This window comes from Pipistrellus hanaki, assembly GCF_964339955.1.
Source record: "Pipistrellus hanaki genome assembly, chromosome: X".
In the NCBI taxonomy this organism is placed as follows: Eukaryota; Metazoa; Chordata; class Mammalia; order Chiroptera; family Vespertilionidae; genus Pipistrellus; species Pipistrellus hanaki.
In genome coordinates, this window is record NC_140524.1 from 66,735,773 (window position 1) to 66,807,861 (window position 72,089).

Below are 72,089 nucleotides of genomic sequence, written 5' to 3' on the forward strand. Positions count from 1 at the left end.
GGGTTAAAAAGAAAGGAGAGAGAAAAACTAAAACACGAACAGGAGAAGAGAAACAGGCTGAAAAAGGGAGAAGTGAGGAATAAAAGGGTGGGGAAAAAACAAACTAAGATTAAATAAAATGATATAAAAATAGAATGAAGAAAATAATACAAAAAAATAAAAGGTAAAAAAAATAGAAAACAAATTTTCTCCCTTAAATAAAAGATAAAAATAAAAAGTGAAGTGATGTTCACTTCAGCTGAGATTTAATGTCCCATTGTGGCTGGTTTAAGTCCCCTCTCTACTGTTTTGTCTGTCACTACTCAGTTTCCTGTTAGTCAGCACTGTGTTGACATTCCCAGTGATCCACTGTTCCTCTGTGTCTGTCTTCTCAGCCTTGGTTGCAGGCAGGTGGGACCAATCTGGCTTCTTTGTTTGTCTGCCTGATTTCAGCCTTATTTACACAAGCATCAATTTCTTACCTAGACTTTAGGTGGGGTGTTTCTAATACAAAACATCCCCTCAACCCAGTCCCCCAGGGCTTCTGTGGGTTATTCGGTTTCCTCTGCAAAGCTCTGTGTCTGCACTAGTTGCCCTGAGGGTGCTTCTGGGATGGGCTGGCTTTTCAGGAGAAACATGGCTGCTTATGATTGGAGGGTGCAGAATGTTCCAGTCCTGGATTCCTCATCAACTCTCCCTGTTTTACTCCCCTCCACAGCCTCTCCACAGTCTCCACAAACTGTACCTCCACCTGAACTGAGGCTTTTGTGAGTAATTGTAATTGATATGTCCAATTAACAGAGTTTAGTTAACAAAAACAAGGAAAATATAAAGGCAAAAGGACCATGCCACTACAAGTTTCTCTCCCTGATACTACACAGGTCCAGCAGTTCTTCAGGCTGCCTTTCTGGGTGCAGCCTCTTGCATATATGGATTTAGAGCTAGATTCCCTGGCAGCCATCAGCCATGTGGACCCCTTCCTAAGTTGAGTGTTATTTGTGTTCCCAAGGGACTCACACTTGGCACAGGTTTCTTCTGACACTCTAGTTATGTTGGTTGCACATATCTCTCTCCCAGATCCCCAATCCTACTATAGGTGTCCCCTTTCCTTCCCAGTCATGGATTATCTCACTAGCTTTGTTTAATTCACCAATTCTGGGTGGATGTTATGTGATTTAGTTGTTCCTTTTATCTGCTCTGTTAGAAGGCACAGGACATGTCTGCCTATTTGGCTGTCATTTTGAACTCCCCTATGTTTTTTTTTGTTTGTTTGTTTGTTTTGTTTTGTTTTGTTTGTTTTGGTTTGTTTTGTTTAACTGTAGTTGATTTCTAGTTTCAGGTCATTATGACCTGAGAGAATCCTTGATATGATTTTATTTTTCATGAAATGTTTAATACTTAAGCTGTGTCTTAACATGTGGTCATTTTTTGAGAATGTTTTATTTGCAGAAGAATATATACTCTACAGATTTGATATTAAATGTTCTGTAAATAACAATTATGTGGATCTGATCTAGGGTATCATTTAAGGTCACTGTTTTTTTGTTGATATTTTTTTTCTGGAAGATATAGCCAATGATGTTGATGGGGAGTCAAAGTTCTCTACTATTATGGTATTGCTATCAACCTCTCCCTCAAAGTCCTCCAAGATTTTTTAATGTATTTAGGTGCTCCTATAAGAGATGCATATTTATTTGCAAGGACTATATCCTGTTCTTGTGTTCATCCATTTTGTATTTTGTAGTGCCATTCTATGCCTCTTTATATGGCCTTTGTTTTGGAGAGTATTTTGTCAGATATTAGTGTTGCTATCCCAACTTTTTTGGTTTCCATTTCCTTATAATATTTCTTTTTCATTCATTAATTTTATCTTGTGTGAATCTTTTGTTCTGAGATAGGTCTCTTGTAGATAACATACCTATTGGTCATGTTTTCTTATCCATTCATCTACCATATGTCTTTTTTTGGAAGCATTTAATTTGTTTAAAGTTATAGTAATTATTGTTAGTTATTACCATTGTATTCTTTATATCTACTTTCCTCTCTCTGTTTCTTTTTAAAGTAGTCCCTTTAACATTTTTTCAGTGCTGGTTTGGTGATAATAAACTCCATTAGCCTTTTTTCTTATCTATATATATATATATATAAAGATCCAGGGTCTGTAATGTCCAAAACAACTGAACGGACAACTGAACACTGCAAGTCAGTCCTGTGAATCAGGCCCAGAGAGAGGCCTAGAGAGAGAAGCACGTTCTGCTCAACAGCTTCCTTGCCTCTCTTTCTCTCCAAGCCTCATCAACAGCCCTCCCTCTCTGATCAGACCCTGAGATAGTCCCAGAGACACTGACTGGCATAGAAAATGACCAAGCAGAATCAAATCTGGGTGAACTGTGAAGGCAAAACCTAAGGTGGGGCTGAGGAGAAGTTTTATTTAAGGGCAACAGCTGTTTAGTGTAATGTGTAAGAAAGTGGTTCAATTTTTTAATGACCGGTTTGGCAGTATAATGCATATGGCTGACTATCAGTCCAGATATAGGGATTATATACTTTTGTCTGCCAAGAGCATTTCCTCCAGATAGAAAAGGCTTTTCCCCCTTTTAAGCAATCCTATCCTATATGACCCACTCATACTACTAAAAATGTAATATGTTAATTAGACTGGGTCAATCTGACATCCGACTTTCTTCCAGACAAAACCATTGTGGTGGGGGCCAAGGCAGAGGCAGTTAGGAGCAATCAAGCCTGCAGCGGAGGGCAGTTGGGGGTAAGATCAGGCTGGCAGGTGAGGGAAGTTAGAAGTGATAAGGTAGGCAGAGTCAGTTAGGGGTTATCAGGCCAACAGGGGAGAGCAGTTAGGGGTGAGATCAGGTTGGCAGGGGAGAACAGTTAGGGGCAATCAGGCAGACAGGGAGAGGGGTTAGGGAAAATCAGGTAGGCATGCGTAGTTAGGGGCAATCAGGCAGGCATGTGAGTAATTGGGAGCCAGTGGTTTCATATTGTGAGAGGGATATCTGATTGGAGAGTGTGCAGGATAGGTTGAGGGAACCCCCTCTCCCCCCCGCCCCATGCACAAATTTCATGCACTGGCCACTAATTTACTATGAAGCTCTTTATTTCTATTTTTGTTTGTTTTTTATCCTTTATTGTTTAAAGTATTACATATGTATCCTTTTTTGCCATTGACCCCTCCCTAGCCAGTCCCACCCCCCAGGACATGCCCTAGACACGATTGTTCATGTATATTGCTTAGGCTTATATGCATGCATACAAGTCCTTTGGTTGATATCTTAATCCCCACCTGTGCCCTCCCTTGCCTTCCATCTGAGGTTTGAAGGTCTGTTCAATGTTTCTTTGTCTCTGGATCTATTTTTGTTAATCAGTTTATGTTGTTAATTATATTCCACAAATGAATGAGATAATGTAATATTTATCTTTCATCGTCTGGTTTATTTATCTTAGCATAATGCCTACAAGTCCATCCATGCTGTTGTGAATGATAAGAGTTCTCTCTCTTTTTAAAGCAGTTTAGTATTCCATTGTGTAGATGTACCAAAGTTTTTCAATCCACTCATCTGCTGATGTGCACTTAGGCTGTTTCCAAATTTTAGCTTTTGTAAATTGTGCTGCTTTGAACATAGGGGTGCATATATGCTTTCTAATTGTGGTTTCTTATTTCTTGGGATATATTCCTAGAAGTGGGATTACTGGGTCAAATATCAGTTCCATTTTAACTTTTTGAGGGAACTCCACACTGTTCTCCACAGTGGCTGCATCAGTCTGCGTTACCACCAGCAGTGTACAAGGGTTCGTTTTAATCCACATCCTTGCAAGCACTTGTTTTTTGCTAATTTGTTAATGATAGCCATTCTTATAGCTGTGAGGTGTTTTGATTTGCATCTCTCAGATGACTTGTGACTTTAAGAATGTTTTCATATGTCTCTAGGCCTTCTGTATGTCCTCTTTTAAAACCGTCTTTTAGGTCCTTTGCCCAGTTTTTCATTTGGTTCTTTAGCTATCTGTTGCTAAATTGTATGAGTTCCCTGTAAATTTGTGAGATTAAACACTTATCAGAGATAAAATTGGCAAATATGTTTTCCTATGCAGTGAACTTTCTTGTTGCTTGGTTGATGTTTTCTTTTTGTTGTACATGAGCTTTTTACTTTTATGTAGTCCCATTTGTTAATTTCCTCCATAGATTCCATTACCCTAAGAGCTATATTGATAAAGATATTGCTACAATATGCAACTGATATTTTGCTGTCTGTGAATTTTTCTAAGATTTTCATCATTTCCCATATTATATTTAACTCCTTTATCTATCTTGAGTTGGTTGTGTGTGTGTGCATATTATGTAAGTCGGTGGTCTATTTTCATTTATGCATACATCTGATCAAATTTCCCAACACCATTTATTAAAGTGACTGTCTTGACTCCCTTATATGCTCTTTCCTCCTTTCCAATTATTAATTGAGCATAATGGCTTGTGTCAATATCTGGGTTCTCTGTTCCATTGCTCTATATGTCTGTTCTTGTGCCAGTATCGGGCAGTTTTGAAGACAGTGGCTTTAATATAGCTTGATATCCAGTATTGTGATCCCTCCAACTTTGTTTTTCTTTCTGAAGATTGCTGTAGATATTCAGGGTCTTTTTTATTCTACAAGAATTTTTAGAGAATATGCTCTAGGTCTGTGAAATACACTGTTGGTATTGTAATGGAGATTGCATTGAATCTATAAATTGCTTTGGGTAATATGGATATTTTAATGATATTGATTCTACTAATCCTTGGACACGGTATAATCGTTCATTTCTTTATGTCTTCCTCTATCTCATTTTTCACTATACTCTAGTTGTTTGAGTACAGGTCTTTTACCTCCTTAGTTAAGTTTATTCCTAGGTATCTTAGTTTTTTTGTTGCAATGGTAAATGGTTTTTGTTTTTGTTTTTTCTCTTTCTGTGAGTTCATTTTTGATGTATAAAAAAGCCATATGTTTATGGGTGTTAATTTTTTATTCTGCTGCATTGACAAATTCATTATTAATTCTAGATTTTTTTTCATGGAATCTTTAGGAGTTTCTATGTACAATATCATGTCATATATAAATAATTACTGTTTTACTTTTACTTTCTCAGTTTGGATGCCTTTTTTTTTCTTCTTGTATGACCACTATGGCTAACACTTCCAGTACTATGTCGAAGAAGAGTGGTGAGAGTCAGCATCCTTGTCTTGTTCCTGTTCTTAGGGGAAATGGTTTTAGTTTTTGCCCATTAAGTATGATGTTCACTGTATGTTTTCATATAAGGCTTTTATTATGTTGAGGTATAATTCCTCTATTCCCACTTTGCTGTGGGTTTTTATCAAGAAAGAGTGATGGATTTTGTCAAATGATTATTCTGCAGCAATTGATATGATTATGTTATTTTTTTGTCTCTCAATTTGTTTATGTGATGTATCGCATTTATTGATTTTCAGATATTGTACCAGCCTTGCATCCCCAGAAAGATCCCAGTGGTCATGGTGTATGATTTTTCTAATGCAATGCTGGACCAAATTTTCTAGAATTTTGTTGAAGACTTTAGCATCCATGTTCATCAGGGATATTGGCCTCTAATTCTCCTTCTTTGTAATGTCTTTTTCTGGAGTTGTGATTATGGTAATGCTGGCTTTATATAAAGAGCTTGGAAGTGTGCCTTCCTCTTGATTTGTTTGAAATATTCTGAGGAGAGTATGTTTTGTAAAACTCCCCTGTGAAGCAATCTGGACTAGGGCTTTTGTTACTTGGAAGAATTTTGATTACTGTCGCAATTTTATTAGTAGTTATTTGCTTATTCAGTTTTTTTTTTTTTTCCTGTATGAGTTTTTGAAGTTTTTATTTTTTTTTAAGAATATGACCATTTCTTTTACGTTGTCCAGTTTGTTGGAGTAGAGTTTTTCTTAGTATTTTTCTACAATCTCTTGTATTTCTGTGGGGTCTGTTGTTACTTCACCTCTTTCATTTTTAATTTTGTTTATTTGTATCCTCTCTCTTAGTTTCTTGGAGAACCTGGCTAGAGGTTCATCAATCTCTTTATCCTTTCAAAGAACCAGGTCTCGGTTTTATTGATCATTTGTAATTTTTTTTTGTCTCTATGACTCTTATTTCTACTCTGATCTTTATTATTTCCTTCCTTCTGGTACTATGGGCTTTTCTTGTTGCTCTCTTTCTAATTCTTTAAATTGTAAGGTTATAAAACTTATTACCATTTTTTCTTGTTTTTTGAGATAGGCTTCTATAGCTAAAATTTCCCCTCTCAGTATTGTTTTACTGGGTCCCTTAGATTTTGGATTGTTGTGTTTACATTGTCATTTGTTTCCTAGATGTTTTTAATTTCTTCTTTGATGTCCTTGGTAACCCAATATTGTTTAATAGCATGCTATTTTGCCTCCATGTGTTTTATTTTTTTCATTGTTTTTATTGTAGTTGATTCCTAATTTTATGTCTTAGTGTTCTAAGAAGATGCTTGATATGATATCTATCTTCTTCAGTTTAAAATTACTTTGCTCTCTCCTAATATATGGTTTATTTTTGAAGATGTCTTTTGTGCATGAGAAAATTGCATATTTTATAGCTTATTTTGTGAAATGTTCTGAAAATATCAATTAATTCCATCTGATCTAGTGAGTAATTTTGGATTGCTGTTTTGGTTTTTGCTCATTATTGTTTTATAGAATTTATCCAGTGGTGTAAATGGGGTATTAATCCCCTGACTATAATTGTATTGCTATCAATCACTCCATTGATATCTTCCAGATTTTTTTAAATGAATTTGGGTACTCCTGTATTGGGTGCATATATGTTTGCCAGAGTTCTATCCTCTTGTTGAATTGCTCCTGTTCATATTATATAGTGGTCCTTCTTTTCTCTTGTTATGGCCTTCACTTTGAGGTTTATTATGTCAAATATAGGTATTTCTACCTCTGCTTTTTTTCATTTACATTTGCCTGAAATTTTTTTCCCATCCCTTAACTTCCAGTCAGTATGAGTTCTTTGTGCTGAGGTGGGTCTCTGGTAGATAGCAGCTATATGGGTCATGTTTTGTTATCCATTCAGCTACCCTATGTCTTTTGATTGGAACATTTAATCCATTTACATTTAAAGTTATTATTTATAGATACTTGTTTGTTGTTGTGTTCATTCTTTATGCCTGTGTCCCTTCTTCCTTTTGTATTTCATCATTTACAGCCATCCCTTTTAGCATTTTTTGCATTGCTGGCTAGATTGTAATAAACTTTTTCATGCTTTTTTCTCTGTGAAACTCCTACTTTCACCTTCAATTTTGAATGACAACCTTGCTGGATATTTTATTATTAGATTCAGTCCACTGCTTTACATCATTTTGTATATTTCTCTCCATTCCCTTCTGGCCTGAAATATTTCTGTTGAGAAAACAGTTTAATAGTCTAATGGGAGATTCTTTGTAGGTAACTTTCTGTCTCTCTCTGGCAGCCTTTAAGATTTGTACTTTGTCATTGATGTTTGCCAATTTTATTATGATGTGTCTTGGTGTCTGTCTTTTTGGCTTCATTTTGCTTGAGACTCTGTGTGTCTCTTGAAATTGTGTGAATTTTTTATTTCCCAAATCAGGGAAGTTTTCTGTCATTATTTATTTAAGATGGTTTTCTATTAATTGCTCTATTTCATTTACTTCTATCACCCCTATTATATAGATGTTCTTTCATTTCACATTGTCCCAAAGCTCTCTTGTGCTCTCTTCCTGATTTTTAGGGTTTTTTAATTTTTTCTCGTTGCTGCTCTGCTTGGGTGTTTTTTTCTACCTTGTCTCATAATTCACTGATGTGGTCCTCAGTTTCTTCTACTCTACTGTTGATACTTTACATTGTGTTTTTAATTTTTCTATTTCAGCTATGCCATTCTCAATGCCTCTTGGTTCAGCTATGCCATTCTCTATGCCTCTTGGTTCAGCTATGCCATTCTCTATGCCTCTTGGTTCTTCATTTTCTCTTGATTTTTACATATGTTTTTGAATTGGTCTTGTATCCTTTTCAGCATCCTAATAACCATTGCTCTAAATTCTTTTTCTGACAAATCGCTTGCCCCCCTTTTGTTTACTTCCTTTTCTGTTGATTCCTCCTTTTCTTTAATTTGGGAGTTATTTCTTGTCTCCCCATTTTTTTGCTGTTATTTTTGTGTGTTTTTTTCCATGTATGAGATGAAACTTTGATGTCACCCAGATTTTTTTTAGTTTGTCAAATATAATAGGTATTGTGCGGGACCCGATGGTGAAATCTCTCAGGTCTTCTGGACTGGGTATTCTCGGCATGTCCCTTACTTAGGATATTTGAGTCTTCTTGGTGTAGTTAGTTCTTGAGTTTTATTGTTGCATTTGTGGATGGATTCTTTAATCAAGGTGTCTGATTATGTGGCTCATACTCTACCATGCTGACTGTGCAGCACAGAATAAAACTCAACAAGACATGACTCAAAGGGAACCAAACATGAATGTACACAATGAGACTGATGACCCCTATAAAAGTGACCACCAGAGAAAAAAGAATGAAGAGACACAAAAGAGCAAGAATGATATTGAAAAAGGAAAAAAGGTAAGAGAAAAGAAAAAGAAGAAAGAAAGGGGGAAAACAAACAAATAAACCACAAAATGCAAACATCATTCAGGGAAAAGAGGGGACAGAATCTGTAGAGGGGGAGCTTATATACAGAAAGTAAGGTTAAGGAATTGAATGAATATGGGAAGGACCATAGCTCAGTATAGAGGAAGTAAAATAGAATAGTAGATAAGAAGAAAAATAAAAATAATATAATAAATAAAAAAATTAAAAGATAAAACAAAAAAAAATTTATCTATCTACATATGCATTTCACAGTCCGGGACACCTTGGGAGATGTCCAACTGCCAGTTTAGGCCAGATCCTCCTAGGTATCAGACATAAGCTGGCAGTCAGACATCCCTCTCACAGTTCAATGCTCTTGCTGTCCAGAAACTCTCGTTCCTTACCATATGCCTGCAGCAGAGAAGAGAGAGTCACCCACCACTGCTGCTATGCTCTCCAGCCATCATCCCAGCTTCTGGCTGAGTGGCGCTTCCCTTGTGGGAGTGCACTGACCACTAGGGGACAGATCCTGCATTGAGCTTTTGCCTCCTAGTAATCAGTATTGGTCATTGCAACCAGTCCTTCCACCAGGCATTTCTTCATTGGGTCGATTTGCATATTAAATTTTGATTATATAGGATATGAGTAAGAGCATATGGTTATTTTTCCCTTACTGCATCCATTTATTTGTTCACTTGTTTGTTTGTTTGTTTGTTTTATTGAGTGATAAAGGTATTACATATGTGTCCTTATGCCCCTGCCCCCCGACATTACCCTCACTCCCCTGATGTCTGTGTCCATTGGTTAGGCTTATATGCATGCATACAAGTCCTTTGGTTGAACTCTCCCCCTTACCCCCACCCTCCCCTGCCTACCTTCTGAGATTTGATGGTCTGATCAATGCTTCCCTGTCTCTAGATCTGTTTTTGTTCATCAGTTTATGTTGTTCTTTATATTCCACAAACAAGTGGAATCATACAATATTTATATTTCTTGAACTGACTTATTTCACTTAGCAGAAAGTTCTCTAGGAACATCCATGCTGCTGTAAATGGCAGGAGTCCCTTCCTTTTTACAGTAGTGTAGTATTCCATTGTGTAGATGTACCAAAGTTTTTTAATCCACTCATCCGCTGATGGGCACTTAGACTGTTTCCAAATCTTAGCTATAGTAAATTGTGCAGACATGAACATAGGGGTGTATAAATCCGTTCTGGTTGATGTTTCTAGTTTCTTGGGATATATTCCTAAAAGTGAGATCATTGACTCAAATGGGGGTTTTATTTTCATTTTTCTGAGGAAAAGCCATACTGTTGTCAACAGTGGCTGCACCAGTCTGCATTCCCACCAACAGTGCAGGAGGGTTCCTTTTTCTCAGCATCCTCATCAGCACTTGTCATTTGTTGATTTGTGATGATAGCCATTATGACAGGTATGAGATGGTACATCATTGTCATTTTGATTTGCATTTCTCAGATTATTAGTGACTTTGAGCATGTTGTCATATATTTCTTGGCTTTCTTTATGTCCTGTTTTGAAAAGTATCTATTTAGATTTGTTGTCCATTTTTTTAATCAAGTTGTTTATCTTCCTTTTGTTAAGTTGTATGAGCTCCTTGTAAATGTTGCAGATTTAAACCTTACCAGAGATAACATTGGCAAATATGTTCTCCTATGCAATAGGCTTTCTTGTTGTTTTGTTGAATATTTATTTGGCTATGCAGGTATGAGATGGTATGAGATGGTACATTTATTTTGATGTAGTACCATTTATAAACTGTACTGATGGTACAGTTTATTTTGATGTAGTATCATTTATTTATTTTCTCTTTAGTTTCCATGCCCAGGCACTGTATTGGTGAAGATATTACTTTGGCATATGTCTGAGATTTTGCTGCCTGTGGATTCTTCAAAGATGGTTTATGGTTTCCAGTCTTACATTTAAGTCTTTTATCCATTTTGAGTTTATTTTTGTTTATGGTGTAAGTTTGTGGTCTAGTTTCATATTATTTTTTGCATGCATCTGTCCAATTTTCCCAACACCATTCATTGAAGAGACTGTCTTAACTCCATTGTATGCTCTAGCCTCCTTTGTCAAATATTAGTTGAGCATAGTGGTTTGGGTCAATTTATGGATTCTGAATTATATTCCATTGATCTATATGTCTGTTCTTGTGCCAGTTTTGAGAACAGTGGCTTTGTAATACAGCATGATATCTGGTATTGATATCCCTCCTACTTTTTTTTTCATTCTCAGGATTAATGCAACTATTCAGTGTCCTTTTTTTTCAGATGAATTTTGGAGAGTTTGTTCAGGTCTGTGAAATATGCCTTTGGTATTATAATGGGGAGTGCATGGAATATATAAAATGCTTCGACTGGTATAGCCATTTTAGTGATTTTGATTTTACCAATCCATGAACATAGCTATGTTCTTCCATATGTTTATGTCTTCCTCTATCTCTTTTTTCAGTGTCCTGTAGTTTTCTGAGTACAGGTCTTTTACCTCTTTGGTTAGGTTTATTCCTATGTATCTTAAATTTTTTATTACAATGGTAAATGGGATTATTTTTTTAAATCTCTATTTTTGTAAGTGTACTGTCAGTGTATAAAATGTGATAGATTTCTGGGCATTAATTTTGTATCCTACTTCATTGCCAAATTCATCTATGTCTAATAATTTTTAGGGTTTTCTATGTACAGTATCATGTCATCTATGGAAAATGACAGATTTATGCCTTCTTTTCCAATATGGATACCGTTTATTTCTTCTTTTTATCTAATTGCTTAATACTTCCAGTATTAAGTTGAACAGGAGTGGTGAAAATGGGCATACCTGTCTTGTTCCTTTTCTTAGGTGAAATGATTTTAGTTTTTGCCCATTGAGTATGATGTTGGCTGTAGGTTTGTCATGTAAGTTTTAATATGTAGAGGTATGATCCCTCTATTCCCACTTAACTAAGAAAAGAAAGGATGTTAGATTTTGTCAAATGGTTTTTCTGCATCAATTGATATGACTATGTCATTTTTATCTCTAAATTTCTTTAGGTGGTGTATCACGTTGATTGATTTATGGATATTGTATCTTCCTTGTATCCCAGAAATAAATTCTACTTGGTCACGGTGTATGATCTTTCTGATGTAGTCCTTAATCCTATTTGCTAGAATTTCCTTGAGGATTTTGGCATTCTGTGTTCATGAGGGATATTGTCCGGTAATTCTCTTTCTTTGTATTATCTTTATCTGGTTTTGGTATTAGTGTAATGCTGGTTTTATAGAACGAGCTTGGAAGTGTTACTTCCTCTTCAATATTTTGGAATAGTCTGAGGAGGATAGATTTTGTTTCTTGTTTGAATGTTTGCTAAAACTCTCCTGTGAAGCCCTCTGGCCCAGGGCTTTTGTTTGCTGAAGGTTTTCTGTGACTGCTTCAATCTTCTAGTAATATGTCCATTTCACCTATGTTGTCTAGCTTGTTGGAGTAGAGTTGTTCATAGTATTTTTTTTTTTACAATCTTTTTTGTATGTCTGTGGGGTCGGTTATTACTTCACCTCTTTTATTTATGATTTTGTTTATTTGGGTTGTCTCTCTTTGTTTTTACTGAGCTTTGATCTTTATTATTATTTCCTTTCACTTACTCTAGTACCTTCTTTTTGCTTTTTTTTTTAATTCTTTAAGTTGTAGGGTTAGATAATTTATTACCAGTTTTTCTTGGTTTTTTGAGGTAGGCCTGTAGAGGTATGAACTTCTGTCTCAGGACAGCTTTCTCTGTGACCCATAGATTTTAAGTTTTTATATTTTCATTGTCAGTATGATTTTTATTTCTTTTGTCTTCTACCGTTTTCAGAGTCCTGATAACCATTGCTCTGAATTCTTTCTCTGACAAATTGCTTGCCTCCATTTCATTTATTTCCTTTTTTGGAATTTCCTTCTTTCTTTCCTATGGGCTTTTTTTTTCTTTGTCTCCCCATTTTTGCTGTTGCTTTGGGATTGTTTCTATGTATCAAATAAAACTGCCATTCCATCTAGGTTTCTTGGGTTTGTCTTATATAGTAGATGTTTTGTGGGACCCATAATTGCAATCTCTAAGGTCTTCTGTGCTTGGTATTCTAGGAATGTCCCCTAGTTGGGATATTTGTGTTCTCTTGGTGTAGTTGGGTCGTGAGTGTTTTTGTCCTGTTCCTGGATGGAGTCTCCTCTCAGGTGTCTGGTTATGTGGCTCATGCTCTCCCATATTGATTGAACAGCACAAAATACAACTTGACAGAACACAACACAAAAGGATCAAAACACAAATGTACTCGTGACACTAATAACCCCAATAAAAGTGACCCCCAGAGTAAGGATAATTAGGAGAAAGAACATAGAGCAAAAATGATATCTAGAAAAGAAAAATAAAAAAGAGATTAAAAAAATGAAGAAAAAAGACAAAAATATATATTGAGAAAAAACATCACAAAACAAACAAATACACCAAAAAATGCAAACAATGAACACCTAGAAAATGTGGGAGGTAGAGTCTGTAGAGGTGGAGCTTATATACAGAAAGTAAGGTTAAGGAATTGAATGAAGAGGGGAAGAACAATGGTTCAATATAGAGGACATAGAAAGAGATTTAGTGGATAAGAAGAAAAATAAACAAACAAATAAGTAAATATACATTTTTAAAAATTTATTTTTGGAAAGTAGATTAGAGGAGAGAGCAGATAGGGTTGAGTTTACTGAGTGAAACTAATTAAACAATTAGGGGGAGAAGAGATCAAGAGTAAAGATGAATAGCAAAAGCATAATAAAAAATTGAATAGCAAAGAAAGAGAAAGAGAACAGAGCATGGACTTGGAGCTGGGGAAAGGAAATAGATATATGAGTACACCAACAGTGAATACAATAATAATACATCAGTGAAGCAGATAAAGAATATCTATATGCACCCCTATATTCATAGCAGCACAATCTATAATAGCTAGAATTTGGAACAGCCTAGGTGCCCATCAGCAGATGATTGGATAAAAAAACAATAGTACATCTACACCAGCGTTTTTCAACCGCTGTTCCGCGGCACACTAGATGTTGCCTGGTGTGCCGTAGGTGCAGACAAGACAAGAATTTTATAATTTTCCACTATTTTGTTTACTTAATATTTCATAATAAAGTAATTATAAAATACTTTCTTTGTGTTTATTTGATTCCTATTCAAGAGAATTACTTTATATATAGTCAATATAGGCACAGAGTTAAATTTTTTAACATTTTCTAATGGTGGTGTGCCTCGTGATTTTTTTCATGAAACAAGTGTGCCTTTGCCCAAAAAAGGTTGAAAAACACTGATCTACAAAATGGAGTACTATGCTGCCATAAAAAAGGAATTCTCATCATTTGCAGCAACCTGGATGGAATTGGAGAACATCATGCTGAGTGAAATAAGCCAGTCAATGAAAGAGAAACACCACATGACCTCACTCATTTATGGATAATAAAGAACATTATAAACTGATGAACCAAAAGATAGACATAGAGACAGTAAAGCTACAAGCAGACTGTCAAATTACAGCAGGTAGGGTAGAGAGATCTGGGGGAGATAATAGATCAACCGAAGGACTTGTATACATACATATAAGTACAACCAATGGACACAAAACTCTGGGGAGGGAGGGTATGTATGGGAGGGGGGACAATGTTAAAATATGTACACAGATAATAATTTAATAAAAAAATGAAAAAAAAGAATATCTATATTTAACAAGGGGTAAAAAGAGAGGAAATAAAAACTAAAGTGGAAACAGGAGAAGAGAAAACAGGATGAAAAAGGAAGAAGTGAGGAAGAAAAGTGTGGAAAAATACGATAAAAACATAAAAACGTAAAAACAGAATAGTGAAAAAAATAATAAAAAGATAAAAAATAAAAACAACTTTAAATAAAAGATAAAAAATTAAAAAGTGAAGTGTCATTCACTTCAGCCAAGTTTTAATGCCCCATGGGGGCTGGTTTAAGACCCCTCTCTACTGTTCTGTCTGCCACTTCTCAGTTTCCTGTTAGGTAGTCAGCACTATGTTGAATTTCCAAGAAATCCACTGCTCTGCTGTTTGTGTCTGTCTCCACAGCCTTGGCTTCAAGCAGGTGATACCAATATGCTTGCTTTGCCTGTCTTCCTGATGTTAATTATAATCACTCAAGCATCTATTTCTAAAAGGATTTAGGTAGGGGTGGTGCTGCATCACTTTTCAGGACTGAATGGCGCCTTTTCAAACTCAGTCCCTGGCTTCTTGGGGATATTCTGAGTCTTTGCTTCCGTTGGAAAGCTCAAAGTTTAGGCTGAATGTGGCAGTATTAGCTGCATTGAGGCTGCTAGGAGGGGCTGGCTCTTAAGGAGATAAAATGGCTGCTTAGGTTTAGGGTCAAGAATGTCTAAGCGCTGGATTCTTTGTCACATCTCCTTGTCCTGCTCTCCTCCACAGCCTCTCCCCAAGCTCCACAAACCTGCACATCTACCTGCACTGCAGCCTCAGGTGATTGTTATTGAAAGGTCCTATTAACTGGGTTTAGCAAATAAAATCAAAGACAAAAACAGAGGCAAAATAACACATGACTCTGATTTTCTCTCCCCTTGGCACCACATGGCTCAGGAAGCTTTTCAGGCTGCCTTTCTGGGTGTAGCATCTCTCAGCTGTGGACTTAGATCTAGCTTCCCCAGCCTTAAGCATCCCTGTGGACTTCCTTTCCACAGTCAGATGTTATGCCTATTCCCAAGGGACGTGGACTTGGTGCAGGGAATCTTCCTTCTGACCCTCTTAGATCAGTGGGTGCATGTCTCTCTTCAGCTTAGATCCCTGATCCTACCATTTTCCAGGTGTCCTCTGCCCTTCTTGGCTGGGAATTGTCTCGTTAGCTGTGTCTAATTTGCCAAATGCGGGTGGATGTTAATTGATTTAGTTGCTCCTTCCATCTGCTCTGGGACAAGGCACAGGACATGTCTGCCTATTCAGCCACCATTTAAAAAAACTATAGTTATTTTTAATACTCTTTTTTAACCTTTATATTGTAATTATGTGGCTAACACTAATACATTTACATATTTTTTTATTTTGACTGGATATATTTTTTATTTTTACCGGAGCCATGTATAATTTCATATACTTGTATGTTACTATTCAATCTCTTTTATTTTCAGCTTTAAGAACTTTCAGTATTTCTTACAAGGCAGGTCTACTAGTTGTGGGGCACTCCCTCAGGTTTTATTTGTCTGAGAAAGCCTTTATTTCTCCTTCTCTCCTGAAGGTTAACTTCGCCAATAAAGTATTCTTGGTTAATATCCTTTTGTCTTTCAACACTTTGAATAGATAATTCAATTCTCCTATAGATATTCTGCTGAGAAACCTGCTGCTAACCTAACTGGGATTCTTTTGTATGTTACTTTCTTTTTACCTGCATTTATTTAATATTGTTTTTAAAATATTTTTGACAATTTAATTGTAATGTGTCTTGGAGAAGGTCTTTTGAGATTGGGATCACAGTGTGTTCCATTAGTTTCATAGATTTTATGTCTAAATCCTTCCCCAGGTTTGGGAGAGTTTCAGCTATTATTTCTTCAAGTAAAGTCTATGCTCCTTTTTCTCTTTCTTATTTTCTGAAACACCAATTATTCTAAAGTATATTTGCCCTTTTTATATAAATTGAGAGCTCTCAGATAACCCTATCACTATTTTAAAGTCTTATTTCTGGGTTCTCAATTCTGTTCCCTTGGTCTATGTATTTGTTTTTCTGTCAATACCACATTGTTTTGATAATACTAAGTCTACTATAATTTAAAGTCAGATAGTGTGATATCTCTGACTTTGTTCTTTTTTTTCATGATTGTTTTGGCTATTTGAGATCTTTTGTTGTTCCATACAAATGTGATGATATTTTTGTTCTATTTCTTTATAAAAAAAATGACATTGGGATTTTGATGGCTAGAATGTAAACTGGTACAGCCATTATGGAAAAAAATATGAAAGTTCTTCAAAAAAATAAGAATAAAGTTACTATATGACCTAGCAATCTCTCTTCTGGATATTTACCTGAAAAAAAAATGAATACATTTATTTGCAAAGACATATGCACCCCTACGTTCATTGCAGCATTACTCACGGTGGCCAAGACATGGAAACTATCAGTGTCCTGCGATATATGATTGTGTATAGAAGATATGGTGCATATATTTTGTAGAATACTATTCAACAATAAGAAAAGACAGAGTACTGCCATTTGTAACAACATGGATAAACCTTGAAAATATTATGCTAAGCGAAATAAGTCAGTCAAAAATCGCTAAGAACCATATGAATTCACTCATTTGTGTGATATAATACTGAAACACATAGCCACAGGCCACAGTATGGCGGTTACAAGAGGGAAAGGGATGGGGGTAGCAAAGGGTAAAATGACTAAATATATGATGACAGAAGATGATTTTACTTTGGCTGGTGGAGCAATACAGAGATCTTGTGTCAGAGAAATGTACACCTGAAACCTATATGATCTTATTAATCAGTATCATCCCAGTAAATTCAATAAAAACAAAAGTTTTAGTTCTTTCTCCTTTTCTTACTGAAATAGTTTTATATTTTCCAAGTTATTTATTCTTCTATCTGATCTTCCTTATTACCAATGTTCTCTATTGCAATCTTCTAATTCATTAAATTCTCCAGAATTTATGCTTTTTTATTATTTCAATATCTTTGGTAAAGAACTCCTATTCACTAATTTTATTTCTGAGTTCATTAATTGAGTTGTGTTTTGAGGTTTCTTGTAGCTCATTAAATCTCTTCATAACAGTTATTGTGAACTCTATCAGGTCACAATATTCCATGCCTTGGAGTTGATTTGTTCAATTATCATTTTTAAATTTAAAAAGATTGTCTTTATTATTGAAAATATTACAGATGTCCTCCTTTTTCCCCCATTGGCCCCTCTCCCCACACTTCCTCCTCCCTCCCCTGGGCCTTCACCATACTATTATATTTGTCCATGAATTATGCATATATGCATATAAGTTCTTTGGTTAATCTCTTTCTACCCCCTCACCCCCACACCTTCTCTCTCAGATTTGTCAGTATTTCCTTGATTTTTCATAATGTTTATAAATATGTGCTTCTGCCTTCACATTTGAAGTAGCATAAATCTCCTTAACTAAAATTTTACGTCTTCTTTTGTTCTTATAATTCACAGGATGGCTATTTTAACCCCTGTCCCCTTTTTAAAAAATTTTTCAGACTATGTCATTGTAGCTCAAGTTAGTTGTTTCTCCTTTACTCATTGATCTGGGCTTATTATCTGACAAACCTCTGTGTCTACAATAGCTCACTCTCGTGAATGCACTCGGGAACATGCACAAGGAGCCAGAAGCAGAGCATGAGGAAGTGGGGGATTAGCACTTGTGATATTGAGGGTGCCCATTAGCATGTTAGAAGCATCCTTATGTTGGGTATTTTCAGAGGTTTGTGGCCTGCAAATGTCCTGAAGCAGATCTCAGGGAACATGCTCCTTTAAAGCTCATTTACATTCTTTTCTGTTTCCGTCCTCCCTGCCCCTTATCCCTACCCCCCCACAGGCATGAAATTCCCACTTCAAAAATCTGAATGTTTCTAGAGAGAAACAAGTTTCTTTGGCTAACATGCACAGCAAGGATAGCTAGGTAAGTCACTCATGACTTTTGCTTTTCACCTCCTCCATGAGAAAGTTCCACATCTGTTGCCAAAAGTCTATTTCCTTGAAGTATAATTATGTGGAGAAAGCATGCCTTGGAAAGCTTCTCCCTCTTCTCACATCCAAACTGGTCTCTACCCCACTCCAATAGTTTGCAGTTCCATATATGCCACTGGTATTACAACTTATATCTTGCCCATGAGTATCTGCTCAATTTTGCACTCTGTATTGTTTTCTTCCCCATCACAGGAAGAGCAGGTAGTCAGATATGTTAAATCACTTGAATCTTCAGTCCCCACTAAGGTATTATTTATTTCAGATGCATGTGGGCTGGAAACTTCCCAGGACCCTTGGTGTAATGTGGAGAGGAGCTTTTCTTCAGGTATGGATATTAAATCAGTTGTTTATAAAGGCAGAGAAAGATATCCTAATATATAAAAACCCAGGGTTCATTATATCCAAAACAACTGAAGGCTCAGCCTACTGGAAGTCAATGCTGAGTTGCCGTGGTGACCTAGCACTGAACTGCTGTGGGTGCTTCGACCCAGCATTGACTGCCGAGGGGGCTGTGGATCATGCCAGAAGAGTGGCCTGGATAGAGAAGCAGGGTCTGATCTGTAGCCTCCATAGCAGCTGTTGATCCACACTTGCCTCTCTCTTCACTCAGGGCCTGGCCAGCAGCCATGCCTCTTTTTCTCTCAGGCCTCTGCTGGGGCTGCTGATCAGCCCCACCTCTCTGATCAGGCCCATTGATAGGCCTGGAGATGGTGACTGGCATAGAAACCGACCAAGCAGAACCAAACCTGGGTGAACTGTGAAGGGAGAACCAAAGGTGGAGCCTGAGGAGGGGTTCTAAGAACAACAGCTCTTTGGTGTAATGCAGGGGTCCTCAAACTTTTTAAAGTGGGGGCCAGATCACGGTCCCTCAGAGAGCTGGAGGGCCGGACTATATGAACTACTAATTCCTACTGTAACACCTCGGCTGCGCTCACTGCCCAAAAAACCTGGCGGGCCGGATCAGACTCCTCTGCGGGCCTCATGTGGCCCGCTGGCCGTAGTTTGAAGACCCCTGGTGTAATGTATAAGAAAGTGGTTAAATTTTTAAATGACTGGTTTGGCAATATAGTGCATATGGCTGGTTATCAGTCCAGATATAGGGATTATATATTTTTGTCTGCCAAGAGCATCTTCTCCTCATGTAAAAGGCTTCCCTCCTCATTTAAGCAATTCTATCCTATGCAATCTATCTATATTACTAAATGATAATATGCTAATTAGACTGGATCGACTGGCCATCTTTTGGATGTCCAGCTTCCTTCTGGACAAAGCCATATGGTGGGGCACGAGGCATAGGCTGTTAGGGGCAATCAGGCCAGCAGGGGATGGCAGTTGGGGATGAGATCAGGCTGGCAGGGAAGTGCCGTTGGGGGCAACATCAAGATGGCAGGGGATGGAAGTTAGGGGCAATCAGGCAGGCAGAGGCAGTGAGTGGTGATCAGTCCAGCTGGGAATAGCAGTTAGGGGTGAGATCAGGCCACCAGGGGAGGGAAGTTGGGGGCAAGATCAGGCCAGCAGGGGAGGGCAGTTAGGGGTGATCAGGCAAGCAGAGTGGTTAGGGGTAATCAGGCAGTCAGGCAGAGGGGTTAGGGGCAATCAGGCAGGCAGGAAGATGAGCAGTTAGGAGCCAGTGGTCCCAGATTTCAAGAGAAATGTCCAACTGCAAGGGGTCCCTGATTGGAGAGGGTGCAGGCTAGTATGAAGGAACACTCCCCATGCACAAATTTCATGCACCAGGCCACTAGTGGTATAATGCTGAGGTCCTCAATGATTCTTTTTATCAAATATATTTTTGTTATAAAATTTTAATTTGGTTTATTTAACAGTTTCTATTTATATACTCAAAATATTTATCTTTCTTTTAATTTTGAAGTTTTTTTTTTTACCTCTACTTCACAAAGTACAGTTATATTAATTGATTTAATGTCCTTGTTTGGTAACTCATATCTGGATCATCTTGTTGTCTGCATTCGTTAATTGCCTTTTTATTTTATTAACATTTTAAAAATTATTTATATATTTAATAATATTGGATTGTATTCTGAACCTTTTAAATATGAAGTTGTAAGATTCTGGATCTTGTTAAAAATGATGGTTTGTTGCTTGATTTTTTTTTCTTTATTTTAGCAGAAGTTCACTTGTGTAGGTTCAATCTGGAAATTGTCTTGCTGTTTGTTGATGATGATTGCAATGTAAATTCAGTCTTCAAAACTGTTCCTCTACTACTCAGGGTCTGTGCATTATGTGCCACTAGACAGTCTCAGACTTGGATGGTGGTTTGTGTCAGTAATGAAAGCTTCTGATACGCTGCTTTGGGTCTCTACATGCACAGCTCACAAGTGAACTTGAAATTTTGTTAATTCAAACCTAGAATTAGGGGATCACCTAAACCAGTGTTTCCCAAACTTCTCTCATGATGAGAATCACCTGGTGGAGTTGTTAAAACACAGATTCCTGAATCCCAACTAAGAAGTGCTAAACTAGAATTTTTGGGAACATATAGGTAAAATTGTATACTTAACTAGTGCTCTAAGACAGATGTTATATACAGAGCACTAAGTTAGGTATGCAATTTTACCTATATGTTCTCAAAAATTCTAGTTTAGCACTTCTTAGTTGGGATTCAGGAATCTGTGTTTTAACAACTCCACCAGGTGATTCTCATCATGAGAGAAGTTTGGGAAACACTGACCTAAACAGATCTCTCTTTTCTTTGATTTCTGTCACATTCTTGATACGAGGTTCATCTATTTCCTGCATTCTAGTTAGAAAAAAAATTAGTTTATATAAAAATTTTAGTCACTCAAGAAGGCAATTGTATACATGTGAGGCCACCCTCAGATGAAAGCAAGCAATGAGAAAAAAATATGTGAAAAAATAGGAAAAAATTATATAGACACTAGAGCCCCAGTGCATGAAATTCATGCATGGTAGGGTCCCTAGGTCTGGCCAGTGATTCAGGGCCAATCTGTGGGGCGATGGGTGTGGCAATTGGAGGACCCCTGCTGACACCCACTTTTGCTGACCTTGTGCCATCTGCTCACTGGCTTCGCTGCTGCTGCCAGTTACCTCCCTCTGAGGGGCTACAGGTGAAAGGGGAAACCCCGCTGGCACCTGCCTTGGCTGTCCTGGGGTCTGCAAGCTGGGGATACCTCTTGTTTTGAGCATCATAGTGGTCAGTTCACATCATAGTGACCAGTCGTTCCAAATTTTAGTTGATTTGCATATTAGGGTTTTATTATATAGGATTATTTGAACCACCGAGTTTCATTTTCCAAAGTCCTCAACAACAACAACAAAAAAGATAGGGTTTCTCTTTTAGTTTAGGTAACTGTACCATGACTGGGGCTACTCTGAAGACAGAAACTAGAGAGAGCAAAAATGAATAAAAATGAGTATTATCTTTAACCCTCTCCTTCAAAGTGGTCTTTTCCACTAATTTTACCAGCATGACAGGGTTTCTTTCAAAGTATTAACTGTCCCTATCTGCTTTGAAATTCAGCATTACACTACCCTAAGGTCAGAGGCAAGAAACAAAAAAGTGGATAAGTCCTAGTAAACTCACTTCCATAGGAAATATTCTTCTGGGTTTTATTCTCTCCTGAATCTTTTTACTCTTGTTAACTTTTAAGAGTCCTTAGTTCTATTTCTATTTTTGTCCAGATATTTTAGCTGAAACCAGTAACTCGGGTAGATTGTAGTGGTCCTATCAGATTTTTTCTTGAAATTATTTTATAATTAAAATTTTAATTGAAATAATTGTAGATTTGCATTTAGTTGTAAAAAAAATAATACAGAGAGGTCACTTGTTTATTTTACCTAGGTTCCCCCAATGGTAACATTTTGTAAAACTTTAATAAAATATTAGAAGCAGGGTATTGATATTGGTATCAGGATACTTTATTAAGATTTCTTCAAATATTTACTTATTTGTGTGTCTGTGTATATTAAATTCTATAAAACTATATCACCTGTGTAGATTCCTTTATCCATACAACAATCACATTTCTGTTTAGTCCCAATATCCCTGTTATCCACCACAGTAGAGTTATTGACCCCATTCAAAGGATCCATCATGTTGTCCACACCTACCATCCTCTTGTCTCTTTTCTCCATTCCTCAACTTTGGAAACCACTAATCTGTACTACATTTCTAAAATTTTATTATTTCCAAAAGATTACAGTATGTAACCTTTTGTGATTAGCAGTTTTTACTCAACATTATTCCTTGAAGTGTCATCCAAGTGGTTGCATGTATAAATAATTTGTTTCATTTTATTTTTGGGCATTACTGCCTAATACATATTTACCATGGATTCATTAACCATTCACCAGTTGAGACACATCTGAGCTGACTCCAGTTTTTGGCTATTATAAATAACTCTTCTATGATCATTAGTGTACAGACTTCTTTGGGAACATAAAAAGTGGTGTTTATTTTAGTGTAATAAATGTCTAGGAGTCCAATTGCTGGGTTGCATGTTAGTTGCACTTTTTAGTTTTTTAAGAAACTGTCACACCATTTTCCAGAGTGGCAGTAACATTTTACATTTCAATTAGCATTGTAGAAGTTATTGAAACATCCATGTCAGTTTTGGTATAGTAAGTATTTTAATTTTGGACATACTGGTCATTATGTGGTGCTATGTCATTGTGGTTTAAATTTGAATTTCTCTGGCAGCAAATACTATTGGGCATCTTTTAATGTACTTATTTTTATCTGTATTTTTGATTTGTTAAAATTGATTTTCAAATATTTTACCCATTTTCCAATTAAATTTTTTTTACTGTTCAGTTAAGAAAAAAAGCTTCATTGAGATAATTCACATATATAATCCAACCATGTAAAATATACAATTTAATGGTTTTCTCATATTAACAGATATGTGCAGCCATTGTCAATTTTAGATTATTTTCATCAATAGTCAAGGAAAAACATATATTTTATTAAAAAAAATTGTGCAGGGGGGGGGAGGGTGTCCCTCAGTCCAGCCTGCACCCTATCCAATCTTGGATAACCTTCTCACAATCCAAGACTGCTGGCTCCCAACTGCTTGCCTGCCTGCCTTCCTGATTGCCCCTAACCGCTTCTGCCTGCCAGCCTGATCACCCCCTATCCACTCCTCTGCCAGCATAATTGAGTCCTAACTGCTCCTCTTCCAGCCTGTTTGCCCCTAACTGCCATCCTCTGTGGGCCTGCCCTCCCCCCCACAACTTCTCTCCCCTGCAGGCCTGAGTCCCCCGCAACTGCCCTTCCCTGCAGACTGGATTGCCCCCAACTGTGCTCTCTTAGAGGCCTGATTCCTCCCAGCTACCCTCCCCTTCTGGCCTGATCACTCACAACTGCCTTCCCTTTCAGGCCTGGTCCCTCCCAAATGCCCTCCCCTGCTGGCCATCTTGTGGTGGCCATCTTGTGTCCACAAGGGGACAGGATCTTTGACCATATGGGGGCAGCCATCTTGTGTACTGGAGTGATGGACAATCTGCATATTACTCTTTTATTAGATAGGATAGAGGCCAGGTGCATGGGTGAGGGCCAGTTGGTTTGCCCTGAAGGGTGTCCTGAATCAGGGTGGAGGTTCCCTTGGGGCATGAGGTGCCATGGGCAAGAGGCCTATGGTAGTTTGAAGCAACCCAAGCAGAGGCCCTGGTATCTGGTATTCATTTAACTTCTTCATTAAAACTTTGTATCCTGGAGTGGAGCCAAGCCTTCTGCTCCCTCTGTGGCAGCATCCATTTCTGTTGGGATTTATTTATCTTCTATAAGTGAAACTTTGTAGCCTTAAGCAGAGGCCTGGGCCAGCCAGGATGTACAGAAAGCTTGGCTTCCTCCATCTCCAGGGGCAATCCTAGCCTGCTGCTCTCTCCAGCTCTATGGCTGCCACCATTTTTGCTGGCATTTATTTATCTTCTATGAGTGACCTGGTGCACAAAATTTATGCACATTAAAGAGGATTAATTAGAGGAAATAATTTAATATTGCTATTTGTCCTTTCTTTATAATAAAAGTGTCACAGATGAAAGAAAATTAGTAAAATGTATATAAAAACCTTCCTCCTGTCAGAGTCTTGGGCTCACTACAGGATCCAGAATCAAGTCCCCACTCACCCATATACACTTCAAAATTGCCTGAGACCCATTGGACTAGATCCAGACTCAGCCAGTCCCACCCTTGTCAAGCCCTGCTGGGCAGGGGGTGTAGCCTCAGGTCCCCTGTCCCTGTTCCAGGCCAGAGGCATGCTTTGAAGCCTCCTTCAAGCCCTGCTGGGTGGGGACATGGCCTAGGTCCCCTGTCAAGCCCCTCTATGCCAGGGGGTTGCATCCTCAAGCTCCCTAGCTCAACACCAGGAGGGAGGTTGCAGCCTCAGTTCCCCCGTCAAGCTTCACTGGCAGAGGACACAGTCTCAGGTCTCCCTTCAAGCCCTGCTGGGCGGGGGCGTGGCCTGAATTCCCCAGATCCAGCACCTTGAGGTCCCCTGTCAATCCCCAGGCAGGGGGGCATAGCCTCAGGCCCCCTGGCCCAGTGCTGAGGCAGGGAGTGCTGCCTGAAGTCCCCTGTCAAGCCCCACCTGGGGGGCAAGGCCTGAGGTCATGCAGCCTGAGGTCACCCCGCCTTGTGCTGGGGTGGAGGGAGCAGCCTTATATCCCTTAGCCCAGCACCAGGATGGGAAGTGTACCTTGAGGTCCCCCCACCCATCAAGTCCCACTGGGTTGGGAGCGTGGCCTAAAGTCCCTTGTCAAGACCCATCTGGTGGAGGGCACAGCCTACAATTCCCAAGCCTGCAACAGGGACAGGGGAGCAGCCTGAGGTTCCCTAGCCTGGCACCAGGATGGGAAAGCACCTTGAGGTCCCTTGTCAAGCCCAGCCAGATGGGAGGCATAATCTCAGTTCCCCTGGCCTGGAACTGGGGTGGGAGGTGCAGCCTGAGGTCCCCCAGCTGACTCTAGGGCTGGGGGCCAGGCCTGAGGTCCCCTGTCAAGGCCTGCTGGATGGGAGTAGTACATAGCTTCAGGTCTCTGCTAATTGCTCATTAAGGCTTCTTTTAGAAACTTGGCCTCAGCTGTGGATTCAGCCATATTTGTGATGGAGTGATTGTCAATTAGCATATTCCCTCTTTATTAGATAAGATAATTGAAACTTTGTAGCCTGGAATGGAGGCCTCAGCAGGCCAGGGAGTGAAGAAAGCTTGGCTTCCTCCATTGCTAGGGAAACCCAAGCCTTTCTCCTGCTCTCTCTGTGGCCATAGCCATCTTGGTTGGGTTAATTTGCATACTCGCTCTTGATTGGTTGGTGGGCATGGCTGGTGGGTATGGGTGGTGGTTGTAGCAGAGGTATAGTCAATTTGCATATTACTCTTTTATTAGATAGGATTCTAATGTTGACATTATTGCATGTGTCCCCTTTTACCATCCCTTTGCCCAGCTACACTCACGTCTTTCTCCCCCACCCTTTGCCTTCTCCAAACTGTTGTCAATGTCTATGTGGTATGCATATTATGTTCTTTAGCTAATCCCTTCAACTGCTATGTTTTAATTTTTTTTCAAAGTATTATATATGTCTGTATTTCCCCCCATTGACCTCTCCCAGCCTGACTCACCCCAGCCCAGGCCTTCACCCTCCTATTGTCTGTGTCATTTGGTTATGCTTATATGCATACAAGTTCTTTGGTTGATCTCTACACCCCTCCCCACCCCCCATCTCCTGCTTTCCTTCTGAAGTTTTACTTACTGTTCCATGCATATATATCTCTGGATCTATTTTTGTTAATCAGTTTAAGTTGTTCATTATATTCCACAAATGAGTGATATCCCGTGATCCTTATCTTTCTCTGAGTGGCTTATTTCCCTTAGTATAATGGTCTCCAGGTCATCCATGCTGTTGCAAGTTGTAAGAGTTCTTTCTTTTTTATAGAAGTATAGTATTCCATTGTGTAGATGTACCACAGTTTTTAATCCTCTCATCTGCTGACGGGCACTTATGATTTTTTCAAATCTTGGCTATTGTAAATCGTGCTTTTATGAACAGAGGGAGATGTGTGTTCTTTCTGATTGGCATTTCTTATTTTGGGGGGCTATATTTCTAGAAGTGGGATTACTGGGTCAAATGGGAATTTGAGGAAACTCCATAGTGTTTTCCACAGAGGCTGATCCCCGTCTGCATTTTCATCAGCAGTGTCCTAGGGTTCTCTTTTCTCCACATCCTTGCCAGAATTTGTCATTTGTTGATTTATTGATGATAGACATTCTGACATTCTCAGGTGTGAGAGAGTATGTGGGAAGCCAGCACTTTCCCAATACTGTTATAAGAGTGCACCAAGGAACGTGGAAGGCTGATGGACCTTGGGTGTTAGAAGAGATGTATTGTGATAGTGGTGGCATAAAGCAATTTCCTGACCTAATAGCCTCAAAGTAAATGTTTACTGGACCTTAGTGATCTTTACTGATCTTTATTGACCTTAGGGATGGTCTGTCTGTTACCTGTTTGCCAGTCTTTACTGAGGGCAAGATGTGTATCTAAAACTGAATAAAAAGCAGATAAGGCCAGGTTTCAGTGTGCCTCTCCAAGAGAGAGGTCTCCACCTAGCCCCCAATGCCTTATAAATTCATATTTCTTGTCTAGTGTTTTCATTTGTGCATCGGCCCCTTCAGATACTGAACCCCTACTGAAAAAAAAATTTGCTGCAAGAGTACCTCCTTGTCATTTTGATTTGCATATCTCAGATGATTAGTGTCTTTGTGCATTTTTTCATATGTCTCTTGGCTTTCTGTGTGTCCTCTTTTGAAAAGTATTTGTTTAGGTTCTTTACCCATTTTTTAAATTAATTAATTTATTGATTAAAATATCACATATTTGTCCTCAACCCCACATTCTTATCTCTCCCCTTCATGCCCCCACCCTTTGGTCGAGAATATGTTTGTATATTTTCAGAAAACAACTCCAAGACCATGTGGATTTATACCCATTTTTAATAGGATTATTTATCTTCCTCTTGTTATGTTGTATGAGTCCCCTATACATTTTTTAGTTTAATCGTTATCAATAGTATTATTGGCAAATATGATCTCCCATGCAGTGGCTTTCTTCTTATTTTGTTGATGGTTTCCTTTGCTGTGCAGAAGGTTTTTATTTTGATGTAGTCTCATTTGTTTATTTTCTCCATGTGTGTGTGTGTGTGTATGTGTGTGTTTAATTTTATTTATTTATTAAGGTATTACATATGTATCCTTATCCCCCTTGCCCCCTGCAACCCCCACTCATGCCCTCAACCACCCAGTATCTGTGTCCATTGGTTAGGTTTATATGTTTGCATACAAGTCCTTTGGTTTATCTCTCCCTCTTAGCTACCTTCCCTCTGAGGTTTAATGGTCTGATTGATGCTTCATTGTCTCTGGATCTGTTTTTGTTCACCAGTTTATGTTGTTCATTATATTTCCAAAATGAATGAAGTCATGTGATATTTACCTTTCTCTGACTGGCTTATTTTGTTAGAAAAATGCTCTCCAGTTCCATCCATGCTGTTGCAAATAGTAAGCATTCCTTCTTTTTCACAGCAGCATATTACTCCATTGTAGAGATACACCACATGTTTTTAATCCACTCATCTTCTGATGGGCAATTAGGCTGTTTCCAAATTTTAACTATGGTAAACTGTGCTGCTATGAACATAAGGGTGCATATATTCTTTATGATTGGTGTTTCTAGTTTCTTCAGATATATTCCTAGAAGTGAGATCATTGGATCAAATGGGAGTTCCATTTTAGTTTTTTGAGGAATCTCCATACTATTCTCCACAGGGGCTGCACCAGTCTGCATTTCCACCACCAGTGCACGAGGGTTCATTTTCTCCACATCTTCACCAGCACTCATCATTTGTTCATTTGTTGATGACAGCCATACTGACAGGTGTGAGAATGGTACCTCACTGTTGTTTTGATTTGCATCTCTTGGATTATTACTGACTTTGAGGATGTTTTCATGTGTCTCTTGGCCTTATGTCCTCTTTCAAAATGTATCTATTTAGGTCCATTGCCCTTTTATGATTGGTTGTTTATCTTCCTTTTGTTAAGTTGTATGAGTTCCCTGTAAATATTGGAGATTAAACCCTTATCAGTGATAATATTTGCAAATATGTTCTCCTATATAGTGGGCTTTCTTGTTGTTCTGTTGATGGCTTATTTTGCTGTAGTCCCATTTGTTTATTTTCTCTTTGGTTTCTGTTGCCCTTAGAATTTCATTGGTGAAGACATTGCTTCAGCATATGTCTGAGATTTTGCTGCCTGTGGATTCCTCAAATATTTTTATTGTTTCCCAACTTACCTTTAAGTTGTTTATCCATTTTGAGTTTATTTTTGTGTTTGGTATAAGTTGGCGGTCTAGTTTCATCTTTTTTTTTTGCATATATTTGTCCAATTTTCCCAACACCATTTCTGAAGAGACTGTCTTGACTCTATTATATGTTCCTGCCTCCATTGTCAAATATTAATTGAGCATAGTGTTTTAGTCAATTTCTGTGTTATCTATTATATTGCATTTATCTATATGTCTTTTTTTGTGCCAGGCAGTTTTGATAACAGTGGTTTTGTAATACAGCTTGATATCCGGTATTTAGACCCTCTTACTTTGATCTTCGTTTTAAGGATTACTGCAGCTCTTTGGAGTCTTTTTTTTTTATGCCAGATGAATGTTTGAGAATTTTTTCTAGGTCTGTGAAATATGCCATTTGTATTTTAATGGGGAGTGCATTGAATCTATAGATTGCTTTGTATAATATGGACATTTTAATGATGTTGATTCTACAAATCCTTGAACACGGTATGTTCTTCCATCTGTTTATGTCTTCCTCTATCTCTTTTTTTCAGTGTCCTATAGTTTTCCAAGAGCAGGTCTTTCACTTCGTTAGTAAATTTATTCCTAGTTATCTTTTTTTTTTTGGTGTGATGGTAAATGGGATTTTTAAAAAAATCTTTTTCTGTAAGTTCATAATTTGTGTATAAAAATGCCATAGATTTCTTTTTTGGTTATTTTTTTTATCCTGCTACATTGCTGAATTTATTAATTCTAATAACTTTTTGATGGACATTTTAGGGTTATCTTTTATAGTATCATGTCATCTGCAAATAATGACAGTTTTATGTCTTCTTTCCCAATTTGGATAATATTTTTTTCTTCTTGTTGTCTAATTGCTATGGCTAGCACTTCCAGTACTATGTTGAACAGGAGTTGTGAAAGTGGTCATCCTTGTCTTGTTCCTGTTCTTAGGTGAAATGGTTTTAGTTTTTGCTCATTGAGTATGATGTTGTCTGTAAGTTTGTCATATAAGGCTTTTATTATGGTGAGGTACGACGCCTCTATTCTCATTTTGCTGAGTGTTTTTTTTTTTTTTTTTATCAAGAAAAGGATTGGATTTTGTAAAATCCCTTTTCTGCATCAATTGATATGACTATGTGATTTTTATCTCTCAATTTGTTTATGTGATGTATCACATTTATTGATTTGTAGATATTGTGCCAAAATTGCATCCTACTTGGTCATGGTTTATGATCTTTCTAATTTAATGCTGAATTTTATTTGCTAAAATTTGGTGAGTATTTTAGCATCTATGTTCATCAAGTATATTGGCCTGTAGTTTTCTTTTTTCTGTGTTGTCTTTTTCTGGTTTTGGAATTAATGTATGCTGGCTTCATAGAAAGAGCTTGGAAGTTTGCCTTCTTCTTGATTGTTTTGGAGTAGTCTGAGGAGGATATGTTTTATTTCTTCTTTTAATGTTTGGTAAAACTCCCCTGTGAAGTTCTCTGGCCTTGTGCTTTTGTTTGCTGGAAGCTTTGTGATGACTGCTTCAATTTACTTCATAGTTATCAGCCTATTTATATTTTTAGATTTTTCTTGATTGAGATTTGGAAGGTTGTATTTTTCTAAGAATATGACCATTTCCCCTAGGTTGTCTAGTTTTTTGAAATATAATTGTTCATAGTATTTTATTTATTTATTTTTATTATTATTTTTAAATAAATCTTTATTGTTCATATTATTACAGATATTCCTCTTTTTTCCTCCGCCCTCCATTGTTCCCCTCCACCAGGTTCCCACCCCACCCTCTGCCCTTTCCCCACCCATCATTGTCCTCATCCATAGGTGCACAGTTTATGTTCATTCTCTTCCCACATCCCCATCTCCCCTTTTTCCTGAGAATTGTCAGTTCACTCCCCTTCCATACCTCTGATGCTATTATATTCAACAGTTAATATTGTTTATCAGATTCCTTTTTTAATTTTTTTTCTTTTTAGATTCACTTGTTGATAGTTACGTATTTGTTGTTCATAGTTTTTACCTTCATTTACTTTGTCTTCCAAAAGAACCCCCTTCAGCAATTCATATAATTCTGGTTTGGTGGTGATGAACTCCTTTAGCTTTTTTAAATTTTATTGGTGAAGCTCTTTATCTGGCCTTCGATTCTGAGTGATAGCTTTGCTGGGTAGATTATTTTTGCCTATAGGTTCTTACTATTCATCATCTCAACTATTTCTTGCCATTCCCGTCTGGCCTGCATGGTTTCTGTTGAGAAATCAGCTGACAATTGTATGGGTGCTCCTTTATAGGTAACTACTTGCTTTGCTCTTGCTGCTTTTAATATTCTCTCTTTGTCTTTTGCTCTTGGAATTTTAATTATGATTTGTCTTGGTGTGGTCTTCTTTGGATTTCTTTTGTTTGGAGTTCTGTGCACTTCTTGGACTTGTAAGTCTAATTCTTTCACCAGGTGGGGGAAGTTTTCTGTCACTATTTCTTTCAGTATGTTTTCGATATCTTACTCTCTCTCTTCTTCTGGGACTTCCATAGTTCTGATGTTGGTTCGCTTGAAGTTGTCCCAGAGGTTTCTTACATTATCTTACATTAACTTTCTGGATTCTCTTATCTTCTTGCTTCTGCTGAGGAGTGCCTTCTGGCTCTTTATGTTCCAAATCTTTGACTTGATTCTTGTGATCTTCCATTCTGTTTTTAGGACTCTGTATAATATTTTTTTATTTCAGACAATGTATTCTTTATTTTTTTGATTCCTTATTATATCTTGTTGATCCCTTATTATTTCTTATTGATCCCTTATTATTTCTAGTTGATCCCTTTTCATATCCTCATAGGTCTCATTTATTTTTTCAGCCTTTTCTAGGAAATTCTTGAAAAACCTTATAAGTGTGGTTTTGAACTCTATATCCAATTGCCTTTTGTCCTCCATTTCTTTCATTTGTGATCTGTTTCCTTGTCTCATCATTTTCGCAGCTTCCCTGAGTTGGTATCCTTAAAAGTCTCTGTGTTCAGCTTGGATGGTGTGGATTTTCAGGGTGGAGCTTACAGTCTTGGCTTCCCTCAGCCTCGCTCTATGAGGCTCCTGAGTCTCAGTGTTCCTCAGAGTCCTTCGGTACTCACTACATGCACCTCTGAGAGAAAGGTGCCCTCGAGTTTCGCCTGCTACCAAACAGTCTAGGCTCTCCCCCAATGAGCCTGGAACTGGGGTTCAGTTCAGTTGGAAGTGCGGTTGAAGTGGGGTTCAGAGCAGCTGGAGTTTTTATCTCATTCCCGCTAGGGCAATCAGCGACACAGTCAACCTTCAGGTCTCTTCGCACAATGTGCGCACCACCGGGACTTCCCTTCGCCGTTCCCCTGGCTTTCCGCCTTACAGCCCAGGCTCCCTCTGTATGATCCTGGGTCCCCGGGGTCTGGCCTAGAACTGGGGTTCAGTGCAGTCGGAACTGGGGCTCAGCACAGTCCAGAGCTTTTTTCTCCTTCCCGCTAGGGCAATCTAGCAGCAGAGTCAACAGTCCATCCTCTGCGCATAATGTGCGCACCTTGGGGACTGCCTTTACCACTCCCCTGAGATTCCACTGTAGAGCCCAGGCTACTTCTGTATGAGCCTGGGTCCCCAGGGTCTAGCCTAGAACTGGGGTTCAGTGCTATTGGGTCTTGGGTTCAGCACAGTCTGGAGCTTTTATCTCCTTCCTGCTAGAGAACGCCAGCCAGGCACTCAGCCTCCCCCTCCTCTCCAGCTCAGTCCTCTCCATACCTTAGGTTTTTACAGCTCCTCTGCTTTTCCTTCTGGTTTTCTCTTCCTTCTCATTGTAGAATTTCCAATCAATCAACTTTCCTGTAGTTCTGGGTAATGTCCATTTTGTGTTTTAGTTGTATTTTATTGAAATTGTTGTGTGAGGCTGCTGTTAGCTGTTTACCTGTGCAGCCATCTTGGATCTGTCTGCTCATAGTATTTTTTTTAAACAATCCTTTATATTTATATGGGTCTGTTGATATTTCACCTCTTTCCATTCTGATTTTTTTTATTTAGGTCAGCTCTCTTTTGTTTGTTGGTGAGCCTGGCTAGAGGTTCATCCATCTTGTTTATCCTTTCAAAGAACCAGCTCTTGGTTTCATTGATCTTTGAATTGATTTTTTAGTCTCTATGTCATTTAAGTTTACTCTGATCTTTATAATTTCCTTCCTTCTGCTCACTCTGGGCTTTTTTGTTGCTCTCTTTCTAATTCCTTAAGTTGTAGAGTTACATAAATTATTACAATTTTTTCTTGTCTGCTTTCACTATGTCCCATAGATTTTGTATTGTCATTTTTTCAATGCCATTCATTTACAGAATGTTTTTAATTTCTTTTTGATCTCTTTGGTAACTCAATCATTGTTTAATAGCATGCTTTTCATCCTCCAAGTTTTTTAATTCTTTTGATTGTTTTTATTTTTGTTGATTTCTAATTTTATGCCTTTGTGGTCTGAGAAGGTGCTTGTCTGCCTTGAGTCCCAGAGCACTGGACCACTAGGGGCCTCAACCTATAAGACCATATCAGATTGCCAATGGCTAAAAAGAGACAACAATGCATAATGCATAGAAACAAATACAAAGGGATAACAAAAATTGAGAGACAAGCAAACAATCCCTAAAGGAAAGAAAAAGAGGAATCACCAGAAAAAGGAATTAAATTAAATGAAGGCAAGTAATTTGTCAGATAAAGAATTCAGATCAACGGTTATAAAAATGATGAAACATCTGATTGAGAATTACAAATGACTCAATGAGAATTAAAAGGAACTGAATGAGAAATTCACCAACATGGATAAGAATCAAGAGGAATTGAAGAATAACATAGCTGCAATAAATAACACCCTGGGGGAAAAGAATCAAAGAAAGAAAAGAACACAGCAGAAGGTTTCAACAGTAGACCAGAAGAAACTGAGGACCAAATCAGTGAGTTAGAAGACATGATAGAAAAAAACACACACATAATCTTAACAGCAGCAAGAAAAAAAAAATTAGAAGCAGGAGGAGAGTTTAAGGGAACTTTGGGACAACTTGAAATGGACCAAAATCTGTATACTAGGAATGCCAGAAGGAGAAGAAGCTGATCAAGGAGCAGAAAAACTGATTGAATAATGACAGAAAAATTCCCATGTACTGGTGGGTGGGTGTGTGTGGCCAAGGAGAGGTCAATGGGGTAAAAAGGAGACATGTATAGTACTATATATAGCACTTTAAAGAATTAAAACAAACAAACAAACAAACAAAACCTTCCCAGACTTCAGGAAGAAAAAAGGCACACAGCACAGAGTGTCCCAAACAAGAGGAACCCCAAAAGACCCACACCAAGATATAATTAAAATGGCAAATGTTAATGAAAAAGAACAAATCTTAAGGGCGGCAAACAGAGACAGAAAATTATCTACAAGGAATCATATATTAGACTGTCAAATAATTTCTCAACCGAAAGACATCAGGCCAGAAGGGAATGACATTAAATACACAAAGTGATGAAAAGAAAGGGACTGAATTCAAGAATACTCTGTCCAGCAAAGCAATCATTCAAAATTGAATTTGAAATCAGGAGCTTCAAAGAGAAACAAAAAAGGATAAGGAGTTTATTACCACCAAATGAACAATGAAAAATACCCTAAAGGGACTGGTGTAAGAAGAACGAATAGAAAGAGAGGAAGAAACACAGCCATAAAAAATAAAGTCAACAAATAAGTGCCTATCTATAATAAACTGAAACATAAATGGATTAAATGTTCCATTCAAAAGACATAGGGTAGCTGAATGGATAAGAAAATTCACATATATGTTGTTTACAAGAGGCTTACCTCAGTACAAAGAACTCACACACATTGAAAATAAAAGGATGGAGAAAATTTTCAGGCAAAGGGAAGTGAAATAAAAGGTGGAGTAACAAAACATATATCTGACAAAATACACCTCCAAGAGAAGGCTATAACAACAGATAAGGAAGGCCACTTACTAATACTACAGGGATCCATACAATGAGAGGATATAATGCAGGTAAACATATATAAACCCAATATTGGAGCACCCAAATTCATAAAAATACTTGTGAAAGATATCAAAGGAGAGATCGACAGCAATATAATCATTGCAGGTGGCTTGAAATCCTCCTTAACATCACTGTATAAATCTTGTAGACAAAAAAAATTCAACAAGGAAACAGCAATACTAAATGACTCACTATATCAGATTGAATTAATTGAAATCTTCAAAATATTTCACCCCAAAGCTAAATAATATATATTCTTCTCAAGTGTACATGGGATATTTTCAAAGATAGACCACACTTTAAGACATAGGCTAAGTCTCTACATATTCAAGAAGATTGAAATCATATCAAACAACTTCTCATATCACAATGGCATAAAATTTGAAATCAACTACAATAAAACAATCAAGAACAATCAGACACATGGAGGCTAAATAGCATCCTTTTGAACAATGAACAGGTTACCAAGAGATCAAAGAAGAAAAAAAATCCTGGAAACAAATGACAGTCAAAACACAACAATCCAAAATCTATGGGGCACAGTGAAGGCAAACCTGAGAGGGAAGTTCATTGCACAATAAGCCTACCTCGAAATAAAAGAAAAACTGATAACAAGTTATCTAACCCTACAACTTAAAGAATTAGAAACAGAACAATTAGAAAAGCCCAAATTTAGAAGACAGAAATAAGGAAATAATAAAGGTAAGAGTGGAAATAAATGACATAGAGACTAAAACAACAACAACAACAACAACAAAAAACTCAAAAGATCACTATAACCAAGAGTTGGTTTTTTGAAATGATAAACAAGATTGATGAACCTCTAACCAGGCACACCAAGAAACAATGAGAGAGGACCCAAATAAATAAAACCAGAAACAAAAGAGGTACTGTAACAACTAACCCCAGAGAAATACAAAAGATTATAATAAAAATACAATGAACAACTCTATTCCAACAAACTTGACAACATAGACAAAATGGACATATTATTAGAAAAAGACAATTTTACAAACTCAATCTGGAAGAATCTGAAAATCTGAATAGGCCCATAACTACTGATGAAATTATAGAGATAATAATAATAATAATAATAATAATAATAATAATAATCTTCCAGGAAACAAAGCTATGGTCTCAATAGATTTACAGGGGAATATTATAAAACACTCAAAGAAGAAGTAGCACTGATAATCTTCAAACTATTCCAAAAAATTCAAGAGGAAGAAATAATTTCAAGCTATTTCTATTAATCCAGCATTACCCTGATCTCAAAACCAGATGAAGACATTGCAAAGAAAGAAAAATACAGGCCAATATCCCTAATGAACATAGATCCTAAAATTCTCAATAAAATATTAATAAATTGCATCCAGCAAGATCCTAAAAAGATCATACACCATGACCATGTGAGATTTATTCTGGTAATGTAAGGATGGTACAATATACCCAAATCAATGAATGTGATACAACATATTAACATACTGCAAGACAATAATCACATTATTGTATCAATTAATGCAGAAAAAGCATTTGACAAAACCCAACACACATTTATGAGAGAAATTCTAAGCAAATTTGTAATAGAGGGATCACACCTCAACACAATAAAATTATTATATGACAAACCTATAGCCAACCTTACACTCAATGGGAAAATCTATACCCATTTCCCCTAAGGACAGGAACAAGACATGTATAAACACTTTCAACACTCCAATTCCTCATAGTTTTGGAAGTGCTAGCCATAGTGATCAGACAAGTAGAAGAAACAAAAAGCACCCAAATTGGAAAAGAAAAAATAAAACTCTCATTGTTCACAGATGACATGATATTATACATAGAAAACCCTAAAGACTCCATAAAAAACTTACTAGACTTAAGTGAATTCAACAATGTATCAGGATACAAAATTAACAACCAAACAACCAAAAATTGATGGCATTTTTATACACCAATAATGAATTCATAGAATAAGAAACTAAAACACACACACATACACACACACACACACACACACACACACACTTGCCATTGAAATAAATAAAGATAACTAAGAATAAACTAAAGAGGGAAAAGACCTGTAATCAGAAATCTACAGGATGTTGAAACAAGTGATAGAGGAAGATATAAACAAGTGGAAGAATATACCGTGTTCATGGATTGATAGAATAAATTTCATTAAAATGTCCATACTACCTAAATAAATCTATAGATTCAATGCAATCCCTGTTAAAATACCAATGGTATATTTCACAGTGCTAAAACAAACTCTCCAAAAATGTATGTGGTATAAAAAGATACAAAATAGCCGCAGCAATCCTGAGAAAAAAAGAACAAAGTTTTAGGGATCACAATACCATATATCAAGCTATTTTACAAAGCCACTGTTCTCAAAAGAGCCTGGTACTAGCACAACAACAGACATATACATGAACAGAGCTCAGTTCACGTTCTGTTCTATTCATGAAATAGAACAGAACATGAACTCAGAAATCAACCCAAGACATTATGCCCAATTAATATGTGACAAAGGATGCAAAAGCATACAATGGAGTTAAGAGACTCTCTTTAATAAATAGTGTTGGAAAAATTGGACAGATACATGCAAAAATATGCATCTGGACATCCAACTTACAATACACACAAAAATATACTCAAAATGGCTAAAAGATTTAAAAGTAAAAAGGGAAACCATAAAAATCTTAGAAGAATCCATAGCCAGTAAAATAACAGATATATCTCATAACAATATGTTTATGGATATATTATATCTCCAAGGGCAATGAAAACTAAGGAGAATATAAACAAATAGGACTACATCAAAATAAAAAGCTTCTGAAGAACAAAAATGAAACATCCACAAAAGAACAAGAGAGCCCACTGCATGGGAGTGCATATGTGACAATGTTCCATCAAATAAGGGTTTAATCTCCAAAAATTATAGGGAAGTAATACAATTCAACAAAGGGAAAATAAGAAATCCAATAAAAAATAAGCTAGGGATCTAAATTGACACTCTCCAAAGTGAACATACAGAAGGTAAGAGACATATGAATAAATGCTCAAAATCACTAATCATCCAAAATATGCAAATCAGCCGAAACCGGTTTGGCTCAGCGGTAGAGCGTCAGTCTTCGGACTGAAAGGTCCCAGGTTCGATTCCAGTGAAGGGCATGTACATTGGTTGCGGGCACATCCCCGGTGGGGGGTGTGCAAGAGGCAGCTGATGGATGTTTCTCTCTCATCGATGTTTCTGACTCCCTATCCCTCTCTTTTCCTCTCTGTAAAAAATCAATAAAATATATTTTTAAAAAAAGATGCAAATCAAAAGGACAATGAGCTACCACCTCACACCTGTCATAATATCATCAACAAATGAACAAATGACAAGAACTTGCAAGAAAAGGGAACACTGGTACACTGCTGGTAGGATTGCAGACTGGTGTAGCCTTTGGGTAAACAGTATGGAGTTTCCTCAAAAAATTAAAAATGAAACTCCAATTTGGCCCAGAAATTCCACTTGTAGGAATATATCCAAAGAACTCAGAAACACCAATGAATATATGCACCCCCTTGTTCATAGCAGTGCAATTTACAACAGCTAATATTTGGAAACAGCTTAAGTGCACATCATCAGTGAGTGTATAAAAACATATGGTATATTTATACAATAGAATACTACAGGGCAATAAAAAAATGAACTCTTCCCATTTGACACATACTGGATGGACCTGGAAAGCATTATGAAATGCAGTCATAATAGGGGACTTTAATACACTATTCACACCACTGGGTAAATCCTCTAAACAAGAAATCAGTCAAGAAACATCAATCCTAAATGACTCACTAGATCAGATGGAATTAATTGACATATTCAGAACATTTCACCCCAATAATATGGAATGTAAATTCTTCTCAAGTGAACATGTGTGATTTTGAAAGATAGACCAAATATTGGGGCACAGGCAAAGCCTTTTCAAATTCAAGAGGACAGAAATCATATTAAGCATCTTCTCAGATCATAATGGCATAAAATTATAAATAAACTACAGTAAAAACAATGAAAAAAATCAAACACTTGGAAAAGCATAAAATGGCAGCAGAATAGACAGACGCATTCAGAGCACTGTTCCAGAGCAGAAAGAAAGAACAGCTAAGGTTCTCATGGGGAGTGTTTGTAGGCAAGTTAAGGGACAGCTAAGCTCCAGGAGAAGGTGGAGGACTGCTGAATGGAGTTCCCGACTGGTCAGCACCCACTGCAGTTGGGTTCCCTCTGAGTGACTGGCTCGGATGCGGAGATCTTGAAAGGGAAAGTCAATCTCATCAGAAGCCTGAAAATCTACATCTGCAGCAATCACCAAAGAGATGTGAGCCCCAGAACACAGGTCCCCAAATAATGCAAACATGCGGATTCAAAGGAGCTCCTCACTCCACCCTGGAAAGGTCAATTTCACCTGGGATAAGGTGAGGTCTCTGGTCTTGGCAAGAGAAAGAAACTTGCAATTTGTGGGAGCTGGAGGACCAGGGGAAGTCTGTGACTAGAAAAATCTGTGGCTCTTGGGGCTAGCATGATCCATGAATGTGGAAGAGGGGGGGTCCTCAGAGCTGTTAACAGAAGGGATCTCTAAAAATAAACCCATTTTGATATGATGCAGAGGGAAAGCCTAAGAATTTCAAAGTTGTGCCTGCTGCTTAGACCCAAAAGGTAAAAGGAGACTCCGCAGACTTGTGCGCAGACCATTGTTCAAATACTTGGGCTTTATCCTCTTCGAATCCTTGCTTCTGATTACTAAGCCCAATACATAGAATCACCTGGGGACACCCTGGGAGACTATAAGGGAAAGTTGTTTTTCTGGAACCTGGGGATCAGAGCGGGGCGTAAAAATCAGAGAGCCAGCTCTGAGGCAGCCCAGTTCCACAAACTGGTATTGAGTGCCACAGACAATGAAGGATCTAAATATAGGCTATGGAGGGAAAATACATCCAGAAGTCAATCCAGAAACACTGCCACCCTGGGGCTGAATCACAATTTGACTCTTGTGTAATCAAAAATAATGGAATACAAAATATTAAGACACCACTTGCTTAAAAATCAGGAATGGTTTACAATACTGAGGAACAGTGGAACATAGGGAACTGCAATACTGTCCTGACTGGGAAGCAGGAGTGCCAAACAGAAGAATAGAGGAAGAGAATAGCCTTCACTACTGCACATTTTATTTTATTATTTTTTTATTGATATTTTCATTTTTTGCAACTTTTACTTAAGAAACTATTTTTATTCCTTTTTCCTCACTTGATTTTATCTTATTAATTATTAACTTTTTATTATCAATCAGCATTATTACTACTACTATTTTACCTTTTTTTTAAGTGTCGTTTTATTTTCTCTTTATTTTATTTTGGGATTAGTGTTCTACATTCTATTTTCATATTTCTGTAAGCATCATTTTACTATATATCAACTCTACCTTTATGCCATCATTCTCTACCTAAACTTTCCCCTTTTGGTGTCCTGTTTATCTTACCCCTTTCCTGATTTAGATTTTCCCTATTCTTTTTTCCTACCCCTTTTAAAATTTCATCTATATATCTAATCTCCAATCCCTGCTCCAAGTCCATACACACCTCTCTCTTTGCTATCTTGACTATAAAAAAAAATTGTTTTTCTTTCTGTCCTTTTGTTGTTGTTTGCTTGAATGTAGATTATACTGAATTTTTATGCTTTTTTGGGAGGTTGTTTTGCATACTTTTTGTTTGCTTTGTTTTTGTTTGATTTTGCTTCTGTTTTCCCTCTCCTCACTTGATATTAGTTGGTGTTCCAATTTGTATTAATCTCCAGGCACTTCTTGTTGGCATTTGATGAGAATAGTGGTTGTTCTATTGGAGTTTTCTCCATATATATAAATATATATATATATAGTTTGTTCCCATTTTCTTTCTTAGTCTCTTTCTTGCCCCTCTTACTTATTTTTTCCTTGTCCCAATTTCATTTTGACATTCTTTTTTTCTTTCCTTTTCATCTTCTTCCTTCTCTTCAATCCACTAATTTGCCTTTCTCCAATGGTCACCTTTAATGGAGGTTATTAATATAATGAACACATTTCAGTTCAGTTCCTTGTGTGTTGTACCTGGTTGTGTTGTATTTTGTGAATTTAAATTAATGCAGGAGAGACAGAACTACATAATCAGACATCCGGAGAAGAGGGACCATGGGGAAACAAAGAAACAGCCCACATATGAGAGAAAAGAAGGCATCACCAGAAAAGGAAGTCAAGGAACTAGAGGAAATAAATCTATCGCACAAAGAATTCAGAGAAATGGTCATAAGGTGGCTGAAAATAATGGAAGACAATTTGAAAATATGAGTAAGAACCAAGAGGAAATGAAGAACCAAGAAGAAATGAAAAAAAAATTACATTGCTTCTGTAAAGAGCTCAATAGAAATCACCAAGAGTAGACTAGAAGAAGCAGAGGACTGCGTGAGTTAGCTAGAAGAGAAGGTAGGAAAATATACCCAAGTAGAGCAGCTTCTATGAAAATAAATAAATAAATAAATAAATAAATAAATAAATAAATAAAAATCAGGAGGAGGGCCTAAAGGAACTTTGGGACAACACAAAACAAAACATCTGCATGATAAAGGTTCCAGAAGGAGAAGAAACTGAACAAGGAATAGAAAACTTGTTTGAAGAAATAATGACAGAAAACTGCCCTGATATAGGGAAGAAAAAACCCACACAAATCATGGAGTCCCAAACAAAATGAACCCCAAAAGACCAATGCCAAGGCACATTATAATTAAATTGGCAAACACCAACGACAAAGTACAAATCTTAAAAGTGGCCAGACAGAGCCAGAAAGTTACATACAATGGAACCCCCATAAGAATAGCAACTGATTTCTCAACAGAAACTCATCAGGCCAAAAGGGAATGGAATGAAATATACAACGTCCTGCAAAGGAAGTATCTGAATCCAATAATACTGTACCAGCAAAGCAATCAATCAAAATTGAAGGTGAAATCAGGAGCTCCACAGACAAAAAACAAAAAACAAAAAACAAAAAACAAAAAAAAACAAAAACAAAAAACAAAAAAATTAAAAAAAACACCAATGCAAGAAATGCTAAAGGGTCTGCTGTAAAAATAAATAAATAAATAAATAAATAAATAAATAAATAAATAAAAATTAGGAAGTGAAAAAAGAACACATGGGGTAAACAAAATGGTGACCAATAAGTACCTATAAATAATAACTTTAAATGTAAATGGATTAAATGCCCCAATCAAAATACAGAGTGAGGATTGGATAAGAAAACAAGACCCATATATCTGCTGTCTACAAGAAACCTACCTCAGGAAAAAAAGGGAAAAACAGATTGAGGGTTAAGGGATGGGAAAATGTTTTCCAGGCAGATGGAAATGAAATAAAAAAGCTGGGGTAGCAATACTTATTATCTGACAACTTAGATCACAAAGTGATGGGCATAACAAGAGATAAGGAAGGCCACTTCATAATACTAAAGGGAGCAATCCAACAAGAAGAAGTAACTCTGGTAAACATATATGCACCCAAATACATAAAAAAAACAACTCATGGATTATATCAAAGGAGAGATTAATAGAAATATAATCATAGTAGGAGACTTTAATACCCCACTATCACCATTGGACAAATCCTCTACCCAAAAATATTAGCAAAGAAACATCAATCCTAAATGACTCACTAGACCAGATAGAATTAATTGACATCTTCAGAACATTTCACCCCAAAGCCACAGAATATACATTCTTCTCAAGTTCACATGGGTCATTTTCAAAGATAAACCATATGTTTGGACATAGGCAAAGTCTATTCAAAATCAAGAAAATAGAAATCATATCAAGCATCTTCTCAGATCACAGTGACAAAAAACTGGAAATCAACTAAAAAAAGATCCAAATAAATCAAACACATGGAGACTAAACAGCATGCTATTAAACAATGACTGGGTTACCAGAGAGATCAATGAAGAAATAAAGAAAAACATCCTGGCAACAAATAACAATGAAAAAATAAAAAATAAAAACATAACCTAAAATCTATGGGACACAGTGAAAGCAGTCTTGAGAAGAAAGTTCATAGCTCTTCATCCTACTACAAAAAAAAAAAATTAAACAGTTGTAATAATTTACCTAACCCTACAACTCAAAGAGTTAGAAAAAGAGTAACAAGAAAATCCCCGTGTAACCAGAAGGAAATAATTAATGATGATCAGAGCAGAGATAAACCACTTAAAAACCAAAGAAACAATACAAAAATCAACAAAATCGTGTTCAGGTTCTTTGAAAGGTTAAAAAGTTTTATGAACCTCTAGCCAGGCTAACCAAGAAGCAAAGAGAAAGGACCCAAATAAACAAAATCAGAAATGAAAGGGGAGAAATAACAACAGACCCCACAGAAATACAAAGATTCTTAAAAAATACTATGAACAACTCTATTCCAATAAACTGGACAACTTGGAGGAAATGGACATATTCCTAGAAAAATATAACCTTCCAAAACTCAATCAGGAAGAATCTAAATAGTTCTATAGGCCAGTAACTATGGAAGAATTTAAAGCAGTCTTCAAAAAGCTTCCAGCAAACAAAAGCCCAGGCCCAGACGGCTTCACAGGGGACTTTTACCAAACATTCAAGGAATAACTAAAAGCTATCCTCCTCAGACTATTCCAAAAAATTCAAGAGGAAGGCACACTTCCCAGCTCCTTCTATGAAGCCACCATCACCCTAATACCAAAAACAGAAAATGACAACACAAAGAAAGAGAATTACAGGCCAATATCCCTCTTGAACATAGATGCCAAAATCCTCCACAAAATTCTAGCAAATCGGATCCAACAATACATCAGAAAGAACATAAACCATGACCAAGTAGGATTTATCCCAGGAATTCACGGATGGTACAATATCTGCAAATCAATAGATGTGATACATAACATAAACAAATTAAGAGATAAAAATCACATGGTCATATCAATTGATTCAGAAAAACCATTTGATAAAATCCAACACCCTTTCTTGGTAAAAACTCTCAGCAAGGTGGGAATAGAAGGATCATACCTCAACATAACAAAAGCTATATATGATAAACACACAGCTAACATGCTTAATGGGCAAAAAAATAAAACCATTTCCCCTAAGAACAGGAGCAAGACAGAGATGCCTACTCTCACCACTCCTGTTTGACATAATACTGGAAGTATTAGCCATTGCAATTAGACAAGAAGAAGAAATAAAACACATCAAAACTGGAAAAGAAATAAAGCTGTCAATATTTGCAGATGACATTATATTGTATATAAAAACCAAAAAGACTCCATAAAAAAACTAATAGACTTAATAAATGAATTCGGCAATGTAGCAGGATACAGAATTAATGCCAAGAAATCTATGGCATTTCTATACACTTGTGCCATGCTATCACAGCCAAGGGTCAGCTAGCATGAGGGAGGGCAGTGAAGGATGAACAAAGAGACAAACAAGAGAATAATCTGTGTATGGGTGGATCTTCTGTGCCTGGCTGAGGCCACACAACAGATCCAGACTGCAAAGCTAATGCTTTATTTATAGTCAGCGGCAAAGAAGATAATTTACAATGTTTTTGTAAGTTTCACTTATTTTGGCAGCAAATCCCACAGCCCATTAGCTACCCAGGTAAGATCTAGGGAGCAGTCACAAGATTAAGCTCAACTATTCTTAGAAGGCTATGCCCTTCAATGTGGGACTTGTTTGTGACTTTGGCAGTAGGTTAGTCTGAGGCTTAACCCTATAACTACTCCCTATATACACCAATAGTGAACTTACAGAAAAGAGACTAAAAAAGCAAACCCATTGACCATCACACAAAAAATTAAGATACCTAGGAATAATCTTAATTAAGGAGGTAAAAGACCTATACGCAGAAAACTAGAGGGCACTGGAAAAATAGCTAGAGAAAGACGTAAAGAGATGGAAGAACATACCATATTCATGAATTTGTAGAATCAACATCATTAAAAATGTCCATACTACCCAAAGCAATCTATTGATTCAATGCATTCCCCCATTAAAATAGCAATGGCATATTTCACAGACCTATTGTAGAAAGAACTCTCCAAAAATTCATCTGGAATAAAAAAGACCCTGAATAGCACAGCAATTCTGAGAAAGAAGAATAAAGTAGGAGGGATCTCAATACCAGATTTCAAGCTGTATTACAAATCCACTTTTCTCAAAACAACCTGGTACTGGCACAAGAACAGACATATAGATCAATGGAATAGAATAGAGAATCCAAATATTGACCCAAACTACTATGCTCAATTAATGTTTGAGAAAGGAGGCATGAACATAGAATTGAGTCAAGACAATCTCTTCAATAAATGGAAAAATTGAACAGATGCATGAAAAAAAAATGACCATACTGAAAAGTAAACTCAAAATGGATACAGTACCTAAACATAAGATAGAAAAACCATAAAAATACTAGAGGAATCCATAGGCAGCAAAATCTCAGGCATACGCCAAAAGAACTTCATAAGTGATACTGCTCCTTGAGCAATTGAAGCTAAGGAGAAAATAAAGAAATGGGACTACATAAAAATAAAAAGCTTTTGCACAGCAAAAGAAACCATCAACAAAATAACAAGAAAGCCCACTGTATGGGAGAACATATTTGCAAATATTATCGCTGGTAAAGGTTTAATCTTCAACATCTACAGGCAGCTTATAGAACTTAATATAAGAAAGATAAATGATCCAGTAAGAAAAATGGGCAACTGACCTAAGTAGAATATTTTTAAAAGAAGTCAGAAGGAAGGCTGAGACCCATGAAAACATACTCAGAGTCACTAATTATACGAGAGATGCAAATCAAAATGCAATGCGGTACCATCTCACTCCTGTCAGAATGGCCATCGTCAACAAATCTACAAATGACTAGTGTTGGTGAGGATACGGAGAAAAAGGAACCCTCGTGCACTGCTGGTGGAAATGCAGACTGGTGCAGCCCCTGTGGAGAATGGTATGGAGTTTCCTCAAAAAACTGAAAATGGAACTCCCATTTGACTCAGTAATCCCACTCCTAGGAATATATCCTAAGAAACTGGAAACACCAATCAGAATGGATATATGCACCTTTATATTCATAGCAGCACAATTGACAATAGCTAAGATTTGGAAACAGCCTAGGTGCCCATCAGCAGATGACTAGATCAGAAAACTATGGTACATCCACACAATGGAATACTATGCTGCCATAAAAAGAAGGAATTCTTACCATTTGCAGCAGTCTAGGTAGAAGTGGAGAGTATTATGCTAAATGAAATAAGCCAGTCAATGAAAGAAAAATACCACATGATCTCACTCATTTGTGGAAAATAAAGAACATTATAAACTGTTGAACAAAAAGATAGATACAGAGGCAGTAAAGCATCAAACAGACTGACAAATTACAGTGGGAAGGTTAGGGAGAGGTGGGGTGTGGGATTCCTTATCCATGTCCCCCATGGTTCAGGATTCCTCTTCAAGGTCCAGTTTCTGGAGCAGGCCACACACAAAATTAAAAGAGACTGGAAAAGGGTTAATTTGGGAAAATGGGGGGCCAGGCAGAGTTCACCTCTAGGGGGAGGACTACCCACTACTCTGGCCTTTTGTCATCCCTTTTATTGAGGTTCTGAGATACACCCACATCCTTTAGGCAGGAAATTTCCAATAATAGAGAATCAGCAAGAGTTTACATATGATTAACAGGTTAAAGGTCCTTCAACTACCACTGTCTCAACTAAACAATGAGTTGATAGCTCCGACCATTCAGAACCATTAAGGTTGGGATGCCATTTTCACATTTATCTACCAATGACACAACCTAAACAATGAGTTAATAGCTCTAACCATTCAGAGCCATTAAGGTTGGCCAGCCTTCTGGATTCCCTTATCACATTTAACTACCAATGACAATGTTCAGTTTCCAGCAGTGGGGGAGACAAGAGATCAATGAAGGACTTATATGTGTGCATATAAGAATAACCAACTGATACAAAACATTGGGGGGTGAGGGCATGTATGGGAGTGGAGTGGAGGGGCAATGGTAAGATATATACACATATAATACCTTAATAAAAAATTTTAGCCGGGACCGGTTTGGCTCAGTGGATAGAGCGTTGGCCTGGGGACTGAAAGGTCCCGGGTTCGATTCCGGTCAAGGGCATGTACCTTGGTTGCGGGCGCATCCCCAGTAGGGGGTGTGCAAGAGGCAGCTGATCGATGATTCTCTCTCATCGATGTTTCTAACTCTCTATCCCTCTCTCTTCCTCTCTGTGAAAAATCAATAAACTATATTAAAAAAATTAAAAAAAATAAAACACTTGGAGGCTAAATACCATGCTATTAAACAATGATTGGGTTACCAAAGAGATCAAAGTATAAATAAAAATCATCCTGTTAACAAATGATGACAACACTACAATCCAAAATCTATGGGACACAGTGAAAGCAGTCCTGAGAGGGAAGGTCATAGCCTTACAGGGCTATGGTAATAAGTTACCTAACCCTAAAACTAAAAGAATTAGAAAGATAGCAGTAAGTAAACTCCCAGTGAGCTGTAAGAATGAAATAATAAAGGTTAGAGTAGGAATAAGTGACATAGAGACAAAAACATAACAATACAAAAGATCAATAAAATCAAGAAATAGTTCTTTGAAAGGATAAACAAGATTGATGAACCTCTAGCCAGGCTCACCAAGTAACAAAGAGACAACTCAAATAAGCAAAGTAAGAAATCAAAGAATTGAAGTAACAACAGACCCCACAAAAATACAAAGGATTCTAAACAAATACCATGAACAACTCTACTACAATAAACTTGAAAACCTAGATGAAATGGACATATTCTTAGAAAAATCAAGCTTCTAAAACTAAATCAGGAATAATAATAAAAACTTGAACAGTCCAATAACTGCTGATGAGATTGACACAATAATCAAAAAGCTTCCAGCAAACAAAATCCCTATTCCAGGCAGATTTACAAGGGAGTTCTACAAAACATTCAAAGAACAACAAAAACCTATCCTCCTCAGACTATTCAAAAAAAAATTCAAGAAGAAGGCATGCTTCTAAGCTCTTTCTAGGAAATCAGCATTACCCTAATTTGACAACCAGATAAACACACCACAACAAAAGATAACTATAGGCTTATATCCCTGATGAACATAGAAGCTAAAATCCCTCAACAAAATTCTAGCAAATTGAATTCAGCATTATATTAGAAAGATCATGCACCATGACTAAGTGGGATTTATTCTGGGGAAGCACGGATGGTTCAATAGCCACAAATCAATAAGGATTTGGGTCTGCTTTGAATCTCATGCTTTTATTGTATCTGCTCTGAGTTGTATTCCTTTCTCCCAATGATCTGGTCCCTCAGTTGTCTGCTTCAGATGTTCAGGGTAGTGGCAGTGGGCGCACAGTTCCTGATGTGCAACTCTCTGTGAGGGCCCAGAGCCCTCTGGAATGCAGTTTGTATGTGGCCTGGGACCCATGGCCAGGAAGCACCCTAGGTCCCTCTGGCAGTGTAGTTTTGGCATGGACCTGGGCTGCACACCAGCTTGTTCTGGGTCACCACAACAGCATTTTCCTATGGCCCAAAGTGAGGCATTTGCTGGATTGCTCTGGGTAACTCCTGCAAGACTGTCCCAGGGGCCAGGGAGTATCAGGTGCAGGTTGCTCTGGGTCACACAGTCCTGCTTTTTTGTAGCCTGGAGTGAGACGTGCACTGGGTTGCTCAATTTGCTTTGTTCCTGTAGTGTAGAGCAGGGGTGGGTTGCCCTGGGTTGGTCAGTCCAAGCTCCCCTGTAGCTTGAGTTTGGTGTGCAATGGGTTACTCCAGGTTGCCCTGGAATAAGACCCTGGGCTTGGGGTGGAGTATGCGTGGGTTGCTCTGGGTCACACAGTCCCCACTTTCTTGTAGCCCATAATGAGAGGAGGGCTGGGTTGCTCCAGTTCTTCCCTCCTCAGTGTGGAGCAGGAGCAGGTTGTGCTCCCCTGTTACCAGGAGCGAGGTGCCCTCTCCCCTGTTGCCTGGAGGGAGGTGCGAGTTGGGTTGCTCTGGATGGCCCTGGCAGGACTGTTCCAGGAACTGGGTTTATGGGTGGAGTGGGTGTGTGTTGCCCTGGGTTGCAAAGTCAAATCTCCCTTGTGTAGCATTCTGTGTTGCTTTGGGTTGCCCCTGCAGTAGGTCCTGGTTCTGGGGGTGGAGCAAGTGCCCCATGTCTTCAGGTCAGCTTGCAGCATGGTTCTGGGGTCTGGTGCAGGGGTGGGGCACAAGGTTCCCACTGGCTTGCACTCACTGTGGGGTCTTGGAACCAGATCCTAGGATGATGGGTCCCAACAGGCTGGTGAGGAGGCCTGGTGCAGGAGCTCATTCTGGTGGTGTGCACTCCCTTAAGATATCTGGAAGCCTGCCGGGAGGTACTGTGCCACTCACTGCCAGGGCATGGTGGTGGTTCCACATGAATTACGGCTGGAAAGTGGCATTCTCTAGGCAACCTCTTCCCTTCTGTATTGAAATTGGTCTCAGTTATGTCTGAATTAATTCATGGTGAATGTTCTCTGATTTAGTTGCTTTTCTGTCCTGGTTCTAGGAGGAGGTGCAGACATTGCTGCCCATTCAGCCACCATTTTTCTCTCAACCCTTATCATTTTAATTATGATGTGTCTTGGTGTGGGCCTTGTTGGGTTCTTCTTGTTTGGGATACTCTGCACTTCCTGGACTTGTAATTTTATTTATTTCACTAGATAGGGGAAGTTTTCTTTCATTATTTATTCAAAAAAATTCAATATATTGCTCTCTTCTTCTGGCACCCCATAATGTGAATATTGGTATGCTTTAAGTTGCTGCAGAGGCTCCTTACATTATCTTCATATTTTTGGAGTAATTTTTCCTTTTGCTTTTCTAATTGAGTGTTTTCTGCTTTCTCATATTTCAAATTGTTCATTTGGTTCTTGGAATCTTCTTCTCTACAGTTGAATCCCTGTAAATTATTATTTATTTCAATTAGTGTATGCTTAATTTATGACTGGTTCTTTTTCATGTCTTTGACTTTCTCATTAAGATCCTTGAAAGTCTCATAAAGATTATTGAGTAACCTTATAACATGGTTTTTAACTCTGTATCCAATAGTTTGCTTGCTTTGTTTTCTTTTATTTGCGACATGTTCCTCTTTCTCCCCATTTTGACTTCTTCCTGTGTTTGTTTCTATGTATTAGGCAGAGCTGCTATGTCTCCTGGAATTCTTAGAGTGGCCTTGCATAGTAGGTGTCCAGTGGCTCATCCTTGTCAGTCACCTGAGCTGGGTACTCTATGTGCACCCCTCTGTAGGCTGTGTGCATATTCTTGTAGTTGAGCCTTGATTGCTGTTGATGTCACAGGAGGAGTAACCTCCAGGCCAATTGGCTGTGATGACCATCTTTGACTATAGTGGGAGAGCTGCTGTGAAGGAAACATCCCTATGGAGCAGTACTTGCTTCAGTGGGGCTTTGGTGCTCACTAAGTCTGCCTCTTGAGTGTGTCACTTGTAGATGTGTAGAGTTGAAATCTGGTATGGTCTGAAGATGTCCACCCAGTGCACTGGCTCTAGGGCCTCCAGGGAGGTGGAAAGTCAGCCACTGGCTGTGGCCATCTGAAAGGAGTTACAGAGGAATCTGAAGATGGCTGCTATTTGTATTGGGCTTGGAGGCCCAGCTGAGAAGCAAGGCAGGCTGGTACTAGTGCAGGGTCGTGGGCCTTTATTGATAGTTTTTGGGCATGCTGTCAGCAGCTGCAGCTTGTTTCAGAGATTTGAGCAAAGTCTTAAGCCTGAGCCAGGACTAGCCATTCATATGGAAGAGCTTCTGCAAACAGCTTGTGCAGGGCTACAAATTGGATGGGGTAGATTCTCAGGGAAACCCTAGAGTGGAGCAAACAGTGTGCTCCAGGCTGATGGAAATTCAAATATGGCTGCCAGTCAGCCCTGCAACAAGGGAGGTCCCATGTCACTCAGCCACAATGCTTGCTGGTTTTTATAGTCCATAGTTGTGGGGACTTCTCTTGCCAGATCTGGAACACTGGGCTAACGGTATGGTTGTGGTTGGGACCCTTTTCACCTCAGTTAGTTTCTTGATGTGTCTGGCTAAAGGTTTACTAATCTTGTTTAGCTTTCCAAAGTACCAGCTATTGGTGTCATTAATCTTTTGCATTGATTTTTAGATTTTATGTCATTTATTTATGTTATGATCTTTATTATATCCTTCATTCCACTTAGTCATTCTTTTCTTATTGTTATTTTTCTAATTTCTTTATTTGTAGGGTTCAGTTGTTTATTTGACATTTTTCGTGTTTCTTGAGGTAGGCCTCTCAGGATTGATTTCTCTTTATTCCATAGATTTTGGGTTGTTGTGTTATCATTGTAATTTGTTTCCATTAAGGATTTTTTTTTTAATTTCTTCCTTGATCTCATTGGTAATGCATTCATTGTTTAATAGCTTGTTATTTACCTTCCATTTTTTTGTTTTAAGTGTTTTTATTATAGTGTTTTCTAATCTCATGCTTGATATGATTTCAATCTTCTTGAACTTGTTAGGAATTATTTTGTGTCCTTACATGTGGTCTGTCTTTGAGGATGCTCATTGTGCACTTGAAAAATGTATATTATGCTGCTTTAGTATGAAATGTGCTGTAAATATTAATTAAATCCTTCTGATATAGTATGTTGTTTAAGTTTGCTGCTTCCTTGTTGGTTTTGTGTGTGAAATATCTATTCCATTATGTCAGTTGGGTGTAAAAGACCCATACTATGACTGTATTTCTGTAAATATCTCCCTTAAAAGGTTTTCAGGAATTTTTATATATGTTTAGTTATTCCTATATTGGGAGAATATATGTTTACAAGGGTTATATCCTATTGGATCAATCCCTTTAATGTTATGTAGTTCCCTTTTTTTAAATCTCCTGTTATGGCCTTTGTTTTGAAGTCTATTTATTCAGATATAAGTATTGCTATCCCCCTTTTTTTTCTTTTCCATTTGCATGGAAAATTTTTACTACTCATTGACTTTTATCCTGTTTGAGTATATTGTTCTGAGTTGGGTCTCTTATAGACAGCATATAGTTGGGTCATGTTTTCTTATCCATTCAGCTACCCTATACCTTTTGATTAGAGCATTTTATCCATTTATATTTAAGGTTGTTATTTACTAGATGCCTGGTGCACAAAATTTGTGTATGGGCAGTGTCCCTCAGCCCAGCCTGTGAACTCTAGCAATCTGGGACCCCTCAGGTAGGGTCCCTAGGCCTGACCTGTGATCAGAGCCTATCATGCTTTCCTTTCCCCAGCTGCCAACAGCTGGCCCCACCCCCACCACTGCCACTGCTTGCCATTTGTGCAGCACTGCTCCCCATCCCCTGCCACCGGTCACCTCCCTCTGCAGGCAACGTACATGAGGTGTGATCGCTTGGCTGGCCTGGGCCTCCCCCTGCGGGGCAATTGATCACAGTGCCCCCAGATCAATTGCCACACAGAGTGAGGCCCCACCCACCCACCACAGCACTGCCAACTGGGTGGCCTGGGTCTCCCTCTTTGGGCAATCGTGGGGTGATGGCAGGGCCCCCCATCAAATTGCATCACACCTGCCTTGGCTGGCCTGGCACCAGTGCCTATCATAGCATGGTCATCCAGAAGGTTGTCCAGATGGTTGTTCTGCTGTTTGATCATTCCGTTGATTTCCATATTATGCTTTTATTATTATAGATTAGAGGCTTGATGCACAAAATTCGTGCACTGGGAAAGGGTCTATCAGCCTGGCCTGCCCCTTCTCACAGTATGGGAGCCCTCAGGGGATGTCCTACTGATGGCTTAGACCCACTGCCTAAGCCACAGTGTAGCATCCCTCTGTGTTAGGTGACCAGCTGATCAGGGGAAGGCACTGCCCCCTTCACCCCCTAGCTGCTGCTGCCTCTGGCCTTCTTCTGTGGGAGGCAACTCTGTGATCAGAGGAAGGCGATGCCCAAATCACACCTCTGTTGCTGCCACTGCTGGCCACAAGGCTGCCTGAGCCTCATCCATCACAGTCACTGTGGCTTGCCTGAGCCTTGTATGGCACTCATTGCCTGAGCCTCAGGCCCTTACAGTGGCAGTGGCCATCAGTGGCTTGCTAGAGTACTGGGCCATCCCAGAGCAAGTGGCAGCAGCCATCAGCCCTGAGCATCCCCATGCTTAACCAATCAGGAGTGTTCATCCAGTGATGGACAGCCCACGTCTTCCAGGGTTCTCCTGGCTGCAGGGGAGAGTGCAGATCTCCTTCTGGCCCTGGGTCACTAGCTCCAGCTACTAGAGGAAATTCCCTACATTGGTTGCCTAGACACCAGGAGGCCTCCACCGATCCTGGACCCTGACCCAAGGGGCACTCAGGGGTGATGGAGGTGGCCTGAGAGTTTAAGGAGTTTCAGGAATTAGCTGCTTTTCTTAGAACCCCTGACCTGTGGTGCCAGAGGCCAAGGAGCTCAGACTTTCCCTCACCTGCCTTCGCTTCTGGGCTTTCCCTTGCCCTCACCTACCTTCACTGCTGGGCCTTCCTCCACTCACCTGCCTTTGCTGCTGGTGCAGATGTTTCCTGGCAGAGTGGTTCTGCTTCCACTTGTTAGAAGGAACTTGTGGTCCTTCTGGGAAAACAGCAGTGGCTATTAGGAGCACTCACAGCTGCTGCCACTATGTGGGGGGTACAGGCCACCATCCACCAAGCCCACCGCCCCTGCCCCCGTCCTCACTGCTGCTTGTGCTGCCATGATATCCCCAATGCTGCAAGTCTCTGCCCACTCACACCTGCAGTGCATGCAGCCTGCTGATCGGTTGTTACTGTAATGGTGCCCTAACCAATTTGCATATTACCCTTTTATTAGTATAGATAGGTACTAATTTATTGCCATTTTTATTCATTATTCCTATCTTTCTCTATTTATTCTTTTTACAGCAGTCCTTTAACATTTCTTGCAATGCTCTTTTGGTCATAATAAACTCCTTTAGTCTTGTTATTTTTGTCTGTGAAGCTCTTTATTTCACCTTCAATTTTGAATGTTAGCCTTGTGGGATAGAATCATCAAAGTTATAAAAAGTAAGGGCACTTATCCTTACTTTTTATAATTTTGAATACTTCATTCCATTTTATTCTAGTCTTTATTGTTTCTGTTAATAAATCAGCTGACAAACTATGTGAGCTCCCTTATAGGTAACTGACTGTATCTCTCTTTCTGGCCTTAATTTTAAGAATAGGTAAAATCTATTCATGCCCCTTCCCAAGACCACATCAAAAATATAACTGTATTGCTCTTGCCAGTTTGGCTCAGAGGATGGGATAATGGGTTCAATTCCTGGTCAAGGGCATGTACCTCAATTGCAGGTTCAATCCCCAGCCCTAGTCAGGGTGCATGCAGGAGGCAATAGTCGATGTGTCTCTCTCACATTGATGCTTCTTTCTCTCTATCCCTCCCCGCTTCCACTCTCTCACTCTGAAGATCAATTGAGCAAATATCCTTGAGTAAAGATTTTTTTTTTTAAATACAACTGTATTTAAAAACAATCATCAATGAGAACCTCCTGGGGACTCCTAAGCAAATCCCTATAACTAAGGTTAAAAATAATAAGCCATGTCAAGATAGATAAGAAGCTTATAGTGTGGAACTAGCTGGTCCTTCATCTGTTGTGTGGAACTTAAGTTTTATAAGAGATATGTTGTCTGCAATGTTTCCTACTAAGGAGCAATGGGTCACAGCTCCACACAGAGATCCCCAGTCCACAGAATAAGTATTAGGAAGTGGAGTTCCCATGACATTTGACTGTGAAAACAAGTGGCAATTATGTCTTAGACAGACAGGGGCTATGGGAAACCTAGTAGCTACAGATCTTATAGTGCCCTTACACAGATTCACTCATTCACAAAGTAACTCATTCTAATTTCCAGTTCTGAGGCAGCAGGTCAAAAATCCCAGGAACATATAAGAAGAAATTAAATAGACTAACATCAAAGTGAGGTCTGGAGGGACAGGTGTGAAAGCACCTCCCTCTAAAGACAAATGGTAAGACCATTTCCCTTTGTTGAACTCTTCTCCCACGGAGCCAATACAGCACAGGAGGACAACAAATTAGTGCTCTGAATTAAGCTAACAACACTATTTACCCCACCCTGATGATTTCCTGATACCCTTACCCCACCCAGTTCTCCCACCCAGCTCTAGCCTCTTTGTGACCCTTCACACAAGTGGCTGGCCTTATCTCATGCTACAGATGTTTCCAAAATCACTCAAAGGTCCACAAATCACAATCAAGCCTTGGCAGCCTTGGCATGCCTTTTGCTAAGTGACCCAAAACACAGCAAAAGCAGTGACAGATCTCAACTTACATTGTGACTCCCAATAGATGGCTCCAAGCCTGGTGTAAGTGGCAGCCAGTTCTGGCCTGGAACATAGTTTTAACTAAGAGCACAAGCACAACCAGGTGCTATATATGGTGTCAAATAAGGACTACACTTATCAGGGTGATTATTTCACAAATTATATAAATGTCTATTCACTATGTTGTACATCTGAAACTAGTATAATTTTAGAAGTCAACTGTAATTTGAAAAAAAAAGGACTGGTATACATAGGAATTTAGCCAAAATAAGGAGATAAAGAAACATGTCCCAAATGAAAAAATTGGACAAAATTCTGTAAAAAGAACTAAGTGAACTAAAGATAAACAATGTACCTTATGTAGACTTCAAAAACTGGTTATAAGGAGGCTCAATGAACTTAAGGGATAAATAGATAAACTTAGTTAGAACTTCAACAAAGAGATAGTAAACATAAGAAGAGAACCAATCAGAAATTTAGAATGCAATAACTGAAATGAAAAATTTACTAGAAGGCAACAACAGTGTACAGGATGAACCAGAGGACTGAATCAGCAAATTGGATGACAAGGTAGTAAAAAACACCCAAAGAAAAGCAAAAAGAAAATAAAAGATTAAAAAAAAAGATTTAAAACATTTAAGCGAACTCTGAGATGATAACAAGTGTAAGGCCATTTACATCATAGGGGTGCCAGAAGAAGAGAGAGAACAAGGGATTGAAAATCTATTTGAAGAAATAAAGATTAAAACATACTTAGCATGGCAAAGAAAATACACATACAATCCAGGAAGTGTGGAGAGTCCCAAACAAAGTGAACCAGAAGCCCAAACAAGATATGTTATAGTTAAAATGCCAAAGGTTTAAAACAATGAATCTTAAAATCAGCAAAAGAAAAAAGTTAGTACATGGAAACTCTCATACAAGTGTCAGCTCATTTTTCAATAAAAACTTTTCAAGCCAGAAGAAATTGACAAGAAATGCTCAAAGTGATAAAAAGAAAACACCTACAGCCAAGGCTAGAAAGGTTATCTTTTCAACCAAAGGAGAAATAGAGTTTCCCAGACCAGAAAAAGCTGAAGGAGTTCATTGCTACTAATCCAGTCTTACAAAAAGTATGAAATATTTATTTCAGAGAGGACGCAATAGTAGAGAGAGACAGAAACATCAATCATGAGAGAGAATAATTGATTGGCAGCCTCCTGCATGCCCCACACTAGGGACTGAGCATTCAACCTGGGCATGTGCCCTGACCAGGAATTGAACTGAAACCTCCTGGTTTATAGGTTGACACTCAACCATTGAGCTATGCCAGCCAGGCAAAGAGACTTCTTTAAGAAGAAAATAATATATTAAATATATGAATATGACAATATAGAAACAAAAATTTCCTATTGACCAAGACACAGTACGAGCAGTGGATCAACTAAGTATCAAGCTACTAAAATAGGAAGATCATGTGTAATTACAATAATAAAGTAAGGAATATAAGCAAGAACAAATTTAAAAAAGTATTTAATGACAATGACAATGTAAATGTGTAGGAGATAAATAAAAACTGTAGTGATTTTAGAATGTGTTTAAAATTGAGAGATCATCAACTTCAAAAAGACTTCTATAAACATGGCTTGGTTTACCTGAAGGACATGGTAAACGCAAAGTAAAATCTACAAGAGATATACAATAAATAACAAGAAGATATTCCAAACATAATAATATAGTAAGTAATCAACACACAAGGGAGCACAAAAATAAGAACAGAGAATTTTAAAAGAATGAGAAAATATTAATAAAATAACAATAACAGCATATCAATAGTTATTTTAAATGTAAATGTAATAAGTGTTCCAACCAAAAGACCTGGGGTGGCTGAATAAATACAATATAAAAGGGAAACAAGATTCATACTTATGCAGCCTACAAGAGACCTACTTTAGATTGAAAGACAGATGCAAACTGAAAGTAAATGGATGTAAAAAGATACTTCAAGGAAATGGAAATTTTCAAAAAGCTGTGATAGAAACACTTATAACAGAAAAAACAACTTTAAAACAAAGATTGTAGTAACAAGACAGAAAGAAGTGCATTTCATAATGGTAAAGGGATCAATGCAATAAGAGTATACAACTCTTGTAAACATCTGTGCACTCAACACAAGAGCAGCTAAATATATAAAGTAAATATTAAGAAACATAAAGGGAAAGATAGTCTGTAATAGAATATCATCAAAGGACTTTAACACCTCATTGACATCAGACAGTAGATCATCCAGACTGAAAATCACAAGAAAACAATGGCCTTAAATATACACTACACCAATGAACTTAGGTTTTTTTTTAGGACATTTCACACAAATGCTGCAGCATATACAATCTTTTCAAGTTCACATGGAATATTTTCCAAGACACACCACATATCAGACCACAAAACAAATATCAATGAATTTAGGAAGATTAAAATCACATCAAGAATCATCTCTAATCACAATGTTATGAAACTATAATCAATTACACGGAAACATTGAAAAAGACATAAATGTGTTGTGGCTAACTATTATACCTTGAGACAAATTAATATGAAAATATACGAACCCAAACTCTTTGGAAAAGACAAAGAAATTCTAAAGAGGAAATTGAAAGCAATAGAGGCCTGAATCAAGAAATAACAACAGCCCTAACCAGTTTGGCTCGGTGATTAGAGCATCGGCCTGAGGACTGAAGGGTCCCAGGTTCGATTCAGATCAAGGGCATGTACCTTGGTTGTGGGCACATCCCTGGTAGGGAGTGTTCAGGAGACAGCTAATTGATGTTTTTAACTCTCTATCCCTCTCCCTTCCTCTCTGTAAAAAATCAATAAAATATATTAAAAATAAATAAATAACAACAACAACAAAAAAATCAAACCATCTAACATTACCTAAAGCAGTGGCCCTCAAACTGCAGCTCGCGAGCCACACGCTTGAGTGTGGCCCAGAAAGCTCACTACAGACTGATTCATATGCCTTTCAGCATAACGATTATTGCTTGTGTCATTTTTTATTCTTATAAGTATATTTCCAGTAGGACATGATCTCACCCATCTAGGGGAAATGGTGAACAACATAGACTGATGAATAAGAACAGACCCAGAAATAAGGACCCATGGGTCAGACTGTTGGACCTCAAAGAGAGGGTGGGGATAAAAGGGAGAGATCAACCAAAGGACTTATGTGCACACAAATGAGCCTAACCAGTGGTCAAGGACAATAGGGGGGTGGGGGCATAAATGGGTGGGGATTGGAATAGGGGGTTGAGGACAAATATGTGATACCTTAATCAATAAAGAAATTAATAAAAAATAAAATAAAATAAATAATAAAAAAAACTAAAAAACAAAACAAAAAAACAAAACACCACATGTGGGTGTGCAAATACAGTGCGATTGAAACTTCGTGGCCCATGCTCAGAAGTTGGGTTTTGACTCTCAAAAGAAATGTCAATTATTGTACTGTTGATATTTGGCTCTGTTGACTAATGAGTTTGCTGACCACTGACCTAAAGGAACTAGAAAAAATTTAAAACAAAGAATGCCCAAAGTGAGTAGAAGGAACAAAATAATAAAGATAAAGGGGAAAAAATAAATAAAATAGAGACTAAAAAAAGAAAAAGAAAAGAAAGTAAAGGGACTTAAACACCACACAAATATAAAACATTACAAGAAAATACTGTGAACAACTCTATCCCAACAAATTAGACAACCTGGAAAAAAAGAATGAATTTCTACAAATATACAAGCTTTCAGGACTGAATCAGGAAGAAACAGAAAACCAATAACATACCAATAACAACTAAGTAAATAAAATCAGTAATCCATAAATGCCTTATGTGGATGAAAAAAGAAACATGCTAACCTGACAAGCTCAGAGAAGACCTGTATGGTAGTCTTGCACATTCAAAGACCTAAAGTAACCACAAAGGATGACCTGAAATTAAAATGTTAACTAAAAGCAATTATGGTGGGTAGTCATGTCTTAGGCTTGTATCTTCCCTGACAAAGATCAACTTCGATCTTTACTGAGTCTGTTGTCTTTTTGCATCGAAGATAACATACCTATGAAATGTCAGTAATTTGCAACTTTCCTTTTTCCGGACCCCTGGGGCACAACCAAATGCGCCTGTGCACCAGGACAGAGACCATAAATTCCATCATTGTTATTGTTACTATGTTAATTGTTGACTGTTATCTAGCCAGTATCCACCTAAGTAAAATAAGTATGTGTCTATGATTTTACTTTTTATCCAATCCCAGAAGTTTCCCCTGCTTTGCTTTATCTCACCTCCCTAATCTATCACCAATGGATTTCATGTAATCACTTACATATCCTCACTTGATGTAATGTATAAAATAAGGTGAAACAAATCACCTTTCTTTGAACCATTATCCCAATACGTTGAGATTCTGCTTCCTGGCAATTATCAACAGTATAACTCAAATAAACTTACAAAAATTCTTTACAGGTTTGAATGTTTTTATGTTAACACTAGAGGCCCAGTGCACAAAAAGTCATGCACTGGGGAGGGGGGTGTCCCTCAGCCCAGCCTGTACCTTCTCACAATCCAAGACCCCTCAGGTAGGGTCCTAGGCCTGGTCTGAGATCAAGGCTTACAGGGGCTTTCCTACCCCTGGCTGCAGGCAGCTGGCTCCACCCCGACTACTGCCACTGCTTTCCATCTGTGCAGCACTGCCCTCCTTCCCCTGCCACTGGTGGCCTTCCTCTGTAGGAAACAGGCTGGGGTACAATTGCTTGGCTGGCCTGGGCCTCCCTCTTTTTTTGCTGGGGTTGGGACCAGTCCTGCAAGGGGTCATCTGCCTACTTGTTCACCCCTAACCACTTCCTGGAGGGCGGGGCCAGCCCAGTGAGAGGCCATCTACCTATTTGATCTCCCCTAACTTGTGGCCTGCCTACCTGATTGCCCTTAACCATTTATTTGTCTGCCTGCCTGATTGCCCCTAACCACTTGCTTAGGGATTGGGCCAGCTCACGAGGGGCCGTGATGCTCTGGTCTTTGGTAGTTTGGGTCGTGACACCTCTGGCCTTTTATTATATATAATTACCAAACAGAAGTCCTGAACCAGATACAGAAGAATTTTACCAAATATTAAAAAAAAAATTCAAGAGGAGGGAAGGCTTCCAAACTCATTATGATGCCAGAATTTCTCTGATACCAAGCCAAAGACATTACAAAAAAATAATAAAAGGGTAAAATGCAAATAGATCGAATAACAGAACATCCAAACAACCAATCAAAGCATAATATGCTAGTGATAGGCTAAGTTTGCTCAACAGCTCACTATGATGTTCACTGACCACCAGGGAGCAGACAGTCAACTAGCTGACCAGTCACTATGACATGCGCTGACCACCAGGGTGCAGATGCTCTGACTGGTAGGTTAGCTTGCTGCTGGGGTCCGGCCAATTGGGACGAGTGATATGGGTCAGACATGCTTTAGAATCATCCCACGGCCCTTCCCCAGCCTGATCGTGCACTGATTGGGGTCCCTCAGCCTGGCCTGCACCCTCTCACAATCTGGGCCTGACAGGGGATGTCAGAGAGCTGGTTTCAGCCCAATCTCCCAGGCCACTCCCCTGGGGAGGGCGCCAGATGCAGGGCTTTTGTGGCAACATGAGCCTCTCCCAATTGGGAATGATTGGGATCAAGCCCATGGCAGGCACAGTGGGGCCAGAATAAGCTGGAGTGACAGGTAGGAGCTGAAGGCAGCATTGGACTGCAGGTTTTGGCCCGAACCCTTCAGGCCACCCAAAGGGGCCCCACCTGTGCACAAATCCATGCACCAGGCTTCTAGTACACAATTATAGGGAAAAATACCCAGTGAACAGAAATGCAAAACCCCTCAACAAAATATTAGCAAACTGAATTAAGCAATACTTAAAAAAATCATACACCACAATCTAATGAAATTTCTTCCTGAGATGCAATGTTAGTTCAATAGCCACAAATCAATTAACATGATATATAATATAAACAAAATAAACATTACAATTATATGATCATATTAATAGATGCAGAAAAAGAATTTGATAAAATTAACATTTATTTATGATTTTTAAAAAAATACTCTCAGGAAAGTGGGGGTTAGAGGGAACATACCTCAACATAATAAAGGTCATATGTGTTAAACCTGGAGCCAACATTATACTCCATGGAGAAAAGCTGAAACTTATTTGAATCAGGAAAAAGATAAGGATCTCCACTTTTTCTTGCTTTTATTCAACATAATATTTTAAGTCATAGCCACAACAATTAGACAAGGAAAATAAATAAAAGACATCCAAATTGGAAAGGAAGAATAAAATCTGTCATTATTTTTGTATTATATGAAACTGTATATATAAAGAGCCCTTAAAATTCCACCAAAAATCTAATAAAACTGATAAATGAATTCAGTAAATGAGCAGGGTGCAAAGTTAATATTCAGAAATTGGTTGCATTTTTATATACCATAATCAACCACCATAAAGAAAAAAATATGAAAATCTCATTTACAATTGCATCAAAGAGAATAAATTACCTAGGAAAAAATTAAACTAGGGGTTAAGAGACCAGTACTTGAAAAATTCTAAGACACTGAAGAAAGAAATTGAAGGAAATAAACATACATTGAAAAATATATCATGCTCATTGAAATAAATAATTATGTTCATTAACGTGTCTATCCTACAAAAAGCAAACTATAGGTTCAAAGAAATCTTTATCAAAATGCCAACAGCATGACGCTTCCCACTGGTTAGAGGAACCTCTCAGGCTGCATGATGGTGGGGTGATAGTGCTACTCTATCCAAGGACTTCAGGCTTCCACTATTGTACACATTTCACAGTCTCCACAGCCAGGGTCCTCAGGGCATGCCTATTGGTACACTGGAGGGGTCTGAATGACACACTTAACATTGAATCTTGGTGGGGAGGCTCTATTTCTTGAAATAACTTGTGCTGGTGAGCAGAAAGGGGGCCTGGACAGTAGGTCCAGGAAGAATATCAGCCCTGCCCATCTGGAATGCAGAGAAGGTATCCTCTTTTTCACCTGCAAAACAGCTGCTTCTGATCCAACCAATAGGAACCTGAGGCAAAGAGGAACAGCCTGGGGAAGGAAATCTGTGCCTATGCAGCTGACAGAGAGGAGGTGCCAGGAAGCCAGACAGAGCTGAGGTATTACAATAGAAGAAGAGGAAAAGCCCAGCCCACCCTCTTGCAAGCTACTGGCACCACCCCGAACATGAACCTGATTAAACCATCCTGGCCAAAACCAGGATACCCCCTACAGAGCCAGCTCCATAAGAGAAGAAAGTATAGCTAAGAACAGAGACAACCAAGGTGTGAGACTCAAGACAGATCCAGGATCTGGGCTGAGTCCCTGCCCACTGGACTATTAGGGGCTGCAAGTACTCAGATGTCAATCTGGATGCACAGGGCCAGAAAGGGATAATGACTCACATTGACCTACATCAGAGAAGTTCCCAGGGGGCCCAGCATAGATACACCACGGGACCATATTCAACAACATTAGAACAAAATTCAGCAAGATCCACAAATAGCAAACCCAAAGGTTTTTCAGTATGTGAGTATGTATGGTTTTGGTCTGTGCGTATAAGTGGATTTATTTTTTTGTTTTTTTTTGTTTTGTTGTTGTTGTTGTTTGTTTCCCCCCATTTTTTTTCTTTCTTCTCATTTTTCTTGCATATCTCTATTTTCTTTCTTCATTTTGATTCTGCTCTACTTTTGTCTCTTCTTATTGTTATTATTCATTTTTCTTATTTTATTTTGTATTTCTCATTTTATTTTTCTATCTATGTCTTAAAACCATTATCACTACTTTTAAAATTCATTATTATTATTTCATTTATTTTCTGTTTCTTTTTCTTTCATCCTCTTATACTAGTTCTTTTAGCTTCCTCTTTGCTTCCATATAGCCAAGTTCATTGCTGATCTCTTCCCTCCTGGCCACCCTCCACTATCTTCCCTCTAAGGTTTGACAGTCTGTTCAGGGCTACTATGAATCTGGATTTATTTTTGTTCATCAGTTTATGTTGTTCATTAGTTTCAACATATGCATGAGATCATGTGATAGTTACCTTTCTGTGACTGGCTTATTTCAATTACCATAATACTCTCCTGATATTGTTGTGTCTTATTCTGTTCTTTCAGTGCCTGTGTGACATTGGGGTTGAACTTCACTGGTAGCAAGTCATAGGGGAGATCCTCCTCATGAATGGGACATGAACAATAAAGTCCCAATTATAATAAGGGATCCCAAATAACACACACACGGGGCACTACTCTAGCATCTACATCAGGTAAACAAAGGAATAAAACATTGGACCCTTCAAAACACTTTCTACTTAAGGCTATCTCATAAAGACTGGGATAATACATAGAAGAAAATATAAAAATACAATTAAAATGGGGAGACAAAGAAACTGCTCCCAAATGAAGGAAAAGAAGGAATGTCCAGAAAAAAAGAACTAAATAAAATGGAGTCAGGCAACCTATCAGATATAGAGTTCAAAGCAATGGTTATGCTTAAGAAACTTATTTAGTGTAAATTAAAACAGCATGAAACCCTAACTAGTTTAGCTCAGTGGATGGAGCGTCAATTTAAGGGTCCTGGGTTCAATTCCAGTCAAGGGCACATGCCTGAGTTGTGGACCCGATCCCCACTGGGGTCTGTGAAGGAGGCAGCCAATCAATGATTCTCTCTCATCATTAATGTTTCCATTTCTCTCTCCCTCTCCTTTCCTCTCTGAAATTAATAAAATTATATGAAAAAAGCATGAAAAATGAAATAGGGTCATGAACAAGAACTAGAAAGAAATAATGAATGATATATATGATATCAAGAACACATTAGAATGAATTAAAAGTAGATTGGATGAAGCAGATGATCAAATTAGCGCTCTGGAGGACAAGATATAAGTAAATACACAATTAGAGCAGCAAATCACAAAAAGAATTAAAAAGCAGGAAGATTCCTTAAGGGAGCTATGGGACAACATGAATTGTTACAAATTCTACATTACAGAAATATCAGAAGGGGAAAAGGATGAGCAAGGAACAGATAACTAGTTTAAAGAAATAATGATGGAAAACTTCCCCAACAAGGTGAAGGAAAATGTCACACAGGCACAGAAAGTCCCAATCAAGATGAACTCAAAGAGAACCACATCTAGACACATCAAAATTAAAATGGCAAATGTTAAAGAACGAATCTTAAAAGCAATAAAAGAGTGACAGAAAATTGCCTATGAAGGAATTACATTAGAATTTCAGCTGACTTCCTAATAGAAACACTTCAGGGCAAAAGGGAGTAGCTGTAGGTAGTCAAATTACTAGTAATTAAAAGCAAGAGCCTAAATCCAAGACTACTATATCCAGCAAGGCTATCACTTAAAATTTAAGGCTAAATAAAAGCTTTCCAGACACAAAAAAAGTTAATGGAGGTCTAACCACCAGAGTAACAATGCAACAATTGTTAGAGGGACTGCTTTAAGAAGAAGAGAGAGCGAATCACAGGGATAAAAATAAAAATGGCAATTAAAAAAATAAAAAAGGCAATTAAAAAACCTGTCAAAAATAACCGTAAAGGTAAGTGGATTAAATGCTCCAGTAAAAAGGCATGGCTGAATTGATAAGAAAACATGTTTTATATATATGCTGCCTACAAGAGACCCACCTCAGAATAAAAGATATACACAGACTGAGGGTTAAAAGTATATTCCATGCAAATTGAATGTAAAAAGAAAGCTGGGGTAGTAATACTTATATAGATAAAATAGACTTCAAAATAAAGGCCATAACAAGAAACAAAGAATGCCACTATATAACACTAAAGGGAATAATTCAAAAATATATATAACCCTTGTAAACATATATACATCCAATATAGGAGCACATAAGTTCAAAAACCTCGTGATGGACTTTAAGGGAGATATTAACAGCAATGCAGTCATAGTAAGAGACTTTCACACCTCATGGACACTACTGATCTTCCAGACAAAAAAAAAAAAACAATCAGGAAATAGTAGCCTTAAATAACACACTAGATAAGATGGATCTAATTGATATTTACAAAACATTTTTCCTTCCCAAAGAAATAGAATATACATTATTTTCCAAGTGCACATGAAACATTTTTAAAGATAGTCCACATGTTAGGACTCAAAACAAGTCTAATCAAATTCAAGAAGATTGATATCATATTATCTTCTCAGATCACAATGGCATAAATTTAGAAATCAAATACTAAAAAAACTCAAAAAGAATCAAATACATGGGGGCTAAATAGCATGTTATTAAACAACAAATGGCCCAGTGCACAACATTCATGCACATTAAAAGGGAATCAATGAGAGGAAATATTTTAATATTGCTATTTGCCCTTTCTCTATAATTGAAGTATCAGAGATGAAAGAAAATTAGTAAAATGTATATGAAAATCTTCCTCCTGTCAGAATCTGGGGTGTGCCATGGGAACCAGAATCAAGTTCCCATCCACCCATGTATACCTCAAAATCATGTGAAACCCAGACCCAGCTGGCCCCACGCCCTTCAAGCCCCACCAGGTAGGGAGCATGGCCTCAGGTCACCTGGCCCGGCACTGGGGCAGGAGATGCAGCCTGAGGTGCCCCATTAAGCCCAGCCGGGTGGGCGGCATGGCCTGAGGCTCCCCAGCCTGGTGCCGAGGCAGAGGCATAGCCTGAGGTCCCCTGTCAAGCTCCACCAGGCAGGGGGGCTACATCCACAGGTTCCCTGCCCTGGCCCAGAGTCAGGCAGCCTCAGGTCCCTGCTGATTGCTCATTAAGGCTAGTTATGGGAACTTGGCTTCTACTGTGGGTGCAGCCATCTTGTGTTATAGCATCTCTGCCTCCACTGTGGGTGCAGCCATCTTTTTTATGGCATGATGGTCAATTTGTGTATTTCCTCTTTATTAGATAGGATGAATGCATTGCCAATGAGATCAAGCAGGAAATTAAAAGCTTCCTGGGAAAAAATAAAAATGAACACACAAATACCCCAAACCTGTGGGATATAGTAAAAGCAGTCCTGAGAAGGAAGTTCATAGCATTACAGGCATACCTCAAGAACAAGAAAAAGCACAATAAACTAGCTAACTCTATAACTAAATGAATTATGTAGAGAACAGCAAGAAAATCCCAGAGGAAGTAGGAGGAAGGAAATAGTAAAGATCAGAGCAGAAATAAATTACATAGAGTATTAAAAAAAAGTACAAAAGTCAATTCAAGAGCTAGTTCTCTGAAAAGATAAACAAGATTGATGAAGGCCTAGCCAGGCATATCAAGAAACAAAGAAAGAGAACCCAAATAAGCAAAATCATAAATGAAAGATGTGAAGTAACAACTGACCCCACAGACATACAAATGATTGTAAGTAAATACCATGAACAAACTATATGCCATCTAACTTGACAACTTAGGCAAAGGGGACAAATTCCTAGAAACATACAAACTTTCAAAACTCAATCAGGTAGAATCAGAAAATAGGCTGATAACAACTCATTAAATTAAATCAGTAATTAATAAACTCCTAGCAAACAAAAGTCCTGGACTGGATGGATTTACAGGAGAATGCTACTAATCATTCAAAGGAGAACTTACACCTATTATCCTTAAACTATTACAAAAACACTCAAGAGGAAGGAACACATTCAAGCTCTTTTCATGAAGCCAGCATTATCCTAATTCCAAAAGCAGATAACGATACTGCAAAGAAAGAACATTATAGGCCAATATCCCTGATGAACACAGAAGTTAAAATCCTCAACAAAATATTAGTAAATAGGACCCAGCACTATATTAAAAAGATCATACACAATGATCAAGTGGGATTTATTCTGAGTATCAAAGGCTGGTACAATATTTTAAAATAAGAAAAATGTGATAAAGCACATAAGGATATTGCAATACAAAAAATCACATAATCATATGAATTGATGCAGAAAATGCATTTGACAAAATCCAACACCTTTTTTTGATAAAACTCTCAACAATGTGGGAGTAATAGAATCATACCTCAATATGATAAAGGCCATAGATGACAAACCTAAAATCAACATCATACTCAATGGGAAAAAAAAACCCACAAAAACTGAAACTGTTTCCCTTAAGAGCAGGAACAAGATAAGGACAGCCATTCACCACTCTTATTTAACATTGTACTGGAAGTCCTAGCCACTGCAATCGAGCAAGAAGGAATAAAAGGAATCCAAATCGGAAGGGAGGAGATTAATCTGTCATTATTTGCAGATGACATGTTATTGTACATAGAAAACCCTATAAACTCCCCCAGAAAACTACTAGACTTAATAAATGAATTCAGAAAGCTAGCAGGATACAAAATGAATATACAGATATTGACAACATTTTTATACACCAGTAATGAACATTCCAAAAGATAAACTAAAAACAAAACAAAAACACACAAAAAAACAAAACAAACAAACAAACAAACAAACAAAACTATTCAATGCTCTGACTAGTTTGGCTCAGTAGATAGAGCGTCAGCCCGTGGAATAAAGGGTTTCAGGTTTGATTCCAGTAAAAGGCATGTACCTTGGTTGTGGGAACATCCCAAGTAGAGGGTGTGCAGGAGGCAGCTGATCAATCAGTGTTTCTATCTCTCTATACCTCTCCCTTCCTCTTTGTAAAAAAAAAAAATCAATAAAATATATATTTTTAAAACTATCCCATTTAGCATTGAAACAATAACAACAACAAATATACCTAGGAATAATCTTATCCAAGATGGTAAAATACTTGTACTTAGAAAACTATAGGACATTGATAAAATAAATGGAGGAATATTGGGGAGGGGGGGGGGAAGAAACATATACCATGTTCATGGATTGGGAGAATTAACATCATTTAAAATGTCTATATTACCCAAAGCAATCCCTATTAAAATACCAACGGCATACTTCACAGAACTAGAACAAATACACCAAAAATTTATATGTAACTATATCAGACCTTGTATAGCTGCAGAAAACTTGAGAAAAAAGAACGGAGTTGGAATGATCAGAATACCAAATATCAAACTATACTACTAAGCCATTATAACCAAATCAGCACAAGATCAAGCATATAGACCAATGGGTCAGAACAGAGACCCCATAAATTGATGCACACAATTACAGTCAGTTAATATTTGACAAATTATGCAATAACATACAATGTATTGTAGTAAAGATAGGCTCTTTAACAAATGGTCTTGGGAAAACTGGATGGATACATGCAAAAAGATGAATCTAGAAAACCAACTTATTCCATACACAAAAATAAACTCAAAATGGATACATACTTAAATGCAATGCCTGGAACCATAAAAATCTTAGAAGAAAAGATAGGCATTAAAATCTCAGATATCTCACATAGCAGAATTTTTGCTGATACACCTTCTTGGGTAAAGAAAATAAAGGAGAAAATAAATAAATGAGACTACATCAAAATAAAATCTGCACAGCAAAATAAATCACCATCAAAATGAAAATGGAACTCACAAAATAGTTGTCAATGATACATCTGTTAAGGGTTTAATATCCAAAATGTATAAAGTATTCATATAACTCAATAAAAGAAATACAAATAATCCAATTAAAAAATGGGCAAAAGACCTGAATAGACATTTCTCCAAAGAAGACATACAAATGGCCAAAAAAAGAAAAAGAAAAAAATACTCAAAGTCACTAATTATCAGATAAATGCAAATTAAAACCACGATGAGATATCACCTCACATCTGTCAGAATGGTTATGATCAAGAAAACAACAAACAGCAAGTGCTGGCAAGGATGCTAGGAAAAGGAAACTCTAGTTTACTGCTGGTGGGAGTGCAGATTGGTACAGCCACTATGGAAAACAGTATGGAGTCTCCTAAAAAGAACTAAAAAACTACTATATGTCCTAGAACTTCTATTTTTCTACTTCTGGATCTTTATCTGAAGACACTCAAAATATATTTTGCTATATATATATATATATATATATATATATATATATATATATATATATATATATATATATTATAACTCCACAACAAAGATGGTGGCACCCACAGCCAATAAGGAGGGAATATGCAAAGTGAGGGTCACTCTGCAACAAAGATGGTAACAGCCAATGTGGGGCAGGATAACTGTCTTCGTTGCCAAGGCCCCACCTTGGCTGCTCTGGGCTGGTGGACAGTGCATGGAGGTGCAGGGCAGCCAATGGGCAGCGCTGGATGCTTACCTTTGTCACCTTGGTCAGTGTGCTCTGGGTGGATGGGCAGCACACGCAGCTGCAGAGCAGCCAGTGGGCAGCGAGCTCCAGGCCTGTGGGCAGTGCGCAGAGGTGACCTGCCTCACTCAGGCTGTTCCAGGCCTGTGGGCAAGGATTAGGAGAGCCTCTGGGAAGGGGAGGTGGGCTGGGGAAGATCAGCCTGTTCTCCCACATGGCAGCAGTGGCAGCCATGAGCATGCCAAGCAGTGCCTATGGGACTGAGCTGAAGTAGCACCTGCAGGCCATCAGCGCCTAAGAGTAGCTGCGCAAGTCCTGCCTCCTGGCCAGAAGGTGCGCAATTGCAGGGACAGCCACCATGGTGAGCCAGATTGACGTGCTCATGGCCACAACATGGGAGTTTGCAGATCTGCGCAGGCACAGGTCTCTGGTGCACACATCCTTCCCCCAATCCCCCATGTGTGAATGTCCCCCAGAGCATTGTCACCCAACACGCCTGCAGCAGTCCCAGACCATAGCATGCACAAGTTCCCCTGACCCTCCCCCGCACTTCCATCAACCAAAGCATACCTACAACCCCCACAGGACGTGTGCACGTCCTCTCTGGAATGTGCACGTCCTTTGGAGAGTGTCTGGATATTCTGGGTGCTGAGGGTGGGCGCCTGTGAGATGACAGTGAAAGGGCAGAGTGGTGATGCCCTGTTCCCATGGAGGCCAGTGCAGTGATGAGATCACCTCCATGGGGCTAATGCAAGTGCTGAAGAGTGAGCAGGTGTGGACAGACACACCTGGTGGGTGTGGGCGGCCTTTGCTGAGGTGCCTTTGGTCAGGGTTCAAGATCAGGAACCCAGAGAAGGTGAAAGGTGGGATAGTCAGGACAACTGCAGAGGAGGAATGTGTACTTTGGGTGCCAGCACCCAGGAGTGAAGGCTACCCTGACTGAGCCTCACTCACTAGCACACTCCTGCTGGGTGGCAGGTGACAGGACTTGCATTTTGGAGAAAATGAGAAAAAACATTGATTCTCCCGCTGCCCCTGAATGTGGAAAATGGAGTGGGGAGTGAGAGAGGTTTCCTGTATGAGGGTTCCAAACCCCCCTTTGGTTCCTTTCATTGCTGACTAGAGATATATGGGGTGCCCTCCAAAAATGTATACATACTTTGAATACCTACTAATTCCAATGGAGCTATAATCTGTCAAAAGTGCAGGCACAAACCAGAAGATGGACATTCCCTGAGAGGTCCCAGATTGGAGAAAGTGCATGCCAAACTGAGCACCGCCCCCTCGTGCATGAATTTTGTGCACTGGGTCCCTAATGTATGTATGTATGTATGTGTGTGTGTGTGTGTGTATATATATATATATATATATATATATATATATATATATATATATAAGAATATATATATTCTTATGTTCATTGAAGTATTATTTACAACCAAAATATGAAAAAAAAATCTTACCATTTTCAACAACTTGGATGGACCTAGAGCAGTGGTTCACAACCTTTCTAATGCCACAGCCCTTTAATACAATTTGTCATGTTGTGGTGACCCCCAACCATAAAATTATTTTTGTTGCTACTTTATAATTGTAATTTTGCTACTATTATGAATTATAATGTAAATATCTGTGTTTTCCAATGGTCTTAGGCGACCCTGCTAGCAGTTCTCAACCTGTGGGTGGAGAAATCCATCAAAGGCTCCCAGATTGGAAAGGGTGCAGGCTGGGATGAGGGACACCCCCCTGTATAAGAATTTCATCCACCAGGCCTCTCTCTCTCTCTCTCTCTCTCTCTCTCTCTCTCTCTATATATATATATATATATATATATATATATATATATACACACGATATATAGATATATAGATATATAGGTATATAGGTATATAGGTATATAGGTATATAGGTATATAGGTATATAGGTATATAGGTATACAGATAAATAAAGATATAGAGATATAGAGATATAGAGATATAGATAGAGATCTATATAGATATATAGATATATAGATATATAAAGCCAGTGTCTGTGATGACAGGATGACCAAATTACCTGTCACCATAAGGTGCATTGAGAACCTCTTGGTCCCTCCCTCTTCCCCATGGCCCACAAACAGGGTGGGGCAGGATGGGACTGAGGTCTGGTGAGTGAGCTGAATGGCTGACCTCCTGGTCTCTGCCTCCACCCCACAGGTTCCAATGGATCAACAATGGTGAATGGCGGAATCAGGGTGGGTGGCGATAGAACTGGGCTGGCTATCAGGCTGTAGGGATCACCAGCTCATCCCTGGCTAATGGGGGCTTAGTCCTGTGGGATAGCAGGCACTGGCAACTTCATCTCCATGTGTGTGTGCCAGGCCAGCTGCTGATGGAACGTGCTGCCCACTCTCGGTCACTCATGCTGGGGTGTATAGGTCATGGGCTTGCCCTGCAGCTTCTGTCAGCACCTCAATTCCCAGCATCAGCAGCAGTGACAGCAGTGGCAGCAGTGGCAGCAACGGCAGCAATGGAGCCTGTCTGAGTGGCCTTGAGCAGGCAGTGTGTTCCATCAGTGGCCAGCCCAGCGCACACACATGGAGGTAAAGTCACTGGCACCTGCTTTCCCACAGGCCTGAGTCCCAAAGCAGCAGGAGATAAGCTGGTGATCCCAATGGCCTGACAGTCCAGCAGTGGAGGCAGCATTCAGCCTGGTGATTGGCAAACGGGCAGAAGATGGTCCT